At 43.8% G+C, this 72,089-nt stretch overlaps 1 long non-coding RNA gene across 1 annotated transcript; it reads left to right on the top strand.

The window, feature by feature from the left end:
* Positions 1-23,508: 23,508 nt before the first annotated feature.
* LOC125137509 (uncharacterized) lies at positions 23,509-61,799 on the top strand. The gene is made up of 3 exons (XR_007137423.1): positions 23,509-23,856; positions 52,928-53,036; positions 60,002-61,799. It is a non-coding gene; the product is annotated as an uncharacterized LOC125137509 (long non-coding RNA).
* The last annotated feature ends 10,290 nt before the right edge of the window (positions 61,800-72,089 follow it).

The raw sequence follows: 72,089 nt of genomic DNA, 5'->3' as shown, positions 1-72,089 counted from the left end.
GAGATCCACACCAGTGCTTATGTTGTCCCAGGAGAATCTTCCTCTGAAGAAGAATTCAGCTCCCAATCTTGGGAGTTCACGTTCTAAGAAGGCACTTTTCTGAGTCAGATTCTTCTTTTGCTGGATCCTGCTTGATTACAATTCAGATTGTTTTCTAAAATGGCAAAGATTGCCTATTTCCCCACCACACCTCGCTAGATATGCCCGGCATTCATCCTTCATATCTTTCTTTTTTGTTGTTTTGTTTTTGTTTTTGTTTTTTGTCTTTTTGTCTTTTTAGGGCCACACCAGCAGCTTATGGAGGTTCCCAGACTAGAGGGTCTAATTAAAGCTACAGCTACCGGCCTATGCCACAGCCACAGCAATGCCAGATCCAAGCCGCGTCTTCGACTACACCACAGCTCATGGCCACGCCGGATCCCCAACCCACTGAGCAAGGCCAGGGATCGAACCCGCAACCTCATAGTTCCTAGTTGAATTTGTTTCCGCTGTGCCACAACGGGAACTCCCATCCTTCACATCTTTCTTTAGCATTAATTTTTAAAACTGCTGCAGCCTTTCACTAACGTAATATACACTATGATAACTCATTAGCAGAGGGTTTGACAGTATCATCCTGAAGCATAATCAAGCAGGGAAGCAATAGAAGACAAGGTGAATGCTAAAGACAAAGGACATCCTTCCTGCGTGTTACTACAGTAAGGTTCTTTGGTGTGAGATGTGGACAAAGGGGGGAAATTCTAACAGGAAACCTGCCCACAAGCGCGTTAAAAAGAGAGATCACTGCACTTAGGGAACCCACCTTCTGACTGCATTTAAACCAGTTAATAAGGACAATCGGTGTAGGGACATTTTTCTTCAAACCCATGTTTTGAATTATTTAAGGGTGAATACACTAGAATGTCATTCAGTGATATGGTGGGGATCATGCCCCTGCCAAAATCTAGGACCTCAAAAGCTTGGGTTAGAAGCTATATACGTGAGGTCTATCAGACTCTGATATTCATCTGCTCACTTAACAATGATTGATTTAGCTCCTACAATGTGCAATATGGGTTTCCATGGCTTTTGACGTTCCAAAGAGTAACTGGTGTTAAAAAAATTATTCTGAGAGCAATCTGTGCCATCTATTCTGCCCCAATGGTTCTTTCAAAGATTGGCAAAAATGAGCTTACTTCTTTTTCTGTGAGGGCAGGAGTACCATCAGTTTCAAGGGTAGAGCAGCATTCCACCTTAATATTCTCGCTTCCATCTTTAAAGGTGAAGAAGTTTGTGTTAAAACATATCTGTGAGAAATTCTAGACCTGTCCTCTGTTCTTCCTATTATTCCCAGAGTAGATACATGTTGCCAGCTGCACCTATGTGAGGAGAATACACCCATGTGAGTACAGGTCAATGACTCAAGAAGGAAAGGAGCCCCAGTAGCCTCCTTTGCTTTTGGAAGACACTAACCCTTTTAGTACCTTGAGACCTCAATAGTGGAGATAAATATTTTTCCTAATAAGTGCCCAGAGGGAAAATGGTATGCACTTTACTTTTTTCAGGGTCCAAACTCAGTTGCAGGCAGAACTCTCTCTAAAAGTTTCAAAAGAAAGGCAAGCCAAAATGTGCAGGCATACCACCAAGCTTCTATAACTTTTCCAGATTGTGGGCACTGCAACAGAGCAAAGGGGGCCCAGAAAAAGAGGGACAGAGAGTTAGCAAGGCCAATGCCAAGCTGACTAGACTTTTCTTCCAAGTCTGCATGGTCTGGTTTACCTTGCCGCCCTGTATTTAAGTGAGTTAAAAGGATAATACACAAGTGGGAAAAAGTTGATAATATTCTGATTTCATTCACTTAGAGATAGGTGAGGATATTATCTATGCCAAAGTATAGATCATACAAGATTTATAAGATAGTGCACCAAACACTATTCATAGTTTATTTAAATAATCTTAGTCTATAACCACAAGAAATTTTAAATTTGATATGCCAGCCAATATAAATGATACTTGGATTTTAAAACTCCAGCGCTGTATCTGTATTATGAAAGCCGAATTAAGAAATGCCACTGCAGTGACTACCTTATATTTATTAAGTGAATTATTGTACAGAAATAGGTCATGTAGAAATGGACAAATCTCTCTGATTAAACTGAAAATGGTCCATCCAGTGGTTATGCATAAGCAACCCAGGTTTACAAATTCCTTTGCTAACATTCAGTGTTATTAGAACAATTGTCAAAAAGTAAACTTCATAGTGAGGGAACATCATTTTCAGTTGTAAAATGAAACCGATGATGACAAGATATGCGCACATTAATAGGGCAGTAAATAACCTCTTTGGTAATATCACAGTCACAGATGAAATCCATTTACGCTTTTTGGTGTCATTTCGGATTTGGGGTTATAAGAAAGGTGAGACCAGGCATCCCGGCCCCTCACTCTGTCACCCTCTGCCGCCCCTGCACCTGAGGTTAGTGTTTTGTGTAGCCCTCTGTGGAGTTGTGTTTTTGTGCTGGAGGGTGGGCTGGGCCTGGTATCCTGCCTTCAGAATCTTGCCCTGACTAAATTTTCCACTAAAAACAACCCCTGGGGAGTTAGGCAGGGGAAGGGAAGAAAGAAGATACTCTAGGTAAGAGAAAAGACACTAGCACGTGGCAACGTGTAAGTCTGTGACATCTCAGTTACGCAGCAAACAACCACATGCTAATCTGAAACAACGTGCCATGTGTCATAACTTTTCTTTTTTTTTTAAGGGCTGCACCTGTGGCATATGGAGGTTCCCAGGCTAGGGGTCAAATTAGAGCTACAGCTGCTGGCCTACACCACAGCCATAGCAACACGGGATCCTTAATCTGCTGATCAAGGCCAGGGATCAAACCTTCGTCCTCATGGATGCTAGTCAGGTTCCTTAACTGCTGAGCCACAACGGGAACTCCATAACCTCCTTTTCTTTCTGTGAAATTGTACCATGAAGGAGTGTATTCTGCTCTCTCTTTGTCAGAGAATGCGGGTGCCCTGGAATGGTAGGAAGAGGAGTCGTTTTTTCCTGCCGTCTCCTCCCCTCAAGTGGGTAATGCCGGGCTGAAAGGGAGAGGATGATTGCTTCGGGGCTGGCAGTGTCCTAGCCTGGACCCTCCCTGTGCAGACCCTGGGATGGCTGAGCCGAGGAGGGGGTGCCCACTGGGATGACATGATCTCAGTCTCAGCTCCACTGCTCTGTTTTCCTTTGCTCAAGTCCAGCCCAAGGGCTCTGCTGAGAGCCAGTGCCAGGCAAGCCCACCAACAGAGATATAGGATCCGGCCATGCTCACCTCCAGCATTCCCGGACTGGGCCAGAGCTGGAGCCATGGCTGTGGAAACATCCAGGCGCCCAGTCATTGCCTTGCCTCTGCCAGCCGTGCCCGGGCTCCCAACCCCCAAACTCTACCCCTTCCTCTCACTGATCTGTCACCCCTTTGTTCACTTCCTATATTTTCACTCAGATGTGGTTTAGTGTTTTCTTTCCAAGGCATTTTTTGCATGGAAGAATGCTTTCAGTGAGCTGAGGCCCTAATTGCCAAATCATGGTTGCCAAAACATGTTATTTTGGCTTTAAGCTGGTGCAGAGCAGGAGGCGGTTTCCCCTCTTGAAATAAAAAAGAAAAAAGAAAAAAAAAGTCTTCAGCAGCCCATGGGCCATCTGCAAACACAAGGGACTGAGGCCTCCATGGCTCTTGCTCTAGCCTATGAGGGTGACTTCACTAGGGCCATCCTTGGTGGCCCGGGGTGGCTAGCAGCTCCAGGGGGAGCAGTGCTGCCGGTTCTGGGCTGGTGCAGGAGCGCGGAGGGTAGCCTTGGAGATTCACCTTCTTTCCCCGCCCCAGGGGCCACCTGGCCGCCACCAGGCGGGATTCTGCCCTTCGCCTCTTGGGACACTGCAGCCCCATCACTGCAGACACACTCAGCCCAGCAAGCACAGGAATTCCAAGTGGAGACAAATCTGGGGCCCTGGGGGAATCTGGATGGAACCGATCAGTATGAGATATATTACTGCTAATTAAGCCTTGATCCCCTGGCTCCACTTGAAACAAATCAGGAAGGGGATCAAGTTTTAAAAGCAGGTGCTAACTGGTTGCAAAAGCCTCGTCCATCACTCCAGGAAAAGCTTTTGCAGGTAGCTCTGGGAGGACCCGCTCAAGGAGCCCAGGCTTTGCTGAGAAAATTCATTAGTGGACGGAGCCCCGGGCTCCTGTTTGCCTTAGGACACCACGAGGGCCTCAGAACCCTTTCTTGCTGTCACAAAGAACTAGTTTCCTGTCCTCGTTTTCTTCCTGATAGCTGATTGACTTTCTCCTCCTTTGGACAATGGCGTAATTTAGAGGCAAGTAAACACCCTCCTGGAGAGGCCTGTGGCAGTTTCTTCACAGCACAGACAATGTGGTGTTTGTTGGGGCTCAAATGCCAGTCCAGAATGGGCCCCACACAACCTGCCACCCCGGCTCACTCCTTTCCCAGACTGTTTAAGAAAAAACATTCTGAGCACAAATGTGTAAATAAACTTAATTGCAAATATTTACTTGTAGAAAGCCTGAGAGTTCTCTGAGTATGAGGTGCATGTGCCTGTGTGAAGACTGTGTTTGAGCATTAAGGATCTGGAAGAATGCATAACATTTTTTATTCTTCAGCAGCAGCATTGCCCATACTCTAGAAATTTTGGTTTTAAATAATGGCTAGCATGGACTGGGCACCTCGGTATGCCAGGGGCTCTGCCAAGTGTTTTCCACAACTCATGGTTTAATCGGTACCACCACCCTGTGAGGTAGGTATGGCTTAGAGAGATTAACGTATCTAGCCAATGACGGGCCAAAGATTTGAATTCTGCCAGAGCCAGTATTTTTTAACACAATGCTATTTACCTCTTCTTCCAACTTTGGATCCTGTACAGAAATAGCAAAATACCTTGCACATGATGAGTGCCCAACAAATACAGCCAATGAATGAATGAATGTATGAATCCCAGGTGAAATTAAGGATTAGCCTCAGGTTCATATTAAAACAGTAACCTGGGAAATTGTTCTATTCTATGTTAAGTCTAACAGTCTAGAGATCTCAGATTTGGGGGTCAACATTTGTACTGAATTTTAAAAATGTATTCTGAGGGTCTTCCTTTGATCTGCGTGAAGAATGTTCTTAATCCTGACAGCATTGGACCTACATTTGGCACATTTTGATGAGGCTGCAGGCAAGTTGGCTGAAGTTGCTGGCATTGACTCCAGGAATCATTATCAACATAATTTCCTTTTTCTTATGACATGTAATCCCCTTCCTAGCCTCACACCCCAGTCTTCCGACTACTCTTGATATGGGGAGCCTGCTGCTTTGAGTCATGCATCTAACCTCTGAGCGCCGGCTTTCTCTGGAATGTATTGTGTTTATTTCGCTCTTTATTAGTTTTATAGCAACAGAGCTGAGTGCTCCTTTGGTGTCTTTCTTTGGATTTGTGCACACCATTCAGCCCCATACAAAGGTTTGGATTCTTGTTAGCACCTGAACCAACTTGAAAGGTAATTTAGAGTTAAAGAATGGATGTTTACGAGAAATGCTTTTATGACTGTTTATGAAAAAATTTATTTCACTTGATGGTGCTTGGAGGTCCTATGAGATGAGAAGGGGTTGAGCTCGATGCTCAAAGCAGAGACTAGAAAATGCTGAGGGGAGTTTTAATGGCTGGATCTAGCTCTGATGGGGGCAGTCAGGCCCTGATCCTGTTTCACTTTCCAGCTCTTACAGTGTCCTTTTGGTTCATCTCGAGTAGCTCACAGTTCTCTGGCTCCATGTCACTTTTGCCATAATGAAGAAAGAATACTGTTGGCACTGGGCTTTTTTGTTTTTTATTTGTTGGGTTTTTTTTTTTTGCCAGAAGGTTTAGTTTTTTAAAATGTAACACAAGTCAAGGGTGAATGATTAAGAAAACCGCAGGTCTGCATCCTCCCACCCACCTCTATCCTGCATTTTCTGGAGCACGTGTTTGCCCGCACTGCTTGCTTAACTGTCCGTCGCGTTGCTTTCTTGCTTTCACCCATGTGGGTCCTGGTCCATGCAAACAGATTTCTCAAACTCTTTAGAGCCTTGACCTTTAAAGTCTGCCCAAGGAATGTAAGAGAACTGCACATTTTACGAAACTGATGTAAGATTTGTTTAGAACTTCAGAAAAAAAAACTGGAAGGGGGGGCATTACATTGCATTTTTATAAGAGGCCCATTCAACAACACAGGATATGGCGAAAATAAAACAGGATTGGGTGGGATGCGTGTTTGGGTTCTCAGGGGGCCGAAATCAAAGAGGTGTGCAAACTATTCTGCATAAATCCCTGCCATCCGCTTTGATAAACGAGATTACGGACTTGAAAGGTCGATTATACATTCTTAAGGAGAAATGCCAGGTTCTTGTTAATGTTTGTGCCTGTCAGGATCTTAAAATAGACTTGAGTGAGCTAAGCACATTGATGACCACGTACAGCAGTGGGGTAAGAGCTTAATACAATTTTATTACCTCCTATGGGCAAATATTTGCCTGGTGAGACACACCCACTCCCTCCAGAAGAGTCTATTGTAAACAACTGGCTCCTCTTTTACAAGAGCTGAAATCTTTATGATGTTTGGGAATGCTGCAACCAAAGGCTAAACAGCTTATTTGAATCTTGTCTTGCAGCCAGAAATGCTCACCAGTTGTTTTTTCCCTCTCTTTCTCACTAACCATGCCCACGGCATGTTCTAGAAAACTAACATTGGCAAAAGTTCTGCTCACCCTTCCCAGCTTTATTCACAGGAATGACAGATGGTGGGTCTTTCCAAATGTCCTGTTACTTCCAGCAGGCCAGTATCCTCCTCCATTCTCCTCTGCCTTCATGGAGCTGAGCATGACTTCAAAGCCTTAGATCTCTGATTGGAAGAGGCGAGTGTCCTTTCTGATAATTTTGCTGCCAGGATTTAAGCCTACAAGATTTAAGCCTGACTGCTTACGTGGTTTGTGGAGATGGAATGAGTATCTCCCCCAAAGAGTTTTATAATCAAATGGATGCGAATGAGATTTTTTTTTTAAATGAAGAGAATATATGTTTTTCCTCATTAACATCTGGCTCGATGTGACTGTGTGTGTATTTATGTTCATGCTCACTCATAGAATTGTATTTTGGAATTATTTAGGACTATTTGATATTATTTCCATTTGTCAAAACTGACTTAGTCTAAGCAGATTAAAATGATTCTGGCCCAAACGGGAATCATCTGTGTTCCAGCTAGCTTTCAAAATTAGGAAAGCCGAGTTGATTCATATGTAACTTCTAAAAATGTGTTTGGTTTGTTAATCATGCTTAAATTCTATCAAAGGAAACATTGCTTTTGCACCATCATAATCTTCCTTTCAAACTGTTCTCATACTTTTGGAGGCACAGAAGTTACCATTGTGGTGTATTGATGGTTAGACTTGGGAGTCACGTACCATGTGGTGGGTCTAAGTTGTGTGTGTGTGTCTGTGTGTGTGTGTTTTCATATATAATTTGATTGTGAGGTATTTGTAAGTTAAGATAAACTGCTGCACAAGTAGAACCAAAAATGTGTTACAGTTTCAACACAACAGGAATTAATTTCTTGCTCAAGTTGGAGCCCAAGGTGGATGTCCCTGGTCAGCCAGTGGCTTCCCTCCAAAGCGCCTCCAGTTGTGTATCCAGAGAGAAAAGGAAAGAGATTTGGGATAAATGTCTAGCAATCTTTCCCACCATGGGTAGTAGTTTGTGTCTGATACACGCACACTTGTTTAGATCCAGGTAGCACGTGGAAATCTACCCAGAGCAGCAGTTAGAATAAATAAAGCACAAACACATCTACGCAAACCCAAGAATAATACTAGCTCCTCTTTTATCAAAGCAGTAACATGTATTAGGTTTAGGGAAGATGAAAAATCAATAAAAATAGCCCAGCAGAGAATGCCTTTTCCTATTTTGTCTTAACTGGTGAAAGAAAGAGTTTGGAGAGTTCCCCTCGTGGCTCATTGGGTTTAGAATCTGACAAGTATCTGTGAGGATGCAGATTCGATCCCTGGCCTCACTCAGTGGGTTAAGGATCCGGGCATTGCCACAAGCTGCAGCATATGTCACAGTACAACTGGATCTGGCATTGCTGTGACTGTTGTGTAGGCTGGCAGCTACAGCTCTGATTCCACCCCCAGCCAGGGAACTTCCATATGCCACAGGTACAGCCCTAAAAAGACAAAAAAAAAAAAAAAAAAAAATTTAAAGGAAATAGTAGGCAGGAGGGAGAGGTTAGTAGGTGGGAGAACTAAACTGCAGCCTTGTCTTTCAGAGTTTTATCACCAGCCTCCTTCCTCCTCCACGTTTCCTCCTGACATCTCCTTCTGTGTGTCCACTGCTGCTTGAGACTCTCTGTCTCCCCCTCTTTCAAGCAGCCCTGACCACCCAGGGCTTCAGTGGCAAGAAGAGATCATGTCTTTTCCTCTCTATGTGATGAGTATGCCAGATGAGCAAGATTCCCAGGAATATCAATTATTTAAAAGCATTACTAGATGACTGGCTCTAAGACACAGGAAGTGGCTGGAGTTCTCCTATCTGCTGAAGTCACGGCCGTTTGATAAACCTGCTAGCTTTAGAATGCAGATAGCTTTGAAAGAGACGCCAGCTTCTTGCATTGCTCAACACCTCAGGCCATACTGAGAGTGGAAAAGAAGGTAAAAGCTACAACTTGCAGAAGGAAGGGGGAAACCCACAAAGAAGCCAACCTGACATTTATCAGCATGAGCGCTTTTGTTTTGGTGACATAACGCACCATGTCGGTTCCTGGCATGCTCGTTTTCTGGCTTGCCTGAAGTAACAACAATGCCAGTTACTAGAAATACAGAAGCTATAAATGGCAACTGATAATATTATGCATATTTTTAATGACTTGAAAAAATGTTTTCGGAAAACTGCCTTGGAGGCGCTAGTTTCAGTTCTGTAAATCAAGGGGTGATAAGATTAAGCTGTGTAAATCTATGCTTTCTTGGGCTGAGCACCTCCAGCATCTGCCCAAACTTCTGGCTGAGTGCTAGGCAGCCTCTGGCCTTGTCTTTGAAACACAAGTTTTGGGGAAGCCCCAGAGAAGGGGGAAGGGCTGGATGAGGCCTGCACTACAGCCAGGATTCAGCTGCTGGTAGCATTGGCCTCCACTGACTGACTCTGTTTGGAGGCCATTTGGCACTGTGGGCTGAGGTGAATTCAGCTTTGAGGTGTCATTGCTGACCCCAGATTTGTACATGAAAATGAGAATTAATCAAGGGTCCCTGCCTTCAAATATGACACCTAAGAACCTGATAAAAACTCACTAATGGTGGCATCGTCTTCATTTAGTAATGGCACTGGGTTTTCTCCAGAACCCAGAAGTATGTATTTCCTTAGTAAACTTTTTGATGTGGAGAGCCTTCTGAAAGCATCTGAAAGCTGAAAATCTCCGTTTTGAGAGTTAGTGGGAAGTATCAAAAAGTTCTGGCCTTGACCAAAGAAGCCTCTTACTTTCTTGAAAGTGAATTTGTGGCCTCAATCTCCACTTTGGTTAAGTTGATAGCACAGGCTGTTAAGGTTTAGCTTAGGTGTTTAACCAAGCTGCCTATTTGTTCTGCTACTGTGTGACCACTTCTGATTTCTTCTTTATAAAGGATCATTATAATACCACTGCTCTTTTTATCACCCTTCCTACCTGTTGCAAAGGAATAAGGAATAATATTTGAATTTGCCATGGTTTGAGGTTATCAACTTTTTCATCAGTAAAATAGAGAATCTACAAACTTTGGACATGGATAAAATGTGCATCAAAGTAAGATTGCTGTGTTTTTTTCACCTTTGTATGTGAGGTAATTTTGGATCTCTTGACTCTAAATTCCACTGAGATGATCTGCAGAAAATATGGAAAATTTCGGCTAAAACAAAGTAGAGCATTAAATTACTTCCAATTAGCTTTAAGAACACCAGATAAACTTCCTGTTCAGAAACAATATAGGAAAATCTTAATTTCCATAAAACTCACCCAGAAATGAAAAATATTTTAGCATTTTTTTAAAAAATAAAAATTTATAACTTTTAATGGTCTGTGAGGAGGAAAATCTGGTTGAGCACATTCATGTCTGCTTCTTTTTCTCCCGCTGCTTGCATTTCACTGTAAGTCAACCACAAGTTGATGGACTTCACAATCAAGTTCTAGCAACTCTGCAGAAAAAAATCGGCAGGGAAAACATTTGAAATGAATGATTTAAATAAAAATGTTAGATTGTATGGGTTTATTTTTATCGTTCCATCCCTGACTTCTTTAATCAGCAAGTGTAAGGACTGACATGGCCCTGTAGCCTGGCCTGCCTTGGAGGAGTCCTGAAGACCACCTCTCTGCCAAGACGCCACCCAGCATGGTACACACATCCGAACCCCTGGGGCTGTCCTTGCTGCCAAAACCACTGGTCTGGTCTCTGTCTCTGCTGCTCCCCGGTATTATTACTCCTGTTTGTATGTCTTATCTCCCCAACTAAATAGTCTCTTGAGGCCAGAACCTGTGTTCAGACTGCTTTCTCCTACAGTATTTGTCAGAGCTTCATTTTCATAATAGTTGTTCTAAAACTGTTTGCGGGAGGATCAGATGAAGTTGTAGATTCATAAACTCTCCCTAATTCCTTGGGGTTTTTTTTAACCCCATGTTTATACTTCACAATTTTCCCTTTAAAAATAAGCCTATTTTTGTTTTTCTGATAAGAAGAAATGGAAAGTTCAAAAAAATATAAAGAGAAACAATAAAAAAATCAGCTACAAACACATACCAAAATAATATGCACTGTTATTATTTGGTATATTTCCTAGCAGTGCTTTTTCTATGCTTTCGTGTGTATGTGTGTACACACAATTGTTGGGAGAAGGGTTCTGTTTTCTTACTTGCAAAGATACTGTGTTACAGTTTTCCATGCCACTTTTTTCGCTTAAAATTTACAATATAACATTTTACCCATGTCTTAAGACATTTGGGGTTATATTATGTTCCATCATATGAATAAACCATACTTGATTAGGTTAGGCTCCCTTTCAGGTTGCAGGCCCAACTCAACTAACTGAAGCAAAACAAGAAGGACAAATTTTTATTACAACATGCTATAAAACGTGACATCAATTCGTGTAATCCCAAGGATACAGTGCTAAGTGCCAAGGGCAGGGCGACTGTATGGAGTTGCTAAGAGAAATCATCTCTGGCTGGAACAACCCGATAAGTCTTCATAAGGGAGATGGTATTTGATCTGGGCACAAAGACCAGGTGAAAGTGACGATGACTTCAATATTGTTTTTGTGTCGCTTTATTTTCATTTTTGTGTGTATGTGTGTAACTTCAATGTTTTAGGTGTAGATCATGTGATGTGATACACCATACATTTATTCTTCAAAGCTTTTGCTCTTTTAACCTAACAATCACAGTATGATATTTTCCCTATGTCTTAAGACATGGTTGGTTATATTATATTCTGTCATTTGAATGCTATATATTCTATCATAGGAATACATCATAATTGATTTATTAAGCTCCTTTTAAGTTGCAGAACCAACTCAACCCAACTGAAGCAAAACAAACAAATTACGTTTATTATAAGCCTTTTTTTTTGTCTTTTGTCTTTTTAGGGCCGCGCCCATGGCTTATGGGGGTTCCTAGGCTACTAGGGGTCTAATAGGAGCTGTTGCTGCCGGCCTACACCAGAGCCACAGCAACACCAGATCCAAGCTGTGTGTGCGATCTTCGCCACAGCTCATGGCAACACTGGATCCCCAACCCACTGAGCAAGGCCAGGGATTGAACCTACAACCTCATGGTTCCTAGTCAGATTCGTTTCCACTGCGCCAAGACGGGAACTCCTATAAGCTTTTTTTAAATTTCCATTTCACAGATGAGAAAACCAAGGCTTAGGGAGGTTATATAAACGTGCCCATGTTCAGTTAGGATTTTGACCTGCAGAAAGGAAGAATGGGGACGGAACTGGAGCAGTGAGAGGCGATTTACAAAAATGAACATCCTCACCGAGGGCATCAGTAGCCACATATACCTACACGGTGTCACAGTGCGTCTGTTCCTTGGGGTGCGTTTCGTTAGGACCTGCCAGATGGGGAAGACAGGAAATAACTACCTTTCACGGTAGCTCTTTAATGTGGTTCCTTAAACAGCCATCTGTGCTACCCATTGCAAGAAACCAAGGATTTCAAGTCATCTCTTGAATCTTCTGTGTGACGGTTTCTCCCGTAACGGCTCCTTGGAGATCAAAGGCCACCAGACATTTTACCATACAGCCAACTTTCAGTAAGTGATTTCTGCAAAGATGGGTAATTCAGGGGACATCAGAGACATGCACACCCGTACAAAATAAAAAATTCAGCTCATTTCCATCCTTTAAAATATGATGCATAATCTGTTATAAAAATTAAGAGTTTTGGTCAAACTAACATGCTATGATGAGCTGTTCTCCTCACTGTCTACCTGCGACAGAAACATCTTTCTAGGACAATGCCTTTAGGACTGTGCAGAGAGCCCTGCACCCCTCTCCTGTCTCCCGCTTCCCTCCTTGTACCGACACTCTCAAGGCAAATGGGAAAGGTCTCATTTCTTCATTTCCCTTGGCTCACTTGTTGCATGCAGGGAGTCACCAACTGGAGGCGGCAGCCCCAGGCTGTTGGAATGGCTGCAGTGCGTCTGTCTTTGAAGTCCTACCCTGCAGTTATCTCCCATTGCACCAGGCGGGCTGTAAGCAAGCCCGTTGCATGCAGCTGTCACCATTTAAGCCAGCAGGCGTTTGAAGATGTGCTGCCCCCACCCCAGCCCTTGTGAGGGAAGCCAGAATAGAACAAAGTGTGATCTTCCCATGAAATCGTTTGAATGCTTGATAAGAGTGTAAGTCTGCACCTTTTACTCTTGATGGAGAGGTGGGGGGGGCGGGGAGGAGAGAGAGGGAGCGTCACCTCCCCTTTGCAAAGGCTGGACACAGGTAGCTGGAACTATATGTTTATTGTGGTTCTTGATGCCAAGACAGTCTGCATCTGGTGGCGATCAAAGGGGGTGATGGCATTGGGGGGAAGAAGGGAGGGGAAGGCAGGTCTCAGAGTTCCTGGAGGATTTGTCACATGAGCCTCTGCCATGCCGTGTTTCTTACCTCTTCCCCTCTGTGTTCAGAACACAGTTGAGCCCCCGAATCCTCTCGCTGCTGTTGAACATATGTTCTAAGTGAGTGGTGAGATAATGTCACAGCCGTTGAGGCAATAAGCATGGGCTGTGGTTTTTGATTTCCTCACCATTGTCTTTATAATTTGACAAGTGAGTTGGTGTGTTTCACCCCTGGAGTGTGAGCTAAGACAAATTTTTGCCACCTCTTTTTACCCCACGCCCAGGCCTCACCTGGCAAAAAGGAGACAGTCTTTCAAAAGAAAGTGGCTGCCCAGAAGGGCACTGCATTGGTCCAGACCTCCCAAACATCTCATCAAAACACTGCCTTCTGGGTTGATTATTCTGTTGCTGCGAATACCACACATGGAGAATTGGTGCTGGGCTTCTGGAGAGAGACTCTGTGTGACAAAACTACTCGCATGGTCGGTTTGGGGTGGTGGTGGGGGAGCTCTAGAGGACTGGCTTCTGCTTTCACTGACCAGCTGTCCCCGGGGTGAGCCGCCCTGGCAGCCCACCTCACAGAGGAGCCAGGCGACCCACAGCAACTTGCTCATTTTACAAACAAAAATGCAGGCGGTAGGAGAGCCTGTGTAAGCTGGGTTACAAATTGTTGTCAGGCCTGGGTGGGAAGTTGGCAGTCAGGGATGGAGCCTCAGGTTCTCTGCTGCTGGAAGGAAGAGAAGGGACCTGTTATTCAGGCTGGAAGGACAGTAGAGGAATTCCTGGTATGAGAGTTGTCGGCCTCTCTCTACATCTGCAGACACCATGTGGCTGGCCCCTTGGTGGCCTGGGAGATTACATAAAGGGCTGGAAAGCTCACAGTCTTTGTGAAGGATAAACATCTTCCTTCTGCCACCAAAGCAGTAGCAATTGTGGTTCCAGGATGGGAGGTTTCAAAGTAAAACTAGGCCACTGCTGTTGGCATTGCGCTGCCTCCACGAAGATACCATCAGCCCTCATCAGACACCAATTTTCTAGTTTGTGGACTAGCCAGACCTTCTTATTCCCATCCTATTTGGCAGAATCAAGAAAACAAAATTCGAATTGGACAATTTTTCTATTTGTAAGCACTTTATAGAAAGGGTTTGGTTGCAGAAGTGATTCAAGCTACTGACCAGAATTCAGTTTTCAGGCTGTACGTGCCTATAAAATGGATTTGTCCTCTTGGAGAGAAGTCTGGAAGGGACCCAAAGGCTTGGCCAAGACTTCTGGGTCTCCACTTCTTTCAGCTTAAGCCTCTGGGAGGCCAAGAAGAAGGTTAGACCCATTCCTATTTCAGTGTTTTTGGTCCTTGGAGGGATCCTGTGTCCTCTCTCAAGGCTCTGGGCAGCACGTGGGACACTATTGCACAAAACGTAGCACAGTCTTGGTGAAATAACCTTCCAAGTTAAGATGTACTTTGAGGATTAGGACCACCCAGGACGAAGAACTGCCTGAGCACGTTGACCCCATTGTTCATATGAGGGGTTGAGGAGGCAACAAGTCTACTTCTTGGGAGAAATGCTGTGAAGACCATGGAGCAAACTGAAGGCTCACGCTCTCTATTGACGTGGCAAAGTCAACTCAGAAAATGACTGTGTCCTGCTTTCGTGGGCTCCAGGCTCCAAGCTCTCATTCACACCCTTCAGTTCTATTAAGTCAGAACTGGACCAGGAGAATTGGGGGAAGAGCAGCTCTGAATTCTAGACTCGCCACTTGAGAGATGTATATCCTTTCTGAGATGTAGTTGCCTGATCTGGAAAATTGGGATGATCATTTCTGTCACAGAGAGTCAGTGAATAAGATAAATTACATCAAGCATGTGAGGGTCGGGCGCCGTGGTGGGTCTCTAGCGAGCACAATCGTCTCCTCCTCTTTTTCCCCTCTCTCCCCATGTCCAAGATCAATGAAGAAAAGGCGCTGAAATATGGGATTGAGTTATTTGGGACACAAACTTAAAGGGCAAGAGGAACCAGAAGGTCAGCCTTGGAGAACAAGAGTGGGCACTGTGCCTTAAGCCACCAGATAACCTCCCAGGCCTGAGGTCCAGCATGTGCATCAGGAGCAAAGACTGAGCACATGATTCAGCAGTGGCTGTGCCATCAGGGGGAGTTCATGAGGGATGGTCAGCTGCATCACTGGGGGACTCAGTGCTGGAGTGTGAGGCTCATGGCAAGCCATCTAGTCCTCTGGGGAGGGAGTAGAAATAGGAAATGGGGGGCAGGGAACTCACCCCTGAGGACATGGTGTGCGAAGTAGGATTCATTCCTAAGAGAAAAAGGGCAGGAACCTACTTCTTTGGAGATTTAGGATCCCCCAAGATGGGGACATTCTGATCCTATAAATGAACTACGGAATTCACACACATACACACACACACAATGGAATGAAGGCCATAGGGCGTAATTATAATACATAGAAAAAGAATTGGGGATTTTCTTTGACTCGGTACAAGTCAACGGTGTGATATGGCTACCAGCCCTGGGGAGTGTTAGTATTGCTAGAAGTATCCTATCTAGATCGGGAAGGAGAAAGTGGCCCTGTGAGTCCTGCTTCATTAGGGCACAGAGACAGCTGGGCACAGAAGGTGAGCAATGATGGTGAGAGGACAGGAAACTGAACCATCTGGAAGAATGTTGGAGGAAATACAGGGATTTTAAAAATTAAAAAAAAAAAAGCAGAAGTACATAATAAGGATCTTTGAATATTTGAAAGAGAATGTGTCAGTCAGGGCTCATGGCTGCTAACAAAAGAAATTGACCCTGGCTAACTCAGTCACAAAAAGGATTTGTTGGACAGTTATTGGGTGATTTGTACCATCATAAGAAGACTGGAGAGTCTGGTGGGGAAAACACTCAAGGGCAAGTTGAGGCTGGTCGCAGAGGACAGAACCATGCTTATGCCTCAAGAACCTTCCAGCAGGGGTGCTGCGCTGGCACCACCTCCTCTGCTAACCATGGCTGGACCCTGCTCTCTTCTGCAGGTGGGCTTGGACTGTGCCAGCCCCTCCCCTCCTCCCTCATATTAAAAACCCTACTCAGGGCTTCCAATATGCTCCTTGACCTTGTGCCGGCTGTCCGCAGATAAGTAGAGGGAATGCCATTGGAATTCATCCCCACCTCCCTCTAAGACTCACAAGAGGAAGAACAATTACAAAAGGAGAAGAGTTAGAGTCCGAGGCAGACACCAACACATGAAATAGCAAAAACAGCTTCAAAGCATCAGCCTGTGATTACCTGTGTAAAACCCTAAGAGGAAGGAAAAAGAACGGTAGGTCTCTTTAATCTGCAATTACAAAGCAGATAGTCATTTGTTCAAAATATGTTTCTAAATGAGCAAAACTGAGGAGTTCCCTGGTGGTGCATTAGGTTAAGGATCCGGCGTTTTCACTGCTGAGGCTTGGGTTCAATCCCTGGCCTGGGAACTTCTGCATGCCATAGCCCTGGCCAAAAAGGAATAAAAAAATATATATATGGAGTTCCTGTCGTGGCTCAGTGGTTAACGAATCTGACTAGGAACCATGAGGTTGCGGGTTTGAACCCTGGCCTCGCTCGGTGGGTTAAGGATCTGGCATTGCCGTGAGCTGTGGTGTAGATGCGGCTCGGATTCCGAGTTGCTGTGGCTCTGGCGCAGGCTGGCAACTACAGCTCCGATTAGACCCCTAACCTGAGAACCTCCATATGCCCTGGGTGCGGCCCTAGAAAAGACAAAAAAAAAAAAAAAAGATTAAACGAACAAAACTGGGGCGAACGTGATTGAGTTGTCTTCCATAGTAGTGAGTTCCCCATTCCTGGCAGAATGCAAAAAGGGTCTGGTGACCACTTGGTGGAAGTTTTCCTCTGTAATAATAAATTTCTAGTAATAAGGCATCTAGTTCTAAATCATTCTATCTACATTGTAACAAAGAAGAATATTCAAGGAACTCTCCTTGACATCTACACTCTTAAACCCTAGACCTTAAAGAAGTCATATGTGCTTGGGTACAAGTGTGGAAAAAGCCATGAATCCCTTGACATTTCCTAACAGATTTAGAGGATGGGGGTGGGGAGCAGAGGGTGAGCATCTGTCTCCTCTCTCGCCAGAAGTACCAGTCAGTCATCCTCACCAAGCACAGGCAAGTTAGAGGTGTGGGAGTCTCTACTGAATTGATCCCTAAAATTTCCAACACGCGGGGAGTTAGAAATGGGCCAGGGGTAGAGGAAAGGGAGAGAATACTTCTACTGCTCCTGATGCCAGGATTGACTTCCCACCTTCCCGCCACCTCCCACCCCAGAAGGGAGGCACTGGCGGCTAATTGCACCTGGCGCCCAGGGAGCGACATCTGGGGTCACTGGTGTTTAGCCATTCCTCCATCCAGTTCCTTTACTTTGTGTGCTTGGGTCAGTTTCTTCTCTAGTGCCCATAAATATTTACAGCTCCTACATGCCCTTGCAAATTGGATTAATCTTAGCATATTTCTGGGACAGAGACCCTCCTGTCCAACCTTAGGCCTGAGAAATAGGCAGGAGTGGGTTTTTTTTCCCCCCCTTTATTCTGAGTGAGCTGAAAGAGAGGCAAGAAGGGAAGGAGGAACAGAAGAAGAGCAGGAGGAAAAGGAAAAACAAATATTAAACAAATTTTAAATGTAAGCCAGATATCAGAAGACATATGAGCTCGGTGTTAGGGGAGCAAACTAGGAGAATGGATTTACTGAGGATGAAGAAGAGGATGAGGACAGGGCCTGATGAGATGGGGTGAGTCCAAAAATAGACTGTACCATAATCTCAGTTCCAGAGCATGGCATCAAGGAACTGAAACCCTCTTCCCCAGGTACAGGAAAGAAGGAATGCCTGGCAGTCTACAACATTCTGGAAGTGAAATGACAGATAAAGGAGTTTCTGAGCAAGGCTATTAGTGTGAATAATTACCATAATCATTCAAGTTTTATTTAAATTCATATGATATCTTTGGAAAAGGAATTTTAAAGCAGTTGAACTGCCAGGCACTCCATCCTTGCAAATTTTAAACTGCCCGAGGTTTCAATCTTTTCAGATATTCACCATTTTCTGTTAAGAAAATGCCTTCCCTTGAAATGTTGAGTGTTAAGGAAATTTATCTTTTCCTTCAGTCTTCACAGGAATGCGGGCGATTAGCCACGGAGTCCTTCGCTTCTAGCACCAGGCATCCGTCGCCCAGCTACACAGAGGCCGTTTAAATAGAACTGCAGAATAATCTTGGGGAGAAAAAGCCAGCTCACAGGAGTGGCGGCAGCCCATTGTACTGAGTTAAACACACGGGGAGTCTCTGGTGGGCGATGAGGTGTGGTGTTAATGACAGCAGTGGGGCAGTGGCTGCAGAGGTTAGTGTCAGTCTACCGGACCTTTGTAAGTAGGATTCCCTGCTACATCCTAATTAAAGACCCCAAATGTATTGTTTTGTTTTAAATAAGTCTTTTTGTTTTGTTGGCAGCAAGACCTTTGAATTCTTTAGAGCTAAACATTGTGGGAACTCCAGTGTCTAAAACAACATATAATATATCTAAAACTTTTACAACATATTCCATGTACTGAATTGTATATATTTATTTAATCCTCACAACACCCTATAAAGCAATATGATTGTCCTCTCTATTTATAGTTGGGGAAACTGAGGCACATAAAAGTAAGGAAACTTGTCCAAGTTTGCGCAGCTAGGAAATAGCAGGGCTGTGATTGGAACCCAGGCGGTCCGCTTCAGAACCCTCTTGTGCTTACGTGGGAGTGGAGGACTCCCTCTATCTTTTTCTTCCTTTTTTTTTTTTTTTTGCTTTTTAGGGCCAAACCCATCCTAAGATTGCACAGTCAGCAGAAAGAGTTCACTTACATCCTGTTCTTTAAGTTAAAGACTCACCAGTTTCTCTCCTGATAGGCCGACCCTGTGTTTCCTGTTGAGAAAAATGCCTGGAGGGTGCGTGAGGCTACCTTGAAGAGACTTTAGATGGAAGCAGGAACCCAGTAGGTGTCCAAATGATCAAAGAGCAGCTGGGGAGGAACCCAAATTAACTAAATGATGTCTTTCACTTCCTCCCCCTTCTTATAGGAAGCTCAGAATAAGATGAGGGCAAATGAGACCCAAGTCGTAAATGGTCATCCATGTACTCAACAAATCATGGTTGAGAGCCTGCTGATTGTCATGAACTGATCACATGCAGACATATTGCATGTGCCACGTACTAGGTGTGGGGACGCAGTGGAGAAAAAGTTAAGTTCCCGCCCTCTTAGTCAGTGGGAGGACGAATTAACTTGGCTTAGATATGGTCTTGAGAGGGCTTAGAGCCAGTCTGTACCCTGGCCAGCTGCCTTGTGGTTATGGCTGTGGCTGTTTGTCATTGGAAGAGCAAGTGAGAGGGTACATGGCCTAGAACAAGTCCATCACTGTTTTTTAGGATGTTCTTGTCTTCCTCGTGGTGAACGTTAGGGGATTTGTCTAAAAGATCTAACCGTCACAACTTCAAACTCTGTGCCTCACTTCACATTTGTGTAGTGAGTACATGAACATGCTTTATTTCTATGGGAGCATCCAGTGATCTTTCAGGAACTGATTACATCTTTTTCTGTCCATTACCTCTCCAGGTGATGTTCTGTTACCATCAATGGAAAATAACAATACTTTATGATTTTCAAATCATTTCTAGAGCTTGCTGATGATAGAAAGTTTAGTAACAGAAATGTGGTTATTAATAATGGTATAATTTTATGGAAACTAAATTGTAATATCTATAACTAGGCAATCATTCAACAAATATTTGTTGAACCATTTCATGTTAATTTGGAAGCTTTTGATTGCAAATAACTGAAGTTCAAGGTGGCTTAAGCAATAAACATATTTGTTGGCTTATATGACTGAAAAAGTTCAGGGTTATTTCAAGTTTCGGGGCTCTGTTTCTTTAAACTCTATCAGCTCTAGCTTTCCTCTGGGTACTGCCTTTATTCTCAGGCTAGTTTTCTCCCAAGTAGAAAAATGGCTATGTACTTTAAAATAGGCTCTGTACATAACTGCACAGCCCTCTAGAGTGAGAAAGAATTTCTCTCTTAATCAGCGGAGGTCCAGGCTTTGGTCCTATTGGACCAGCTTGGATGCTGTGCCTTCTCTAGACCAATCACTGTGGGTTAGAAACTGGGATTGCTCTGATTGGTCTAGGGTATTTAGGGTCCACCTGTGGAGTTGGAGGAGAAGTAGACAATCCCATACAAACCACACAGCCGCTCCCCAGTGGAGGAGAAGTGGTTGCTGGGAAGCAACTCAATTCTGTGTTAATCTACTGTGTGCCCTACACTGTGTTGGCTTTGAGGATATCACCATGAACAATCCAGTTTAGCCAAACACCCATGAGCAGATTTGAAAACATTCCTAACACAACTTTTGAGTTCTTAAAATATGAGGCGGGGCAAAACTCCAAATTGCTGCTCTCATGTTTCTAGAATGATTTCCCAGCCTACAGTGCACAGTGAAGGAACTGCAGCAGGAGTCAGCAGGCTTAGACACCAACAAGTAGACCCAGAATTAGAGGAAGCACAACCAAAAGGTTTTTACTGTGAGGATTTAACAAGCTTCCCATTTGATTCTGCTTTAGATTTTCAGTTGGAAGCAATAAACTCCCCTAATGGAAATAAAATATTTAAATATTTTGATAAATCAAACTAAACTATTGCTAGGTGAATACTTTGTATGTTAAACACAAGTCATAATTAACCAAGTTAGTGCATGGCAAAGGGGAAAAGGCACTGACTGCCATGTGGCCATCTTCCCAGTTGTCTGGTAATTATCTGTGTAACACGCTGTGTCTGCAGAGTCACCTAGTAGCCTGCGTGTGTAACACTGTGGTCACTAGTGGGTCCACTAGGACATTAAGGCTGGAAGTGATGAGTGCCAGCAGAGGCATCCTGAAAATTCTCTTCCTTTCAAGTACCTGGGGGTATGCAAGTTCTATCTATTCAATAGGAATAAAGTGTACGCTTCACTGAAGCATGCTGTATCCTGGAAAATCTTTAAATTGCTGTCTGAGTAACTCTTGAGCTTGAGCTGCATTTTATAGATGTCTAAATTATATAATGCTATAGCATAAACAGTGATCTTTGTCTTATTCACAGCAGAGACTGACAGAAAGCACATGAAGTTTGATGCTCTAGGGTGATGATATTAAACCTTACTCAGTGAAGCTCAAACCAGTTCCATCCTCTGCCTTTAGTCCGTCACTGTTACTATCACTGCTGTGACACACGTGGATCGTTCATCATCTTATTTTGAGATTCTCGGTCAACCTTGAGAGAACTGTGAAAATGTGAAAAAACAGGTATTGAAGTTGAAAGAAAAGAATAAAGGTTATGCAGTGTACATGCCATTAAAGTTAGCTTAGAACAAATTATGCATTTTTTCCAATGAATCACACTTGTAAAATAGGTACTTTGGTACAATGTTTATGTTATGTTTGCTATAACATTGGGAGTGGATAAGTAACAGTGGATCTCAGATGACTTAATGAGCTAGAAGGACAAATCTTTTTACAGAGGGGAACAAAGCGTATTTCACTGCTAAGGGTCAGATCTCATAATCCTCCTAGTTAAAACCATGGATGCCCTCAAAGGCACAAAGAGACAGCATTCTGCCTCTTAAATGTGCTTCTGCATTAATCTAGAAATTCTTTGTTGATAACCAAATGCATAGCAATCACATTTAAATTTCAGAATATTGCAATCAGATGTATTCCAAAAGAGACGGGGAAAAAAAAGGAACCAAAAGCTATTAAGTGGAGCTTTTAAAGTCATGGCCAGATGCTGTTTCAAAACAAACATGTCAGCTCCATCCCGGTTAAAGTAGATAGAATCCTCTAGTCTCTTCGGGAGTTGTACTTGGAATACGAAATGGGAATTTCGTTTAGTGTTTTTCAGGTGTGATGTTTTGAAAAAAAATTTTGCCAATAATATTTTCAATGCAATTGCTTTTGAACAGGGCAGCGGGGGAAGCCAAGTTAGGTTAACAGATCAACCATAGAAAATTCAAGAGGGTCCTTTGCAAGGTGAGAGGGAGTCTGTGGCTTTGCCATGTGGTTGCGTGGCTCCACCAAGTTGCTCTGCCTGTTTTGCAGGGGTTTGCGGTGTACTCACTGACACTTCGGTGGCTGCAGGCTGAGGATGGCTCTTCGGCAGCCTCAGCCAGCTTGGCACTGTCTCAGCTCCGGGAAGTCCACGCTGTTTTACAAAGAGCAGGTGGGCGAGAAAGCTCAACACTGCAGGGCACGTTGCGCAGCTGTGAGAGGTGGAATTCCCCTCAAAAGGATCTGCACTGCTTTGAAAATAAATTCATCATTAAAATAGAAGGATTTCTGAAGCAGTAGACGAACACACAGGGCTTGATTGATTTCAAATTAACTCTTTGTACTCATCTTTCACTCATCCTGTAAGGGAATGTCTCTGCGTTTTCCAGGGAGGTAACGCAAATACTCCTTGACATTTTTTCAAGGAGGAGAGTGAAACGTTGGAGCACTTAGGCCACTGCATCTGCTTTCCATTCCCCCTGGATCTTGCTGCTCCAATGCGGGGCAGGGAGGGAGCCTGGCTGCAATTCAGGCGCTCTGTGTTGCTTCATGTTCAATATTTAGGAAAAGAGGCATATGCTTCTCCCTGGAAGGAGGCTCTGTGCTTATTCTGAAGGCTAGGTGGGTGCTCCTTCTCGAGCCTCCTTTCCCTTTCTCCCCCTCTTTCTGGGTCTGGGCTCTTCCCTTGGCCTCTACCCCCCTACCCCCCACCCTGTGAGTTAAGAATGGCCTTGCTTCTGTTCTTCTTGCTGCTAATTTAAAACCTTTCCTCTCCCTTGCGGAAAATATCTGATAACACCGTTTTCTCTGAGGGAGGCTATTTGTATATCTTTCGTCCACGAATCCCATAAACAATTAAATGCAAAGCAGGCTAGTCTGTGGAAACCTTTCTGGCTACTTAAGTGAAGTTTCCTAATCCTTTTCTGCAGCGACCCAGGACCAGGCTCTGGGGCCCATTCATCTGCCGTTGCTCCTCAAGCACTTTGATCTCAGGCCTTCATTACAGCTCATTTCAGCATTAAGGATGATCTGAATTCATGAGCTCTTCCCTTCCTAATAAGTGCCATTCATATCCATCCTCAGGAGCCACCACAGCTCACGGAAAACTGGTTCAAACCACACGCAAAAGAATAATGGCCTGGCTTCAAACACAAGTGAAAAACGGGGGTTTTATTAGCTGAATGAACCTTTGAATGAGATGCTTCATTAAACAGAAGAGTCTCGTTTTCAGGGCGCTGTTAAATCCACCAATTGGCACTCTGAGATTAGTAAGTGTGATTATTTCATTTTTTTTTTCAGGTGAAAATCATAAGGTGGAGAAGAGACTGAATATGCCCACTGTGCCCAAGGCAGGGCTTGAGTTGATCTGGGGTTTACTTGGCTTCATGGATTTGAAACCATAGATGCTCTTACACATCTTTCCCGTTTGATTGGAGTGAAGCATGCCACTCCTAAAAAGAAACTACTCGTTCTTTCATTTCCTTCAAAAAAAAAAAAAAAGGAGAAGAAGAAGAAATTTAATTTGGATTCGGCTAATACCCTTATAACATCTAAAGCTGTCAAGCAAAAAGAGGAGTAGATAATTAGAAGATGATGGGAGCCAGCACAGAGCCGAGTGGAGGAAAAGACAGGCACAGGGTAAGGTGGCAAAAGCCACCACCTAATCCATTAACAGCCTTTTGCTATAATTATGTTTTGCTCTGGCTTTAAACTGGTGAAAGCACAAAGGAGACACTATTAAAGTCTTAATGCCCACAGTAGAACGTTCATCCTGTAGAACAGTGAGTTGTGGGCACCAAAGCGGGATCTGTATGAGCACCAGGCAGATTTGAGGTTAGCACTTAGTAGGAGCGGTCAATGACTTTGCAGAAACCTGGGGGAAAGAGTAGATGGGGTTCCTCTAAGTCCTTTAAAGCTCCTCAGAGCACTCCTTGCTCCTACTCAATTGGTTCATTTTCTGGACTCTTACCCATGGGAGAATGTGACCTTTAGGAGAGGTGACTGATGGAGGGCCCCGGGCAAGTCCCTGTCTTTGGGCGGGAGGGAAGGTGTGCCAGCACTTGCGCACAGCAGAGGATGACGGAAGGCTTCAGAAGAACAGGTCTGAAGGGGACAGAGCCATCAGGCCCCCTCCCCTGGTGACTCCACCCGGCGCCCCTGGTCCCGCAGTGGCCTTGCAGATTATAGAGGGGATGGTTTCACCCTCTCTCCAGGGGGCCACACTGTTCTAAATGGCTGGTCCCCAAGAGTCACCTTCACTCCTGTCAATACCCCACGAGAGGGCTAAAATTAAAATTAATAGCAGGAAGAGGAGCTTAGAGATCCCCCTCACTGAGCCTTTCAATTAAGGCTACTGATTAAGTCTTCGATTTCCTTACCACATAAAAAAAGACCAAGGGTACGCTCATGTGAGCGGCTGTTTCTTTTTGCTCCCCCCCAACTCTCTTTGGCCTGGCCCGATGTTTTCAATTTTGCTGCATGGTGTGAGCAAGCGCTGCCACTGGAGCAGGAAGCATCCTGGACGCCCCTTCCATGTGGGCCCAGAAGTCCGGGGATCATCGTCAGCCCCGCTCAGACAGAGCAGCACCCCCCTTACCCCCGCCCCAGAGCCCGCTCTGCCTCCTGCCCCCGGGACCCAACAGCCTCTGGATCAAGACTTACACATCTTGTGTCTTCCTCCTCCTATTAAAGGTGTGAACAGTTTCTCTTTTTATAACATGTTTAAAAGAAGGACTATCAAGACATTTGCGTATCTTTCATGACAGTCACCGGAACAAACTGTTATTTCCCTTTCTCTGTGTGTTAAGTCTTGTAAGGAGACTTTGCTTGCAGCGATGTTAGCTGGCTATGTGTGAGTGTCTGTAGCCCTTGGCAGCCAAATATGTTAGAAATGGGATTGTTGCTGGGCCCAAATGTTGGACCAGTACTATAGCGTAAAAATTAGTCAATTTGTGCTCCTGGAAAAAAAAAAGTTTACATTAATAGTCTAGCTTTGGAGTTCCCTTCTTGGCTCAGCAGTTAACGAACCACTAGAATCCATAAGGATGTGGGTTCAATCCCTGGCCTCGCTCAGTGGGTTAAGGATCTGGCGTTGCCGTGAGCTGTGGTGTAGGCCACAGATGAGGCTCAGATCTGGTGTTGCTGTGGCTGTGGTGTAGGCCAGAAGCTGCAGCTATGATCTGACCCCTAGCGGGGGAACCTCCATATGCCATGGATGTGGCCCTAAAAAGCAAAAAAAAAAAAAAAGTCTAGCTTTTTAACAATCACTCTAAAGCCTAGATGCTTTGGTTGGATTCCACACACTTTATGCTCATGAAAAATTACCAGAAAGCTTCTGTTGTTGCTCTGTAGACCCGTTACACTATACCCAGGTAGTTAATTGTTTAAATTGGCTGCAGTGAGCTAAGAGGGCTTAGGAGCAAAGGACAAGTAAACCCGGATCTCTGATGCTATAGGTAGGCTAGAAGAAATTAAAAGGACTATTTTCCCCAGCTGCTTCTCATTCCACCACATAGAAACAATCACAATTTGCCATTCATTTTCTCCTCCTCTTTTGATTTTGATGTGCCAAATATTCTAAGTTCAGGATGTAAGGCAGGCAAGTATTTTATCATTTTAGGGACCAGGCAACTGAAACAGAATAAGTCCCCTCAGCCAGGGTTGTGTAAATGAACTCCTAGCTGGACAATCGCCAGAGGTTAAGGATGGAAGCCCTGGAGTCAAGATATTCACTTAAAATGCCAGTTTTCATGTTCTTTAACGTACAGGTCAGTCATTGCAACTCTCTGAGTCTCAGTTTCCTCATCTATGAAAGGGGGCTGTCTAGAACTGCTTCCTAGGACTGCTGTTGGGAGGATTAAAAGAGCTAAGTATGTGACCCTTAAAAGTTCATACTTTTAAGAGTTGGTCTAATACACAGTGAACACCTAATAAATATACTTGTATTACTACTATTGATGAGGGACCTGAGGATCAGTTGAAGAATTTCCCAAAAGAAGCCACACAATTAGAGACAGAGTTAGTCCCACAGCAAAGTACACATTTTTTTTTTCCTGTAGCTTTCGCAACCATTCTCTAACAAGGGCTCTTATTTCTTTTCCAAGTGCAAGAGAGAATTTCTTCTGAGCATTGTTGTTATTCAGTTTGGTCAGATTCCTAAGAATATACATATTTTAAAGCAGGATTAGCTTGCAGAAGCAGCCAAATGGTGAGCTGGTCAGACGATTCATCCTAATACTGATTCAAACATAAATTTTAACTCGGCCGAATCCATCAAAGTACAAGGGCTCTGTTTAGTCGGGTACCAAGTGGTTCCAGCAAGTATTTTTCCTAAGGGGCACCCAGGCTGATGCAACTTCAGTTGCTCTAAAAGCCTATACCATTTGGAAATGAGTGAGCAGTCAGTTTTGCCAACAAACATGTCTGAAATTCTAAATCCATCATTCCATCAGTGCTCATAAAACAAGGTCCAGATTTACTTTCCACTGGTGTTTGTTCTGCTCATTAATTATATTCATATCTGTTTCTTTGAAGTTATTGAGACTATTGGGAAATGTAAAAGAAAGCTGTATTGATTTCAGTCTTAATATCATTCCATCTTTATTTCCTTCATCTAGGAGCTCTCAGGCATGTTGAGTGACACATGGTGACGGGTGTAGTATGTCGGGCACAGAGTAGGACATTATCAACAGAGCCCAGGCTCTCCAGATCTGCAGTCTCTTTGGTGAGAGGGTTTAGATTTAGAACGTCTGGATTGTATTCTACGAAAATCTCCACAGCCTTTCCTTTCAAAATCAATTTCAGTTGTCAAAAAAGGGGGGAGGGAGTAGTGGTGAGTCACTTTGAAATCATATAGCTTATTATTATCATCGTTTTTTAAAAGCTTATTACTATAATTTTTCTCCCAAAGGAGCTGAGTTGATTTATAACCTCACCTTCCTTATCTCAACATGTGGCTGAGTTCAGAAGGGAATTACAATTGGGGGATTTTTTTTTTTCCCCTGCAGGAAAAAACTGGTAGAACACACCCCAACCTCATTTTGAAATTGAGCATGAACTTTTTTAGCCCCTTGAATTTACTTCAGAAATACAAATACATATACTAAGACCATGCCCGGAGTACTTCATAAGTGAGACCCCCATGGGACCCGTCTCCACAACCAGGGACTATAGGCTCCACAACGCTGCAGTGTATGCTGGGTCGAATGTCGCTTCTTTGAGGGCAAGTGTTCTTTTCTGCTTTGTTCATTGCTGTCTCCAGAGCACCTAGAACAGTGCCTAGCTCACAGTAAGTGCTGGGTATTTGTGATCTAAGAGAATGATCGGGGAGGTAACAGAGAGTGAGGAGCTAGGAGCAGGGCTGTGGGGTCAGATAGACGGACCTGAGTTCAGACTGTAACCTTGCATCATGAGCTTGGTGGCTTTGATTCGCCTTTAGCTGCAGCCTTGCCATCTGTTAAATGGGTATAAGGATAATGCCCACTGCTTCAGATTGTTGTGAGGCCATCATGCATGAAGAAAACTCACTGATCTTCTGAATATGCAAACTCTCCATACATGGTTTGCATCCTGGAACAGCCTCCAATCTGGGGATGAGGGTCTCCCTCGAGTCCGGTATCTGGGCCCCACGAAGCGCAATCTGTCTTCCCCAAATGTGCTTCACATTAACACATGGAAAGTAACTCTCACCCTTTGTAAAGGAAGGGTCCTCTGTCTTCCTGGGCATTTCAGCAGTGGCGGGAGCTGTCTCTTCTGTGTCCCTGACCCGGCTCATATCGCTTCTGGGCTAAGGGTCCATGTCATGTCAGCCCAGGCACAGCAAAGAGAGAGGAAGAAACTGTTTTCAGCTTGGATGACTGATGGCCTGGGATTATTATTCTTCAGGTTCCAGGACACAGTGCTCCTATTATTTCCAGAGAGCTTTCATTTATTTTTTCAACGGTGAAAGCCCATGCCAGTATGGTGGTCTGAAACCTCATGGCAGCATATATATGAGACGATCATATTGCATCCTTGGTTGCCTTAAACAGGGTGCTACTGTTGCAGAAAGGAAGTTCCAGAGGTAACTATTCCCCTGTGACTCTAATGTGGTCAGCGGAACTGTCTTATGCAAAGTAGGCTTTGAAAAGGTGTTTGCTGGCTGAAATAGAGGGACGGCCATTCCCAGCTGGCTTGTTTGCGCATCCCAGCCAGTATCCTGCCTCTCACCAGTGCCAACACCTGATATGCCAGAAGAAGACAGATCTTTCCTTGAGCTCCCTTTCCATGAACCAAAGAAGCATCCTCCTCCCACCTCTTTTGCCCTTTCAGAGGAGACTGAGGGAGGGAGACGTGGTTAAGGCAAAAATCGGATGATGGAAAACCACTGTAGCCCGCCTGTGCTGGGCGGGGCCGGCAACAGTGAGGAGGATCTGAGGACTCTGTCTGATGGGACTGGGGTGCCTAACAAGGCAAGATGCCTAACAGGGGTGAGGTGAATTTCACAAATGAGTGAAGAGGGCAGGTGTGAGGCAGAAAGGTTTAGGGAGGGGTAGAGACTGGGGCAAAGCAAGTGTCTTCCCCAAAGGGCATGGCCACTAGGAAATTTCAACTCCTTGCGTGTGGGATGTCAAACCTGGTGGATCAGCTCTTTGGATTTTTAAAGCAAACAATCCACTTGGCCTGTGAAACCTCTGAAGTTGTGAACATTAACGGCATGTCTAGTATTGTTTTGAAGGGTGTGCAGACCAAAGAAAACGTGTCTCTGGGACTTCGGATTTCTCTGAGATGAACACTGACTCTGCAGTTAACTTGCCGGGTACCTATGATGTGCCCAGCATGGTATCAGGAGCAGCAGATATAAAAAGGCAAAAGATGTGGGTAATATTTACCAAGATTTTATTAAGTGAAGGAGACGCAGAAACAGATTAATACATAAAAAGGGCTGGAATAGAGCAAAATGATGAAGATAAAGGGATGGTAAAGGAAGGGACCATCTCGTTTTCCAAGGTAGGGGGTTGTCAGAAACCGTGAGGCGAGTTTTACCTGCTGGGGAGATGGGCAGGGTGGTGGTGATGAAGGGCCTTCGTGGCAGAGGGAACACAGGCGTGTGTGGGGCCTGCTCAGCATGTCTGGAAACCAGGGTAGGCTTGCTGAGCTGGTGTGCAGGGCAAATGGCAGGTGACAAGGGTGGCCCTGCCTGCTGGAGCTTGATATTTCATCCCCAAATGTCAGAACACACTTCCTTTCACCTCCAACCTGCCCTGGGGCACCACAGCAGCCTGCCGGATTGTTGGGGAACCGGCGTGGCTATGTTTGCCTTTATCCACGTCCAGTCCACACCTGCAGCTGTTCTGTCTCTAGTCTCCATCTGCCTTTCTCATCCCATTGTAACCGTATCCACTCAGCATCTGGGCACTTCCGTACCCCACCCCCCGCAACACACCCAGCATCTCTTACAGTCGTGTGGGAGTGCTGAATGCCAGGAATGCCAGCAGCACTACTTTCACCAACAGCTAAAACTCTAACATTAGGTAATCGGTTATCTTCTCCTAATTAAAAAAAAAAAAAAATGCGCCATCTGCCAAATTCATATGGGAGGTCTTAGTAATCTATGAGTGTGATTTGATTTTACTAGTTGTAATAAATGTTTGTTTTTTCAGTGTCTTGCTTTTATCCTCCTATCCTGAGTTGTACAGGACATCAAACCATTGTCCTGATTGAAACAGATGTATATTGCCTTTTCTCAGGCAGGCTGTGCCGACAGGGCAGCAGAGCGTGGTGCTTAAGCATTGACTCTGGTGCCAAGGTTGAAATTCCAGCTCCACTTCTGACCTGTTGTGGGAACATGGGGTGGCAACTCTGCTGTTATGGTTTGAATTATGATTCCTCCCCACTCCACCCCCTCAAAAAAAAAATCCATGTGTTGAAGCTGTAATCCCCAGTACCTGCATTTGTGAATGCAGGCATGTGGCTGCATTTGGAGATAAGGCCTGGACAGAGGTGATTCAGGTCAAATGAGGTTGGTATGGTGGGCCCTAATCCAGTCCAACTGGAGTCCTTCTGAGAGGAGGAAATCTGACACACAGAGGGACACCTGTGCACGTCCAGAGCCCAGACATGTGAGGACAGAGAGGGAAGGTGGCCATCTGCAGGGCGAGGAGAGAGGCTTTGGGAGAAAGCAGCCCTGCTTGTGCCCTGAACTTGTCCTCAATCTTGATCATCTAGCCTCCAAAACTGTGAGAAAATACATTTCTGTTGTTTAAGCCACCCGGTCTGTGGTAGTTTCTTATGGCAAACGAATATATTTCCCTCTCCATATCTGTTTACCATAAAAACCTCACAGGGCTTTTATGATGATTAAACGAGCTAATAGAAGGAAAAACACTTAGTACCTGACACACAGAGGCATATGATGTTAGCTATGGTTACCACGAGTCTTATTTGTAATGGCCTCAAGTCAAAGAAAAGAACAGGTACCTAAAAATGTATCTTCAGCTGGCTCGCATCCTTCTCTAGCTCTATATTTGAAACATGCGATTTTTGTGGAAGAGTAGAATAGATCAGGTGAAAGAAGTTAAGAAACATTTTAGCATGTAGGCATTCATGAGTGTGGAATATTGGTTTCCTACTTTGTATTAACTGCTACGTGTAATTCTGGGATTTACTCTCAAATTGGTTAGAAAATGTTTCCTCTCTAGATTGAAGTAATAATAATCTCATTTGCCCCAACTCCAAAGCCCTTTGAAGTTAAACATGGAGAGAGAGGATGGCAGGCCCACTCAGCAGAGATTAGATCTTGTTTTAAACACTAGCTGCTCTGAGAATAATTTCCTTAATTAATATTCACAAGATAGCATACACTTGAGACTATATTTTCATGTAACCTACTTGCATATAATTGTTCTTCGCTAAGGCTCTTCGCTGCATTTGTATCTTCCTTTTGTGTTGGTATATTCAACAAAATCATTTCCATCTAAAAGCAGTGCTGAAGGGGGTGGGAGGTTCTCGGGGTCTCCCCTTCTGTGTGAAAGCTAGCACACATGGGCTTTCATCTCATTTCTAAAGTTAATATTGTTTTGTGCTTATTCCCATTCTTAACTGGATGCACATGGCTTTCAGAACCCCCCTTCTACTCTGAACTCAGAGCCCGGACATTTTCAGGTGCTGCCCTCTTTGTCATCTCATGCCACATGGCAAAGTGTTTATCCAACCCCCCTACGGCTTCAGTTGGCCCAGGGGCCTTCAGGCCTTGAAGGAGCCACGTCTGTGATCAGTCACAGCTTCGAGGTTATCAGTGCCCATCTGGGTCGGGCAAGCAAACATCCTCAGCTGCAGGGACTTCAAGTTATTCCAGGGTTGGTTTGCCCAGAGACGGGCGAGAGGAGCTAGAATGACTTGGAAAGAAACCTTCCTGCTTGTCTAACTGCACAGCCTTACAAGTGTCGCATATATCTTTGAGTAAGCTGAAAAATTAAGTCTATCTTTTAAATACATTTTTAGTTCATTTGAAAGTCATAGTGAGCCTTTGACATTTGCAAGAAAATGCCTCTTATAGTAAAAGAGCACCCTGCAACACACACACACACACACACACACACGCACAGAGCACATATACTAACTTGCTTGTTTGTTTTGTTCTTATAGTTGTTGTATATAACTTTCTAAATAGTTGGTAACAATTTTACCATCAAACAATTAGTGGTTGAGCTAATGCTTAGAGCAAACCATGTTTACTGTTATAAAGGTGCAAAATACTTGAATACTGATATATAATATATATGTTATTATTTATTAAATATAACATATACTATATATGTATGGGCCAAATGAAGACTGTCGCTCACTATCCAGCTCTGCAAGGATTGAGTCACTAGCCACTGCAGTCACTGACCTCCAGCACACCCTGAGACGAGTTCCAGGCTGAGATCAGGATGAGGCACTCTGTGCTCTGGGAAACCTGGCAGAATCAGCCTTCAAATAGTTAGATATTTTCAGGAGAAAATTTTTATAAACCCAACCTCTTGCATCTTCCCATACAAAAAAGCACCAAAGCCATTAACTAAGATGTCTGTTCCTCATGACGAGTGGCAGCTTTCTACTGAGATGTGGGCTTGGTTGCATATACCCCCTTCGCCAAAATCCCATATGTGCTGATCTCCCCTCTTACCTCTTCAGAGCAGTTCCTCAGGCCTCTCTGAGAGGCTGTCTCCCAGGGTATAGTCTTCAGTAGGCCAACGTAGCTGTCTATCATCTACATGCCTCCATATATTTTCCTTCCTAGATTTAGTACCTGCAAGACCACATTTCTTTAGTGCTGATAGATGATAAAGTCTTACATGAGGGGAGTATGAAGTATTTTCAAGATTGTTTTGTTTGTCTTATAATTTCCTGATTGCCAGGTTCACCTGGAGCATAATATCTGCTGATAACTCTCTTTGAAATGATTACCCACCTAGGAATTTGCACCAGGGACACGAGCTACAACTGTTTCTGCACCAGAGTGAAGTTACCACTGTCCAAGTCTGCACTGCGTGCTGGCAAATAGTCCCACTTCTTGCTGCACGGGCCCCTGCAGCTCTGCCATGTTAAGCCCTGGCCCTTTCTCCGCGACAGCATCTCTTACTCTTCACCCGTGTGGTCATGGAAGACGTCCTCCCACCGTCTCCAGACCTGTCCAGGTAAGCATTCCAATATCATGTGCGAGACAGCTCACAAAATAAGAAAATACAAGTGACTGAAATGTGATTTGCTCAGCCTCACTCAACTGAGATTCAGTATGTCACCAACCAGAGAGTCAGAGAGTAAAAAGGTTGCCAGCAGGGCATGGGGGAAAGTCTGAAGAGGTGCTCACTCTCCTGAATCGTGGAGAGAGAAGAATAGGTACAACTCCAGTGGAAACAATTTGGCAAGATCATTAGCATTGCAACTGCACACGTGCTTTGACCAGCTATTCCTAGGAATTTGTCCTGTAGGTATAGTCTCCTATAAACTAAACGATGTGTTTAGAAAATTCATCACAGCCTCATTTGTGACAGAGGTCGGAATGTTCAGGAGTAAGGGACGAGTTGAATAAACTGTGGGGCATCTGGCTAAAGGACTCTAATGCAGCTGCAGATGAGGATGGAGAAGTTCTTTTCTGACCTGGAGGATTTTGAAAATATTCTTAGAAGGAGGAAAAAAACAAAGGGAAAGTGTGAGGGTGTGTGGGAAACAGAATATAAATAACGATTGCTTGTATGTATACAGAGTATCGCTGGTAGGAGTCTCAGGGAACTAATTATGCCCATTCCTGGGGAGTGGGCAATGGTGCTGGGGGGCTTTGAGACAAGAATGGAAAAGAAACTCACTGTATGTGCTTTTATAACTTCTGGTTTTGAAATATATAAAAATTTTACCTATAACAATAGAGGAAGTTCCTATTGTGGCTCAGCAGGTTATGAACCTAACTATTATCCATGAGGATACGGGTTTGATCCGTCCTCATTCAGTGGGTTAAGTATCTGGCGTTGCCCTGAGCTGTGGTGTAGGTCACCGACTCAGCTGGGCTCTGGCGTCACTGTGGCTATGGTGTAGGCTGGCAGCTGCAGCTCTGATTCAACCCCTAGCCTGAGAACTTCCATATGCTGCAGGTGCAGCCCTAAAAAGCAAGAAAGGAAGGAAGGAAAGAAGTAGGTCTTTTTTTAAAAAAGTAGAAAGTGGAAAAAAAAATAAAATCATAGGAGCTCCCATCATGGCTCAGCAGTAAAGAACCAACTAGGATTTATGAGGATGCAGGTTGGATCCCTGGCCTCACTCAGTGGGTTAAAGGATCCGGTGTGGCTGTGAGCTGCAGTGTAGGTCGCAGTCACAGCTCGGATTCAGCATTGCTGTGGCTGTGGTGTAGGCCAGCGGCTATAGCTCAGATCAGACCCCTCGCCTGATGCCGCAGGTGTGGCCCTAAACAAATGAAAAAAGTAAAAATAAAAATCATAAAAATCATGCACACACCTTGCATGTTCATTTCTCTGCTACACATATTATTTGAAATATGGTGGAACTAGAGAAATTAGAGGAGAAAAATCAAAATTATTAAAGGGCTTGGGGAAAATGTCTCTAAGAATCAGGATCACTTAGTTTCTGAAAGAAGAGGCTAGAGGAAGATTTAATAACAGTCCTGAAATACCAGTAAGTCGGAGGGACAAAAATTTGCTACTCTGCTGTGCTGGCTGTTAACATTAAAGTTTATTGGGGCTTGTTTGTTTTTGGTCTTGTCTACAGTATGTGGAAATTAAAGGAGAGATACGAATAAAAAGTTTTGGTTTTCTACCGTGGGTCATGTATCCAGTGAATTGGTGAGATTTATTTTCAAAAAAACCAACAGATCTTACTATGAATTGCATCAGAGACAGGGAGGCAGATTGGACACCATGGAGAATTTTCTCGCTCTAAAATTTACAAGATATGAACTTGCTTACTATGGGAGATTGTGGTACCTTTATTTTTTATTTTTATTTGTGTTTTTTTGCTTTCTAGGGCCACACCCGTGGTATATGGAAGTTCGCAGGCTAGGGGTCTAATCGGAACTGTAGCCACGGTCCTGCGCCAGAGCCACAGCAACGCCAGATCCGAGCGGTGTCTGCGACCTACACCACAGCTCATGGCAACACCCGATCCTTAACCCACTGAGCGAGACCAGGAATCAAATCTGTATCCTCATGGATACTAGTTGGATTCGTTTCCACTGTGCTACAACGGGAACCCCGTTTTTTTTTTTTTCAAGATCCAACTTTACCAGTATGATTTTCTTTTCTTTCTTTTTTCCTTTTTTACAACTTTCTTTTTCAAGTTTTTTAAAAAATTGCTTTAAGAAAATTTTAAAGTGAAAACTAGAACAAGTAATATGAAAATTTGGCCCACTTTGTGAAAATGGGATGTAAATGTGGTTTGCAAAATACTCTTCTAAGCAGAATATGTAGAAAAGTCAGAAAGCAAAATGCTGTAGAGTACTCTTCCAGTTACCACAGAGGGAGTCTGTAGAGTTATCCTTAGCTCAAGTGTTCTCAGGATTAGTTCAGAAGAATTTATAGATTTGTGACATTTTTCTAAATGAGAGTTCCAATCAGTTGGGTCTAATGGCTGAAATTCAAAATCTAATGGCTCAGAAATAAGGGCTGAAGCTGTAGTGTAAAAAACATAGCTTTAAAATGAAAAAAGAAAAGTGAAAGAAGAGAGGAAGGAAGAAGGAGAGAGAAAGAAAGAAAAAGAAAGAGGGGGTAGGGAGGGACGGGGGGAGGGAGGAAGGAGGGAGGGAGGAGGGAAGAAAGGAAGAGTTCCACCAGGGAAAATAGAGATTGTGAGCATTCTGAGCACTCCGGGTCCTTAATTTCATTTTGATGTTTCGGGTTACCTCAGAAGACAGTTCGATTTGCACTCTTGATTTAAAATATTAATTAAGCTCTACGGACTCCATAATTCTGGGCCTTTAACACACAGTCATTGTTTAGTTTTCCCTGTTATACATTAGAACGTACAGACACTATGATTTCATTTAGCTAATTTCAAGATTAAAGATTTCCTTAATTGTAGTCTTCCGTTAGTTCTTTGTAGTTGCTAAAACGGCATGCTTTATAGCTCAAGGGAAAACTTGTACTATTTGAGTCCCTGTTAAAAGTAAACCATGGGCTTCCGCTTCCAGGAAGGTAGAGTAGACACGCTCCTCCCTGTTCCTCCCACTGAGTGTAGCCAAGACCCCAGCACTGTGTGTACAGCAAGAAGAGTCTGAAAGGTGCAAACAGGAGGGCAACCCAGCTAAGGAGCTTGGGACCCAAGAAACAAGGCGGTGGTGAGTCCCCTGAGTTTTCTTTTGCCTCATCTTATCCTAGACTAGGGGCTACAGAGGTCAGCAGTTGGAAATATCAGTATGCACAGGCAAAAGAAAAAAAAAAAAGAAAAGCCACAGAAAAAGCTGACTCTCTCTAACCACTGGTCCAGGAATGAGGCAGTGTAGCAAAAAAGAAAATTTTAGTCAGTAACTTCTGATCCAGCCAAAAACCACAGGAAAAGAAAAATTATGATCCTCAACCCCTCCCACAATAGTCTTGGCTGAATGGAGAGCCTAGGGTCTACTCTCACCAGCCTGTGATGAGGGGATCCAACCTCTGTGCCCAAATGATGCCAGAGAAGGCCAAGTAGGGAGTCAGGACTTTCCCCACTCCCCAGAGGTAACAACCACCCTCAGTGGTGTCAGTGGAGCCCTCCTTCCTCTCCCAGGCAGGGCTCCATGGAGACTTAGTGGGGAGCAAGCCCCCACCTCTGCCCAGCAGTAAAGAGGAGCACCCCATCTTGAGTGTCAATAGAGGCCAAGAGGGAAACTTGGATATCTCCCCCCGCCCCCGGCAGTAATAAGGCAATTGCCCCCTTCCCCTGCAGAGAGGTCTCACAGGCAGCCAAAATAGGTTTAAGTAAGATCCAGTGTCTCATAATGTAATGCCCTAAATTCTAGGTTTTAACAGAAAATCACTATCTTTCTCCTCTATTTCTAATAGAAAATCACTTCCTGTATCAAGATCCAGGAAGATAGAGTTCCTCTTGTGGCTCAGCAGGTTAAGAACCCAATATAGCGTCTGTGAGGATGCAAGTTCAACCCCTGGCCTTGCTCAGTGAGTTAAGGATCCAGTATTACCACAAGCTGCAGTGTAGGTCACGGATGTGGCTCGGATCCTGTGTTGCCATGCTGTGGTATAGGCTGGCAGCTGCAGCTCTGATTCAACCCTAGCCTGGGAACTTCCATATGCTGCAGGTGCAGTTATAAAAAGAAAAAAATATATATATATATCCATGAAGATTTCAAAGACAATCAATAAATGCCAACACTGAGAGGGTAGAGGTGTTAGAGTTATGTAACATCATAAAAATGTTCCATCGTAAAAATGCTTCAATGAGCAGATATGAACATGCTTAAAACAAATAAAAAATAGAAACTCTTTGCAAGGAAATAGAAAATATAAAAATGAACCAAATGGAAATTTAGAAATGAAAAATGCAATAGGCAGTAATAACGACCAAATCCAATGGGTAGGCTCAACAACAGAATGGAGGGGATGAAAGAAAGAATCAGTGAACTTAAAGATCAAACAATAGAAAGCAGCCATTCTGAATAACAGAGGGAAAATAGGCCAAAAAAAGGAACAGAGCCTCAAGGACCTGTAGAACTATATATAAAGATCAAATATTCCTGTCACCAGTGTTCCAGAAGGAGAAAAGAAAGATGATGGAACTGAAAATGATTTTTTTTAAAAAAAGATGAAAACATCCCAGATTCAGTAAAATACATAAATCTATAGATTCAAGAAGCTGAGGGAGTTCCCATCGTGGCTCAGTGGTTAATGAATCCAACTAGGAACCATAAGGTTGCGGGTTTGATCCCTGGCCTCACTCAGTGGGTTAAGGATCTGGCATTGCTGTGAGCTGTGGTGTAGGTCGCAGACGTGGCTCAGATCTGGTTGCTGTGGCTGTGGCGTAGGCCAGAGGCTACAGCTCCGATTATACCCCTAGACTGGGAACCTCTATATATTGCAGGAGTGGCCTAGGCAAAAGGAAAAAAAAAAAAAAAGAAGCTGAGTGAAACTCAAATAGAATCCCTAGAGAATCTACACCAAGACACATCACTGTCAAATTTCCGAAAACAAAGTAAAGAAGAAAACTTGAAAACAGCCCAAGAGAAACAAAACCTTACCTTTAATGAATGGAAAAACAATTTCAATAACAGCAGATTTTTTTCATCAGAGAAAAATCAATCAAAACCCTTAGTTCACAAGAGCCACCCATTATGAAATAAAATTTTATTCTACAAAGTATTTCTCAATTTCCAAGCCTACTATATGACCCAGCAATTGTACTTCTGGGCATTTATCCCAGAGAAATGAAAACTTGTGTTCGCATAAAAACCTGTACATAAATGTTTATAGCAACTTCATTTGTAAAAGCCCCAAACTGGAAGTAATTCAGATATCCTTCAACGGGTAACTAGATTAACCAACTATGGTAAAGCATACCATGGAACACCACCCAGCAATAAAAAAAAAAAAAAAAGAATAAACTATTGATATATACAACACTTGGATGAATCTCCAGGGAGTTATGCTGAGTGAAGACAGCCAATCCCAAAATGTTTCATACTGTATGATTCCATTTATATGACATTTTGAAATGACAAAATTACACAAGTGGAGAACACAGTGGTTGCCAGGGGTTAATAAAGGGGTGGTCGTGGAAGGGAAGTGGATTTTGCTGTAAAAGGGCCGTCCATCTGAGGGGTCCTTGTGGGTATGGAAATGTTCTGTCTCTTGACAGAGCTGTGTGAATGTCAGCATCCTGATTATGATATTGTATAATAGTTTTGCAAGATGTTACTGTTAGGAGGAAATGGATAAAGGGCACATAGGATCTCTCAGTATTATTTCTTGTAACTGCACAAGAATCTAAAATTGTCTCAAATAAAAAACTTAGTTAAAATCCAAATGTATTTTATCACATATGCATGATATATACAAAACAGAAATGGAAGTTCCTGTGTGGCTCAGCATGTTAAGGACACAATGTTGTCTCTGTGAGGATGCGGGTTTGATCCCCGGCCTCGCCCAGTGGGTTAAGGATCCAGTGTTCCCACAAGCTGCAGCATAGTTCACAGAGGCAGCTCAGATCTGGTGTTGCTGTGGCTGTGGTGTAGACCCCAGCTATGGCTCTTATTTGACCCCTGGCCTGGGAACTTCCACATGCCATGGGTGCTGCCAATTAAAAACAAAAACAAAAACAGAAATAGATTCACAGACATAGAAAACAAATTTATGACTATCAGAGGGGAGAAGTGTTGGGGAGGGATAAAATAGGAGTTGGGATTAGCAGACACAATCCACTATATATAAAATAGATAAACAACAAGGTCCTACTGTGTAGCACAGGGAACTATATTCAATATTCTGTAATAAACCATAATGGAAAAGACTATGGAAAAGATTATATATATATATGTATCACTGCATCACTTTACTGTGCACCAGAAACTAGCACAACGTTGTAAATCAGCTATACTTCAATTAAAAAACAAATAGGTAAATAAACATTTTTCTCCCTATAAAATTAATCAGTGCTTATGGTAGAAAAATAGGGCAAAAGAAAAATCACATTTAATCTCATTATCCAAAGATATCATTGTTAGGATTTTGTGCAAATCCTTCCAGTCATTTATCCATGCCTGTATCTGCTGAAACAAAACAAAGCAAAGACAAAATAGGATCACGGTGTCTGTGTTGTTCTAAGACCTTTCCCTATTTTGGCATTACATTGTAAACATTTTTCCATGTACTTCAATATTCTTCCACATTATTTTCAAAAGAGCCATCATATTCTATGGCATGAATGTATCATAGCTCAACTAGTTAATATCCTATTGTAAAACAATAGGTTGTTTGGAGTTTAGGCATTTTTGTTTTTTGCAATCATTAGCAATGCTGTGGTGAACATCCCTGTAGCTAAATCTTTGCATACATTCATGATAATTTTCTTTGAAAAAATTCCTAGAACTGGATTTCTTTTTTTTTTGGTCCAAAGGCTTTCAAAATATTAAAGCTTTTTGGCATGGGATTTGCCTTAGCAAATTTTTATAGTATCTCTGAGCTTTCACTAATTTAATGTCTGTGGATTTTAATGCTAATTTCCAGAGCCAGATGACAAAAGATTCACAGGACTGTTCCTATGGTTTTACTCTCTAGTGTAAGAACTCTCTTCAAAAGTTCAGGCCTGCTGAAGACAGAAATCAGAACTAAAGTGTGAGAGCTCCAGGGTGAGATATGTACTGTCACAGACAGACCCCGGTGCTCCCCCAGTGATCCCTGCCCCTAGGTTAGCGCTTCCCGACGTGCCCTCCCCCAGAGGCTCCTGGGCTCCTAAAGCAGAGAATGTGGTGGAAGTGAGGGGATCCTGTACATGGGATTAGCTCTGTTGTATGAGGCTCCTCTTGGAAGACTGGAGCTAGAGACTCTCCTTATGGGCTTAATGAAGTAAGAGACCCCTTTGGAGGAGTCCATGTAGCTACCAACTGCAGCAGCTCTAGGGCCTGAGGATGGCCTCTCCCTGAAACTAGCAAAAAGCCGGGCCCTCAGTCCTACAGCCACAAGGAAGTGATTATGCCAACAGCCTGTGTGAGCTTTCTGGTGGAGGCTCCCCAAGTCTCTTGAGTCTCTGGATAAAAACGTGGCTCAGGTAACACCCTGACTGCAGCCACTTGAGACCCTGAACAAGAACCCAGCCAAGTCATGCACAGGCTCCTGGCCCATAGTAACTAAAGAAAATAAACATATATGGTCTTATGGCTTTTTTTTTTACATGTCAACTAATACACTTTCCTGCCTGAAACCAGTATGCTAACATGACTTTCACCCTTGCAGCTGATTCTCTGAATTCCCTCTAAAGCCACCCTCCTCTCACAGGGGCACTGTGGGCTGGTCCTTTCCCACCCTCCCCTGGCTTGGCTCTGTGTTGAAGGGGCTGCTCTTGCAGGAGGACGCTTGTAGCTGGAAGAGGCCACTGGGGGCACCCGCCAGAGACAGGGAGGCAGTAGGTCCTGCTGTCCATGTCTCCTTGGTGACACCCACTCCCAGGACAGCCTTCTCTGGTTCCACCCTCTGTCGGGTTGCCTGGCTCTCAGGCTCTGGGAACTGCCACCTCCTGTCTTTGCCTTCTAGGACGGACAGTGGCTCCCACCTGTTGCTGATTTCTGGCTTCTCTTTTCTTCTGTTTGGCCTCTTAGGTCTTTCAGCACCTGCGAAACCAATTCTCTGCATCCGTTCCCTTTGCTGTAAATGCTTGAAGTGGTTTCTCTTTTCTGTGGAGCCCCTGGTGCTGCGGCCCCCACACCTCTGAGCCTGTGCCTCATTCTGCTCTGTACTGGGCACATCAGTATGGTACCCGGACGATGTCAGTGCCACCAACACCACAGGTGTTGCATCAACAAGTGACAGCCCTATGGGAGCTCTGGCAGTGCTTTCTCATCAGAGACCCCTGCCAGGTGTCAGGAAGCACAGGTGAGTAGAACAGGGCACCTGTCCTGGGCATGTGTGCGCAATACAGGGGCAGGGAACAGATATGTAAATAAGTGGCTAGATCCACATGCCAACTTTTACAAGAGAGGTATATTCAAAGCGGGAGTGAGCAGAAAGTCGCGTGGTGGAGGTGGTGGTTGAGAGAGGAGGAAGGGTGTTCCTTTTAGAGGGAACAGTCTGTGCAAAGGCATGGAGGCCTACGAGAGTGTAGTGGGCTCTGTTGTTAGTAATAGTAGCCATGGAATCTAGCTCTCACGTTTGTTTTCACTCAGCAACAAATTATTTAATCCCAAAAATGTCGTGTAGGATTCTACCAATCTACAAATACAGGCCAGGGCACTTTCCGGCTCCTCCTGAAGGAAGTAATCCCATGTTGCCAGTCCATGGCACTTTCTTCTTTCTTCCTAGGCTTCTCCCTAAAATATCCTCAGGACTAGAGCATACCTGGGTGACAGTGTCTCTGACACTCAGCAGTCTCCTGGGGAGAGGTCTCTAAAGGCTGCAAGTGCAGGTAGCCTGATGTGTTGGGAGTAGAAGACAACTAGCGTAGCCACGAGTGTGCTGGCAAGACAGACGTGGGTGGACAGCCAGGCCCACCTCTTATTAGCTGTGTGATTGGCAGCAAATTGCTTTACCTGTCTGAGCCTCCTTTTGTATGTATATAATGCCTACTCAGGGGAATGAGGGAATTACCTTATAAAGCATATTTACAGCTTACTGTGTGCTAGGCACCATGCTAGAGTTTATTATTCATTACCTCACTTAACCCCCAAATAATGCTTTGAATGAAGTATTCCTATGAGCTCTAATTTAGAGATTTGAAAACACCGAGGCTCAGAGAAGTTAAGTAATTTGTCCAAAGTCACACAGCAGTCAATAGGCAGAGCCTTGAAAGTCCTTGCCCTTAACCATTACCTGCATCCCACTCCCTGGCAAAGCCCTGGCCCTGGGGGCTGGAGACGAGGAATCTGAGTTACTGTCCCCAGATCCACCTATTCCACAGGTGCTAGAAATAGAAAATGAGGACAAGATCCAGCCCTCAGGCCTATTACTTGCCAGTCAATTCTGAGCTTTGGAGATGGGAGTTTTTAGGGATAAGGTGAGTACTGAAATGGCCGCAGCCAAAGAATAATTCCAAGTGTGGAGCAAACTCACACCCGCATTGAAGGCAACGGTGGGAAATAGCAACCGTGCAGCAATTTTTGTGAAATTCTCATACCAGAGGGACACATTGTCACGCGTGTGTTACAGGTGTCATAACAGGCCTGGGTGGGTTAGAACTCCTCTGCAAGTGGCCTCACAATCCCCCTTCCCCAGCTCTCTGGACTCCCACAAACAAGGCGGGATTCAGCAATGCGCCCAAGGGCTGGGCAGGAGCTTGGTAGAATCCCAGCTGAACAGCCGCAATTCAAACCCTTCCCCAAGGGGCTCAAGGGTGTGGTGCTGTAGCAGCGCTTGCTTTTTTCCTACCCTGGGATTTAGCCCTCAGAGCCGAGCGGCAGACACGGAGCCAGCTGCACTGGATACCTCCTTGCTCACATCAAAGACGAGAGGCCGGGCCTGCCTGCACAAGTGCTCCCGACGAGCCCGCGCACACGTCCCCCCCCTCCCCAATCACGTACACACCAGGCCCACTCAGACTTATGGTACATAATACACACTCAGACATACCACACATAATACACACACACCACACACACTCAGAAATACCATACATAATACATACACACACTCATACCACATGTAACACACACAGACTTATAATATACACACACTACACACTCATATATACCTCAGATAGCATATATAGCACACCTAACACCTCTGCATTACATCTGCACACCTAACACCTCTGCATTACATCTGCACACCACGCATATAAATACGCCACACACAGCAGATATTACACATACCACATACACATAACTGCCACGCCCTACAGAACACACATAGCAAACCTCACATGCTTCATCATGGATGCATACATCGTAGACATAAATGCTCCAAACAAACCACGCATCACATACATAAATGCAACACACACACTGCAGTACATTCATATCACACCTCACACCCTTACACATGCTGCCACACTACACACACGTAAATAGCACACATACATCATGCATACACGCACCACATCCTACTCACCTTCTCACAAAGCACACACACACTGTACACATATATGCATCACACACATCATACACTCACCGCACATAAACATACCCACACCACACACACTATAGTGTACACACACACCGTATGTTCATTCTCACACCACACATACACACACCACACCACATTCACACTCACACCACAGACAGATATACACATCTCACCCGACCACATAGACACAACACTATAATCGCATCAAACACACACACACAGAGTTTTGAGTTCATTCACATCTAAGCTGTAGCCCCAACCCAGCAACACCCAGTCATTCTGAGGAAAAGCCACAGACAGGCCCCAGGGCTTCTTTTTCTCTTCCTGGCATCATTATAGCCTCGTTGCTGGATAAATTAATTACAGAGTTGGAGAAACAGAAATTCAGCTCCCACCCACCATCCCCCTGAAGTATCAACATTGTGGATCTATTTATGAACTTCAAAATCCAAGGTGTGACGCGCCTGTCACTGCGTAGCCAGCGCCCTGGCAGCGAGCCGGGCTCTTTCATGTGGTGAGTGGCTCAGCCTCCCTGCTCTGCCCTCCTCTGCAGCCTTCACCTGCAGGATGTCATGGCCGAAGGAGCAGCACGTGTCACGCCTGAGCCTGGATGCACCCCGCTGGGGTCACAGAATGAGAGAGAGGTGGTGTCCATTCAGGGCAGACAGAGAAGAAGCCCTCCTGTGCACTTAGTCCACTCTTTGGTCAGAGGGGGCAATTTTGCCTGTCCGGGAACCAAAGGACCAAGGCATTATCCTAACAGTGCTGTTTAGGCTTTGGGGTTATTTTTAGGATTGTTCAATTCTTGCAGTTAGGTGGAACAGGAAGGCCCCTCCTGATTGCTATGTTGTCTTGTCCAGTTCACCTCATCCCCATGTTCATGACGTCAGCCTCACTCACTGGGGACTTCTACCCCCCAAGGTCTGCTGCCTGGAGTACTTCACTCTGGTTGGAAGGCTGTGTACAAACTGTGTAAGCCGGTGCACGACTAAACCCACCTGTTTCAACAGTAGGTGAGATGCGAATGAGGTGGGTGGGACAAACATGCCACCATCACTGGTGAGGAGTGACGCCCGGCAAGGGGCCACAGGCCTCTGTCCTCAGGGTCCGCAGGGCTGGGCCTGACGCTGATGTGCACCCCTCCCCCAGTCTCCGATAGTAACTGTGTTCTCCCGGCCAGGACTTCTCCGAGAGACCTTCCCAACTTCCCCGAGGTCTGGTCCCCCCCGCCCCGCCCCCGCCACAGAATCGGGGAGGAGGAGGTAGCAGAAGCACAGTCGCCCTCTATCCACAGCTCTGCAGGGTGCATGCTGCCAGGTGGGAGGCAAATCCTGGAGCCCCAGTGGCAGAATGGAGCTGAGGGGTATGACTGTTTGTTATCTTTGGTTCAGCACTTCAAAGGCCATTCGCTTTCATTAGGGGCCAAGTCATGACACCACCACCGTCTAGATAATGCTGAAAGCAGCAGCTCCTAGATGTGCCACACACGTCAAGTGGGTGGTCATGGCAACCTTTAGGCTGTTGAAGGAAACCTGAAGTGGTGGGAGTTGAAATGCAGCTTAGGGAGTAGGCAGCAGCGTTTTTTGGAAAAGAACTGGAGAGCGCTGTTGGATACCGGGTCCTCGCAGGGTGGTCTGGGTAAAACTCGGGCCGGGGCTGGTGCGGAGGTTTGGTCAGCAACGTTGCCTCCTTGATAAGCCGTTTTCACTTCCTTTCAAGTCCTGTTTCCTGAGACCCACCTCCCTCCGCCAGTGTTAATGTAAGGTTTCAGTCTAATTGCCGGCTACTTGAGATGTGTCCCTCTTGAACACAGGGAGCTGGGGGCTCACGGAGAGAAGGCAGCCAGATAAGTGTTCCAGTGTGAAGCCGGCCAGATGGCTCTTAAATGTCTCGTGAAGGAAGGAGCTCGGCCAGAAGCCCGTAGGAGAAGGTTCCTACCGCGCGGCTTGGTCTGCGGTCACAGTTCTGAAAGCAGCCTCCCAAGAATTGTCGGGTGGGCTGAATAGTCTCACTTCCTGAGGGCGTGGATGTACCACGCATCCCCTAGTTTCAAGTAAAAACTCAGGAAATACGTGGTCCGAGGAGAAAGGAGCCTCAATAGGGTTTTTGTTGTTATTTTGCAAGAATCTTGAAGTGAATGCCCACAAACTGCCCACACGATGAATAGCGGCATTCATTTCCCCGGGCAGTGAGGCCAGAGCCGGGCCTGCTGGGAGAGGCTGGCCTCCTCGGCCCCCGCTGCGTTCGGCTCCACGGCCACTTTTCCCTGACACGGGCCCGGGGTGTGAGCTGGAGGGGACAGGCAGACACCAGGAGCTGCTGCCCTCTGATCCCTGCTCCGACTCTGTCTTCTCTGGGCCTGGGGCCATTGGCTTGGCTACTTTCCCTCAGTTTCTCCATCCATAAAATGGGGATAATTATGTTTACGTGCTTCCCTCGTGCGTGTTAGGAGATGTAATTACTGTTTGTAAAGTGCTTTGAAGATGAAAAGTGTGAGGTGGCATCATCGTTATTATTAATGAAACATCTTTCACTACTACCAGCCAGGTTCTGCCTGATTCAATGACCTTTGCAACCTGGGTTCCAGATGAGACCCTCACACGTGCACACACAGTCCCGGCAGGCTAGCTGGAGATGGAGAACCAGCTTTCACCTGGCACACGGTCTTTCCAGAGCATTTATGGGATGGTGGTAGTCAGGGGATCTGGCCATGAGACGGGGCAGTGCCTAGTGGCCCCAGGACGCAAAGTGATCTGTTTTGTACAGGATTCAGCAGGAGCAGAGCCCTTTCTACTTCAGCCATGTGCTCTTTTTAAAGAAAAAAATTTTTTAATTTTTTTTGGCTGTGCCCATGGCCTGTGGAAGTTCCTAAGCCAGGGATCGAACCCACACTATAGCAGCCACCTGAGTCGTTGCAGTGACATTGCCCAATCCTTAACCTGCTGCACCACAAGGGAACTCCTTAGCCATGTGCTCTTGTGGTACAACATACCGATACCTTTTTATGGAGAATTTTTTCTTTACTCTTATGGTATGAGAAACATAACAGGTGGTGTATGTAGAATCTGTATGCTACCTTGATCTTCGCTGCAATGAAGTGTCTTAGTGAGGGGCCATGGAAAACAAAGATAAGTCTCAATTTCAAAGTCTCCTGAAATATATTAGATGATTCCTCTTCTCCGATGAGTGTGAGCTCACTTTTTGGAATATTGAGAGACAGAAAACAACATTTTGTCAAACTGCCTTTTATTTGGGTTCTGGTAGTGTCCCTTAATTGATTATCAGAATATTTTCTCATTATCTTTATCTGTATACGGTTAAACAATGGTATGGATGGCAGATTGTGCTTCTTCACGGGGCTGTTGTATTAAGGAGCACTGTTACTAAAGAAAGAAATGTTTAAAATGGGAACAAATCTGTTGCATTAGAGTCTCCTTCTGACCCAGTGGGGGATTTCTTCAGAAGTTCTGTTTCTAACAGAGCATACACAAAATATATGTAAATCTAATTTTGCTATGAAAGAAAAATAGGCAACATCCCACATTCCAGAAGATACCATTTATGATTATGCTGTTTATTTAAATAATAATCAAGGTACTTCTTTCCTAGTAGAGCAGTTGTATCTAGGAGGCCAGGAGGTAACTATGCAAATTACCCTGAAGGGCTGGAACACCAGGTGAGGAACAAGCCAACTGGAATTACTCACTCAGATAGAGGGTACACAGTTTTCCCATGTCATGGCAGATCGTATCCCTAAAATGGGGGTTCCAAATCCAAATTCTGGGAGTTCCCTTCATGGCTCAGTGGTTAACGAACCCAACTAGGATCCATGAAGATTCGGGTTCAATCCCTGGCCTTTCCCAGTGGGTGGGGGACCCGGCATTGCCATGAGCTGTGATGTAGGTTGTAGATGCGGCTCAGATCCCTCGTTGCTGTGGCTGTGGTGTAGGCCGGCAGCTGTAGCTCTGTTTCGACCCCTAGCCCAGGAACCTCCAGCTGCTGCAGGTGTGGCCCTAAAAAGACAAAAAAAATCCAAATGCTGTAAGTCAGAATGATTTTAAATAGAAACAACGGTGTAGGGAAAAGTGATGCCTCTGCTTACAGGTGTAATGGCCAATTTGCTTTCTTTATTGCAAAAGTAATTCATGTTCATTACTCTTAAAATTGAAAAAAGAAAAGATACTGTGGACTTCAAGTATCCATAATCCTTCTGCCTAGAGGTAACCTCTGTTAATATCTCAGTACTGCTATTCTTCCAGAACTTAGATGTGTATTTTTATTAAAGAACAATACTAAACATAAGGTTTAGTAATCTTTTATACACTTATTAAAACATTTTTCTACATCAATAAAGTGCATTTATTTTAGTGCACATTGGTATAACTACAAATAAGGATAGAACATATTGTCATATTCTTCCCAGCCACATATGTATTTTTTTCTAATTTGAATTTCCTGTTCATGTTCCAAGCCCTTATTTTTCAAATGAGGAATTCACTTTATTATTGTTATTATCATTAATTTGTTAGAGATTTTTTAAATGAAGACATTAACATATTTAAAAATTTTTTCAATTTGTCCTTTTCATTTATAATTTTGTTTGTGGCATTTTATTTTATTTTGACTTAAGAAAGAAATGTTTGAGTTTTGTGCGATTGGGAGCTCCTGGTGTGGCTGAGTGGGTTAAGGACTCGACGTTGTCTCTGTGAGGATGCTGATTCAATCCCTGGCCTCACTCGGTAGGTAGGTTAAGGATCTGGCGCTACCATAAGCTGTGGCATAGGTCGAAGATGCGGCTTGGATCTGGTGTTGCCGCGTAAGTCGGCAGCTGCAGCTGCAACTCAACTCCTAGCCCAGGAACATCCATATGCCGTGGGCGTGGCCATAAAAAGAAAAAAAAAAGTGTAAAAGTATCTATAAATCTTCTCCTAGTGATTTTTATCTTGGTATCATGCTTAGAAAACTTCCCATAGTGCAGAATTATGTAAATATTCGCCAGTAGCTTAGCCTATTAGCCTAGAAGTATGTATATGCTTAGTTCTCCTGAAATTATGTGTGTGTGGGGAGTTTAGAAATACGTGGTTATTTTTGGTAGAAAGAGTTCCAGGAATGTCTTTCTGTTTTGCTGTTTTTTCATCATTTCCATTTTTCTTTCCTGTTGTCCTCTTTTCCCCCCGATTTATTTGTCTGTGACCTTCCTAAGGCTTTCTTGGACTCTGTTTCATTAGCTTTTTGTACCAGTGATGTTATAGGATTATGCCTGTCTTGAAGCTGCACCTCCCATTCCCTCTTTGTAGAGAATTGCCACCTCCTGATCCCTCCGGGTGTTGTCTCACTGAATCCATACACCTGCAGTCTCTTTCCGTACCCAGACTTGACACTTGATTTGAATCCTGAATCCCTGAAATAGAAAAACATCCCTACTGTTGGCCACGCTTAGTGCTCTGTGGTGCTTCACAGAGCACTGCTCTGTCCCCAGTGTGCATTCAGTCTCAGCACCCCCTGAGCCAATTCATTTACTCTCTCTGAACCTCAGTTTCCTCATCTGTAAAATGGGATTAATAATAACCTTCTTTGGCTACTTCACAACATTACTGTAAGGATTAAAAGAGATCATGGCTGTGAAAGTGCTTAGTAAGCTGGAAAGCATTATATAAACACAAGGTGTTATTATTTCCCTTTTATTTGACATTATGAGGGGTTGAATATGATGTGTGACTATAAAGTAATAGGGGTCATTTTTTAAAAGTAAGATGCCAGACTATAATGCCCAAATAAATGCAATCTTTACAGTAGGCCTCATAAGAAGCCTCGAATTAACTACTACGTTGTCATTTGTGCTCAGAACGTGTTTTTAGCTTCCTTTATCTTTGGGACACTGTAGATGTTCTCCCTGGGTGTGAGATGTTCTGTCTTCTTCACCTGTTTCACCTTTTCCTCCCACCCTCCTCTCTTCCTCAAACCTGCTGCCTAGAGGCACTGATAGAGTTGAGGCCATCGTAGAAGATCTCAGGGAAGGGGAGGTGTGGAAGGTGGGGCCTGATTGAAATAGGCCGCCAGGGAGGCTGCTGGGGTTCAGCTGGGGAAGGAGACTGGCTGGATCCCCTTTGTATAGCGGTTGCTGCAGCACTGCCTCTAGGGTACAGGCAAATATGCTCTGAACAGGAATTGTCAGAAAGCAAATCTCACTCTCTGCTGAGATCTGGCTGTTCAGTCTCATCCAGTAACATCTGTAGAACTGTAGAGGCCGCACTGGACTGAAAGTAAGCAAACCTGAGTTCTGGTTCTGGTTCTGGTTCTGCAATAAATCGTTGAATGACTGAGTGACGATGGACACTGGGTTTTAGTTTCTTCATTCTCAAAATAAGGACAGGGGGGTCTTTAACGTCCCTCTCACCCTGGAAGCATTAGGGTTCCAGGACCCTTCCTCATAATGGTTTTGTGGAGGTTCAGACCATTTCCTAGCTCTGCAGCCTTGGACAAGTCATTTAACCTGTATGACCTCCATTTCTTCATCTTTAAAATGGGGAACATGTCTACCTTATAGGACTTTTTTGGTGAGAATTAATTGGTGAAGTGGAGTTAATAGCGTTTGGCACAGAGTAAATGTTCAGTAAACATTAAATGTAATTTTATTCTCTTCATTTGACTATTCTCATGGAGTGGAATCTACACTAAATCTCGTCTCAAGCTTAGTCCTTAAATGCTATTATTACTGTATTGCCGTTGCTATTATTGTACCCTTGTTATGGACTGAATGTGTTCCCCCCTAAACTCCTGTGTTAAAGCCCCATCTCCTATGTGATGGTATTTGGAGGTGGAGCCTCGGAGTAGTGATGAGGGTTAGATGAGGTCATAGGAAAAGGAGACCAGAGCTCCCCCTCTCTCCCTACCGTACAGACAGAGCCAGGAAGAGGGTTCTCAACAGTAACTGAATTAGCCGACACCGTGATCTTGGACTTGCCAGCCTCCAGAAATGTGACAATGTTGTTTAAGCCATCCTGCCTGTAGCATTTTTTTATAGAAGCTAGAGCTAATACACTCCTAGAGGGAGATTCATTTTCCATCCACCTTATATCTGCTACTCTGGGGACTGGTTGCTGCAGATCTATCTTTAGCAATAACCTGAGTGACCCATCCTTCGCTAGGGACTATAGAATAGGCACAAGCACCTTCAGGCTAATCTGTGACTGCAGGTTGAGGGCCAGTAAACCTGGCAAGATGAGCGGTGCGTTCTCCCTGAAACTCCTTCTTGGTTCTGTCTTTTCAGCAGCAATATGATTCTCCCTTCCTTCCTTCTTTCCTTTTCAACTTAACACAAATTTATCCTCTTATAGTTCTGAGGTCAGAAGTCTGAAATTGGTCTTCCTGAGCTGAGGTCAGGGTTTCAGTAGGCTGGTTCCTTCTAGAGGCTCTGAGGGGAGATGCCTTTTCCTTGCCAAAAGCTTCTGGTAGCTGCCTGTGGCCCCTTCCTCTGTCCTCAAAGTGTGTCACTCTGTCCTCTGCTTCCATCATCACATGGCCTCCTCCACTCCGAGTCCTCCTCTGTCCCTCTTAGAAGGACCTTTGTGATTACACTGAGCCCACCTGGATAATCCAGAATGATTTCTCCATTGCAAGAGTCTTCATTTGATCACACCTGCAAAGTCCTTTTTTCCATACAAAGTAAAATTCATAGGTTCCAGGGCCTAGAATGTTTGGAAGCTACTATTCAGTCTACCACATACATTATTTTATTTTGTTCTCACATCAGAATGAAATGGACTGGCTCCATTTTAGAATATCTAGCCATGGCCTAAAGAGGTTACATGTCTCATTAGCCATGTTGCCCGTGCTGCACTGTGGCTAGTTACACCACAGCTAGTAAGACTTCATTTCACTTTTTGGAGTAAATTCAGAAAGACTCAAGTGAAACATTTAGCTGGTTAATAATGATATTACTTTTGACAGTACTTTACAATTTATGAAATAACTGGCCCAAAATTGTCTCATTTAAGTTCTTTTTAAAAATCTTATGATTTAGGTTTTATTTATACAAGTTAAGGCATTTATTCCATCTTTGTATTGAGTTTGCACAATAGGTCAGGCCCCATGCTACATGATGGTATCTTGCAGAGACTGAGACATCCATGACCCTTACTCCTGTGCAGTTTATATTCTATTTTCAGAGACAGACAAAAATGCAAATAATTACAAATTGTGATTAAATGCTGTAGGAGAGCAGGTGAGGAAATGGAACGTCAGAGTGTGAAATGACTCACTCAATGTTGTACCACAGTAAATGGAAGAACCAAGTCTTGAGATTACCCTTTCCTGAAGACTTTAGTTAGTTAGTTAGTTTAGTTTAGTTATTTTTTTTTTAGGGCTGCACCCGCAGCATATGGAAGTTCCAGGGCTAAGGGTTGAATGAGACCTACAGCTGCCAGCCTATACTGCAGCCACAGTAATGCAGGATCCAAGCCATGTCTGTGACCTACAACACAGGTCATGGCAAGGCCAGATCCTTAATCTACTGAGCAATACCAGGGATTGAACCCGTGTCCTTATGGATGGTAGTCAGGTTCGTTATCACTACACCACCACGGGAATGCCTGCAGTTTCTTATAAAGGTAAACATAGACTCACCATATGACTCAACAATCACTCTCCTAGGCATTTACCTAACTGATTTGAAAACTTATGTCCACACAAAATTTCCATGCAAATGTTTATAGTGGCCTCATTCCTAATTGTCAAAAACTGGAATTAACCAAGATGTCCTTCAGTAGGTGAATGGATGAACAAACTGTGGTACATCCATATCATGGAATACTATTCAGGAGTAAAAAAGAATGATTCTTATTTCACCATGATTGAATTACAAATGCATTTTAAAGTGAAAGAAGCTAGATCATAAAGACTACATACCATATAATTCAATTTGTATGATATTCTGGAAAAGGCCAAAATTATAAGGATGGGAGATAGATCAGTTGTTGCCAAAAATATAGAGGCATTTATTTGGGGTCCATGGTAAAATGACAGAAAGGAAGAACTGTGGATAGGCCTAGAAGACCTGTGATTGGATGGGGGGAAAGGCAACTTCTTTTTTAATTCAAGGAGGGAAGAAAAGGAAAGTCCTTGTCCGTATGAGTTAATTTCTGGCTAGAGCCAGCATAAATCCAGCAGGCTCTAGACATGTCACCCTCTCTGCGAATGGAGCCTGGGAACTGTGCAGCACATAGACTGTGCGGCCATATGCATCAGCTTTAACGCTCCATCCACATTGTGTTGTGAAAATAGTGTATTTAATAATGGTGTTTAACGTCCTGTCTTCATGTATGGTTTTAAGTCACATTTTCAATTCAAAACCCCTCTCAATTAACATCCTCACCATGGCCTCATAATATTTATTGAATATTTTCCTACATCCAGACTCCATATTGTCTCCTTTGTTTCTTCTCCTGGCCCTAACCAAAAGCTCAAATATTATCCCCATTTTACAGATGAGAAAATGGAGACTTGGAGGAGTAATTTGCCCAAGATCATGCTGTGGGGCAGGGATCTGAATCCAGACAGTCTGACTCCAAAACCCAACTTCGTAACCACCAAAATGTATGTATAAACCTCACAAAACTGCTTTCTCACTTTGGCCGTGGGTAATGCAACAATGGGTTCCAGCTCAATAGTAAGGACCCCCTTCTGAGGTGCAGTACATTTAGGAAGATATTGCAGTTAACTCTTTTGCCTCATTTGGAGATAATTACTATTTTAATGTATATAACTCACTAATTTTTCTGTATCTATAAATTATTACATACGATTTTGAATCTTATCACTAATAATTTTTTCATTCATTTATTTAGGTGAAAGTAGCTATATTAAGACTTTTCATTTTTTCTCTGTGCTAAATTTTGCTTTTCACATAACATTATTTTATTTATTGTTTTCAGTATTTCTTGTGCAGGCTTTTCTGGGTAATAGTCTATAGACAGAGGGCAGTGTTTAATTGTTCATGTCATCATAGTTGTCTCTTTTGTCATAAGAATTAAGGCAAATATTTTTAACTGTTTGGACTCTGACAAAATTTTGGCTATTTGGATGCTATTTCTTATTAAAATCTATTAGCTGATCTTCCTATTTAATCTCCTCCCACGAGGTACCGCATAATCAAATGGATTTGCAAAGAAAACATATTGAAACACAGATGGTTTTTTGGTCTCTCTCAGGGGAGTCAAGTGCTTAGGGAAAACTAGAGAATTATAGTATATGAAGGGAGAAAAAAAGGAGTTCTGTCCAAGAAAACAGTGTCAAAGCTGTTGAATTTGGTACTGAAAGCAGCAAGCCTGCAAAGGTGTTTCCTTGGGTCAGAGTCAAGGCCAAGAATTCCTCTGATGACTGCATGTGTATCATCTTTTTTCGTGGCCACACCCATGACATATGGAAGTTTGCAGGCCAGGGATCGAATCCAAGCCACAGCTGCAACCTACACCACAGCCGCAGCAACACTAGATCCTTTAACCCACTGTTCCAGGGGATCGAACACACACCTCCAAAGCCACCCTAGCCACTGCAGTCAGATTCTTAACCCAATGCACCACGGTGGGAACTCCTATATCATCTTTTGAATGTGCAGGACAACTGCTGGTACCAAAAATATAGCTTTACTTCTCAAGTTATCAAAAATGAAGACCTTTCCTCTCCACAGTGAACACATCCTCCAGGAATGAGGGAAATGTATTCCACAACTTGCCATAGCTCTCAGGTCTGCATCTCCAGATGCGGTCTCTCTCCTGAAACCCGGCCCTGTGTCCAGCTGTTCACTGTATACCTTCACTTGGATGCCTTACTCAAACCTCAGATTCTCCCAACCGTAAGCTTGTCATCACCATCTCACCCCCACCCACACGACAATAACAACCACAGCAGTCACAACCACAACTCAATTCTATGTCATATATTTTCCACTTAAGACCTGGAAAAACCAACCACCCAAATGAGCCCCTTTCTTCAGTCTACAAATTCAGCTGATTACTAACTCACAAAGATTCTATTCCCTCGATATCACTTGCATCCATCTCTGTCTCTCACTCCCAGAGCTGTCTTACTTCTGTCCTTCCTGTGCTGACTGTGGGTGCCTGGACAACAGTGTCTAACTTAGAGCTAAAACATATATTAGGTCCCTAATGCCCATCACCCAGACAGTGCCCAACAAAAGGTTTATCAGTAGAAAGGAGACGTTAACAGATTTCCATCAAATTAATACTTTGGGACATGTGCTCATTTTTGGTCATTTGAATCCAAAGTGGAGTGATTTTGTTTCCTTTTATTGTGAACCTCCCATCTAAAGCTTTAAAAGATTTTTGGAGCTTCTCTTGGATTCATCTGAAAAGAATTTCCCTGAACTGTGACGATATTAAAGTTAAATTTCAAGTATGTTCATTTATTTTTAAAGCACTTTAATCATCTTTGCTTCTTTTTTTAAAATTATTTTATGGCCGCATCCATGGCATATGGAAGTTCCCAGGCCAGGGATTGAATCCAAGCCACAGCTTTGACCTATGCCACAACTGCAGCAATGCCGGATCCTTTAACCCATGTGCCAGGCTGGTGATTGAACCCACACCTCCACAGTGACCCAACCTACTGCAGTTGGATTCTTAACCCTCTGTGCCATGGCTGGACCTCCTGTGCTTCTTGAAAAGGCCATTTTTATCTAAATCTTCTGACTCCAGGCCTTTCGGTGTGATGTTTCCCTATCAAGCTCTGTCAGCCGGTTCCCAAATGGAATTAAGCCCTAATTGCTGTAAAGTATCTGTTGCATACACTAAACTAACTTCTCTGTACCTTCCAGAATTACACTAGCGCTCTGCCATCCGTGGGAGAACTGTGAATATATCACTCACATCATTTTCTGTTTTATGGTCCATGGGAGGAACCCCAGTGGAGAAAAGCTTCAGGGTCTCAAAAGAGGTCTTAGGAAAAAAACTTTTCATAGTCTGGAGTTCCCATTGTGGCTCGATGGGTTAAGAACCAGACTAGTATCCATGAGGATGCAGGTTCAATCCCTGGCCTCACGCAGTGGATTAAGGATCAGGCATTGCTGTGAGCCATGGTGTAGCTTGCAGATGTGGCTCAGAACTGCATGGCTGTGGCTGTGGCTGTGGTGTAGGCGGGCAGCTGTAGCTCTGACTCGACTCCTAGCCTGAGAACTTCTCTATGCCGTGGGTGTGGCCCTAAAAAGAACACAAAAAAAGTTTTTTTTCATGGTCTGCTCAGAGATTGTGACTCTTTGAGTAGTGGGTCAGTGCCCCCCCCCCAGCTCATCCATTCTCTGTCTCCTGTCCCATAAAGCACGAAAACCCCACTAGGAAAGGATAGGATGCCTGCCAAATATTCTTCCTGCTCTTTCTCCTCTAAGTCCTCTTTAAACACTTGACCCATATTTAGCCTCAGAGTTGGAAATTAAGGGGAGGAAAAAAACCCTGCAACCTTCACTTCATTTTGAAACTCTTTTTGCTAGAACTAGGCTGGCGCGAAGACAATAGGCATCACGGAAAGCTGTGTTTTCTTTTGTTTCTCTTTGGGGAGGCATGGTTAAGAACTGTGATGGCAGACATGAAAGTAAGCCCAAGCTTACAGTGGGCCTCCTCTGAGAGACCTTCCCTTGACCTCCATCCCCTAGGAAGAGGAAGGTTGCTAACAGGAATATTACAAGGTTCCATTGATGAAATGTCTCTCCGACCAAACCATGTATGATGACAACCAGTGGGTGGAAAAATTTCCCCCACATCGGAATGGCCCTCCAAATTACTTCACTGCATGCCAAAAGGTTATCTGTGAGGAACTAGGAAAGGAAGTGTTTTTGAAAACATCACTGGGACTTGTATACAACATCTTAAGGTGTTTGATCCTTTTATGAACTGTTGACAGCCTTTGGCCATTGAAGTCTATGTGAGAGTTGCCAGCCAAGCAAAAGGAGGAAGCAGGGCCAGCGTGCTTTGACCAAAGAACCCCTGAGAGCTGTTTAGATCACAAGACATGAGACAGCCAGAGAGAGGGAATGGCCCAGAATTCCAAGAAAAGCTCAGACAGCTGTTTTAGCAGTTTCAACAAGACCTATTCTGGCCATTTGAATGTTTCCGTTTGACTCTGATGTCCTTTTCACTTCCCGAGTCATCTTCGTTCACTCAAGGATCCATGCAAACAGTAATTCCCAGAGCACTCAGAGGAGTATGTAGTGGCCTCAGTCAATGCACTGAATCAGGCATCACCTAACAAACTCACAGACACCGCAGAGCAACCTCGTTGGTTCCTTAATGGCCATGACAGTTGCTTAATTGAGATAATAACTCTGCTTCATTGGTGCATGTTTACTGCTGCTCTAGGTAGGGTGTCTCCCCAGCTCCTGACGGCTCTGTCTGTCTACACCTCTGGAGGTTCCTGTATTTCCATGAAATGTGTCCAGTGCTGGCTGCTCTCCCGCTTCTTCCCACACAGGGAAGCGGTCAGGATTGCAGCTCCTGCTGGAGACTCCATCACAAGTGTTAGAGTAACAAGCCGTGGTGTGAGACCCTTCGCCTAAAAAGAAGTATGTTGTAGTCGTGCTCAGTGTGGACCCCAGTAAATGTGGTGGCTGCTTTTCAATCAGTAATAATGCAGAGTTATTAGTATGGAGAAACGAATCTTTTCCCAAACCTTGCATCAGCCGCTCCTACTCTGAATCTTGTCTCTACCCTCTCCTCACCACTCCCTTTTTATAGGCATCTCATCTTTCCAGCACAGACTCTGCAGGTCTCCTGCAGCTCTCGGCTCACAGCTCACACTCTATATGATACACAGCTCTGGCCCACGCCTCTCTCCTTAGCTCTTTCCGAAAACTGACCTTGTGTCACCATGACTGTCTGGGTTATGTGCCCATTGGTGACCCATTTTATATGAGTTCCGTGGACACTGATGTAAGCACACACCTCCTTTTCATTGGTCTCCTCTGGTCACTTGTCACCACACAGTGCCCTTCCACCAGAGGACCATGTGGCAAGATAATTCCATTTGTGCTTTAAAGTCTGTAATTGAAAGAGACTCAATAGCCTAAAAAATCATATTGTATTAGCTAGGCTGCTGTGATAGGTAGCCAAACACGCACAGTTACGAAACAGTGTTTCCAGAAGCTTAGAGTCTATCCGACATTCACAATCCGGAGAGGGGGGTCATGAATTCTACATTTTCACGTCCGTGTTGCAACCACCTGACCGCATTCAACAGGCGTAGGGTTTCTTAGAAAAGCCTGATTTCCTTCCAAAACAATCTGCTTTTAAAAAAAAAAAAGAAAAAAAAGAAAAAAAAAACCTTAATTATTTCTTTTGCTTCATTCAATAGGCCTCCAATTATGTTTGTTTTTTAAAATATGTTTGACTCATTTTCATATTAAGTTGCTGGATCATTTCTTTTAAGTTAGTAAGGAGTTTCTGTGCTTTGAAGTACAGTTTTTGGTGTTTTGGTTCTCCTTCAGGGTATGACAGACTATTACATTGTCTTGAATATTGGATCAGAGAGGCAGAACAAGTGAGGCTCAGGGACATGATTTCTAAGTAACGATTCCCATGTGACTGCTCCTACAGCGTTTCCCTTTTACTCATGTTTTTATGTTGGTGTTTTTGTTGTGGTCTAGACTGGGGCAAAAATGCAATAGTAGATCCAGATGTGAAATATATCTTTTGAAACTGTGAAGGCATATATATGCTCTTTAATATATACATTTAATGGCCTTCTGTACTTAAAGGCCCCCAGATAAGAAAAAGAGAAGAAACCCTAGCTTTAGGGAATCTAAGAATTAAATTGCTTCTTTATAAAAATACATCTCCCCCATTGCATGAATGAGTTTGGCAGATTTTTAGTTTTAAGTTATTGAATTGGACCCCAGTGTCTATGGTTTGAGAGATAGTGTGTTGTGGGGAGAAAAGAACTTTGAAATCAATAGATCTGAGCTCAGGCCTGACGTTAGCCCTTGACCTTGAACAAATAACTTCCCTCCATAAATTTCAATTTCTCCATAAAGTAAAAACAAAAAAATCTACTTGACAGGGTCATTGTACATATTAAATGAGATTATGTGCAAAGCACAGAGTGCGCAGCCCCCTTGGAGTGCTCCGTAGCTCATAAGTGACCCGGAAGCCTCCTCAGGCCAGTCCTAGAGAGCTTCCACAGGACTGTGCCTGCTCTTCCTGGTCGGGCGTGCCATGGTGTGCTCTGCTTGCAAGGCCGTTGTCCCAAAGGCAGAAGGTTTTGCCGCTTTCAGCTTTAGCAGGGCTAAATATTTAATAACAAGTAGAGCTTGTTACTAAATGTCTCAGCATCAGAGCAGTCTGTATCCTTATCTCATACTCAGTCATCTTTGAATATTTAATTTCTAGATGTGTTAACTGAGTGACTAGACCCAGTAGGTGAGGTGGGCAACCAATACGTAGTCTTCTACTGGGTTATAAACTCCATGGGGTAGGTACTATATGTGTTTTACTTCCTACTCTGTCTCCAGAACTTAGCCTGGTTCCCAGCCATGGTAGATAGTCAAAAATAAATATTTTGTTGGGGGAGTTCCCTGGTTGTCTAGTGGTTAGGACTCAGCACTTTCACCACTGCGGCCTGGGTTCAGTCCCTGGCCTGGGAACTGAGATCCCACATCAAGCCGCTGCACACTGTGGTCAAAAAAAAAAAAAAAATGTTGAAAGACTGAGTCAGTGAGTCCAGCCATAACCTAAGATGGCATTACTTGATCTTTTAAAGGTTTTCCCTATGAAAGAATGAAGAATTCTCTTGAAAATTTACTCCCCTACATTTTAGAAAGATCGGAAATGGCAACTGTTAATGGCTTTTCTACCCCAAATATGGCTGTTGCTTTTTTTTCCACTCAGTGTCATTGAGTAGACCAGGGTTTCTATTTTTACTCTGAGGGGAAATATGGACTATAATCTCTTAGGTTTTTTACCTTCTTACCAAACCCAGTCATCACTATCTTACTTCCTGACTCTCATTCATTAGGAGCAAGAGCAGTAAAAGCAGACTTCAGATGAAATGAATTCTAGAGTGGTCGCCATCAGAGAATATTTATTGAAATGTTTGAAACGAGGGGAACACGGGTAGGTCTCGGGCTCCTGAATGCCTGGAGTATTTTCAGTCCTGAGCAAGAGAACCATGTCAGAGGGCATGGGCAAGAACCAATGTGTCTTAAATGTTCCACACTGTAGCACCAGCCAGGATGGGTGTAACTGAGTCAGAGGCCAGAAGAGCCAGAGGAAAAGGAAGGAAGCAGGGCGTGTTAGCCACATGACTAGAGTGATAGGGCATATGGTTCTTAAGCAGGAAAAGACGTGTAGGCTGGACAAAAATGTAAACACTGGTGGCGTTTGGAATATCCAGGAGGGCTGAGAATAAAAAGCCCTGTGAGTCTGGTGAAAAGAAAGGGCAACTTTGATGTGGAGCAGATTTTTCAACTGTAGCAGAGTTACCATCTCTCGTGATTGCCAAAAGGATATTTAAAGGAAAAGTAAGAGTGTGCTTTTTGCTTATGGGCATCCTATAAGAGGAAGAATCCCAAGCATTTTCAAGTTGAAGAAGAAGACATCATTCAGAATCTAATGGAACCCACAAGTCTGCTCAGCAGCCACCAAATGCTGCCCAGCCGTTTCGGCCATGGCTTGACCTCTGGTTTGATGATTGACAACATGTTGGACAGCAGAGATAATGCAGGATTCTTGGAGATGCCCCTCACCAGTTGAAATGAGGGCTTTTGGGTGGAGTATTCTCACTCACCCGGACTCATGGTGGGTCTTCAAAGCCAGGAAGCACAGGTTGTCTCCTAGAGCTGACCATTCCTTGTAAGGAATGAAAACAGAAGCACAGCTTTGCAGCTGGAAAGCTAGAATTTCAGTAGGGAGTCCATTTTGGGGCTCCCATCATACACTTGAGCAGGACTGTATCTCGGCTCGTGAACAAGGGAAAAGGGCCCAGCGCTGGGGTTCAGGGGGCCTGGGTTTTATTGCATCTCACTCACTAACTAGCTTTGTGACTCCAGGAAGATCTTTAGACCTTCTTGCAACTCACTTTCCACACAGAGGGTAGAACTAGATAATTTATATGGACGCTGACATTTCAAACCTCCACGATGCCAGTGCCTCACAGCGAGGTCATGGGCTAAGTTCCACGCCCACATCTCTGTGTAACTTTGGGTGAGTTTTTATAACACTAGCGCCTGAGTTTCCCCACCTGTAAAATTGAGTTAATCGTACTAGTTTTACAGTATTTTTGAGAACTTATGGATGCAAGGTATTATTGCAAATGCTAGCTACTCTCAAAGCCTTAAAGGCAGTTATAGTTATTTAACTTCTCAACGTCTTGTTTGAGATTGAAAATGTGTCCCCAGTCATTTTCACTTGAGTCAACATTCCTTGTTTTTATCTTATCACAATTTTGATCTGCTCCCTCAAATCCACCCTGGGCAGGGTGTCGGTGAGCTCGTCCCCTTCGCTTCCTCCCGAGAACTCTCCTGCCATGAGGCCCATCTTCCATGGAGGAGCCCATGGAGCCGTGGTTTGAGTCGGGACCTGGTGTTCCAGAGACCTGGCTTCTCGCTCTGGCTCTGCCATTAACAACCTGTGTGATCTTGAGCAAGGCGTGTCATCTATTTGAGCCCTGGTGTCCCAGTCTTCAAACAATGAGGAGGTCAGGCCAGATCACTTCCATGGTATCTCCCAATGCCAGAGTGTAACTTTAGAAAATACTTAAGGACATGGAGAAGGGCACTCAATGCTATAAACCCACTGAAATTGATTTTACAATAACCCAAATTGTGATGCTTAGAGTAACTTACAATGCAATACCTTGTGGCACTGTTATTCAACATAGTATTGAAAGTCCTAGACACAGCAATCAGACAAACAAAAGAAATAAAAGGCATCCAAATAGGAAGGGAAGAGGTAAAACTGTCACTGTATGCAGGTGACATGATACTATATATAGAAAACCCGAAGGACTTAACCCAAAAACTACTTGAACTGAGCAACAAATTCAGCAGAGTAACAAGATATAAGATTAACATTCAGAAATCAGTCACATTTCTGGAGTTCCCATCATGGCGCAGTGGTTAACGAATCCGACTAGGAACCATGAGGTTGCGGGTTTGGTCCCTGCCCGTGCTCAGTGGGTTAACGATCCGGTGTTGCCGTGAGCTGTGGTGTAGGTTGCAGACTTGGCTCGGATCCCATGTTGCTGTGGCTCTGGCATAGGCTGGCAGCTACAGCTCCGATTAGACCCCTAGCCTGGGAACCTCCATATGCCGTGGGAACGGCCCAAGAAATGGCAAAAAGACAAAAAAAAAAAAAAGAAAAAAGAAATCAGTCACATTTCTGTATACTAACAATGAAATATTAGAAAAGGAATTCAAAAATACAGTACCTTTTAAAATTGCACCCCCAAAAAATCAAATACCTGGGAATATACCTGACCAAGGAGGTAAAGGACTTATATGCCGAGAACTATAAAACATTAATCAAGGAAGTTAAAGAAGATGTAAAGAAATGGAAACATATTCCATGCTCCTGGGTTGGAAAAATTAATATTGTAAAAATGGCTATTCTACCCAAAGGAATCTACAGATTCAATGCAATCCCTATCAAATTACCCAGGACATTTTCCACAGAACTAGAACAAACAATCCAAAAACATATGTGGAACCACAAAAGACCCAGAATTGCCAAAGCAATTCTGAGGAACAAAAACCAAGCAGGAGGCATCACTCTCCCAGACTTCAGGCAATATTACAAAGCCACAGTCATCAAGACAGTGTGGTGCTGGTACCAAAACAGACAGACAGACAGACCAATGGAACAGAATAGAGAACCCGGAAATAAACCCTGACACCTATGGTCAATTAATCTTTGACAAAGAAGGCAAGAACATCAAATGGGGAAAAGACAGTCTTTTCAGCAAGCATTGCTGGGAAACCTGGACAGCTGCATGTGAATCAGTGAAACTAGAACACACCCTCACACCATGCACGAAAATAAACTCAAAATGGCTTAAAGACTCAAATGTAAGACAAGACACCATCAGACTCCTGGGAGAGAACATAGGCAAAATATTCTCTGACATCAACCTTATGAATCTTTTCTCAGGCCAGTCTCCCAAAGCAACAGAAATAAAAGCAAAAATAAACCCGTGGGACCTCATCAAACTGACAAGGTTTTGCACAGCAAAGGAAACCGAAAAGAAAACAAAAAGACAACTTAGAGAATGGGAGAAAAGAGCTTCAAATGATGCAACGGACAAGGGCTTAATCTCTAGAATATACAAGCAACTTATACAACTCAACAGCCAAAAAACCAACAACCCAATTGAAAAATGGGCAAAAGACCTGAATAGACATTTCCCTAAGGAAGAGGTACAGGTGGCCAACAAGCACATGAAACAATGCACGACATCCCTGATTGTTAGCGAAATGCAAATCAAAACTACCACAAGATACCACCTCACACCAGTCAGAATGGCCATCATTAATAAGTCCACAAATAACAAGAATGGCCATCATTAATAAGTCCACAAATAACAAATACTGGAGGGTGTATGGAGTAAAGGGAATGCTCCTGCACTGTTGGTGGGAATGTAAGCTGGTACAATCACTATGGAGATCAGTATGGAGATACCTTAGAAATCTATACATAGAACTACCATATGATCCAGCAATCCTACTCTTGGACATCTATCCAGATGAAACTTTCCTTGAAAAAGACACATGCACCACATGTCCATTGCAGCTCTATTCACAATAGCCAAGACATGGAAACAACCCAATTGTCCATTGACAGACGACTTGATTAGGAAGATGTGGTATATATACACAATGGAATACTACTCAGCCATAAAAAAGAACAAAATAATGCCATTTGCAGCAACATGGATGGAACTAGAGACGCTCATCCTGAGTGAAGTAAGTCAGAAAGACAAAGACAAATACCATATGATATCACTTGTATCTGGAGTCTAATATACAGCACAAATGAGCCTTTCCACAGAAAAGGAAATCATGGACTTGCAGAATAGACTTGTGGTTTCCAAGGGGGAGGGGGAGGGAGTGGGGTGGTTGGGGAGCTTGGGGTTAATAGATACAAAATATTGCCTTTGGAATGGATTAGCAATGAGATCCTGCTGTGTAGCACTGGGAACTCTGTCTTGTCACTTACGATGGAGTGTGATAATGCGCGAAAATAGAATGTGTGCATGTATGTATAACTGGGTCACCATGGCCGTACAATAGAAAAAAAAATCGTATTGGGGAAATATTAAAAATAATAATAATAACAATCCCTTGTGGCAGTGTTAAAGCCTTACTTCTCGAAATATTGTTAGTGTGTTGTAGTGTTGTAGTGCTTCAGATCCCAATTCTGAGACTGCACGTTGCTCTGGCTGTAGAAATGGAATGAAAAGAAAAGGGGGAATTGAAGTCTTAGGATTTATACATGACATCTTGCAGTTTGGGTTCAGGCTTCCTTGTATTTAAAGCAAATAAGTTGTACTTAAAATGGAAAGCAACCTTGTTGATCTTTGAATATCTGTGGTGGAGAGTAGCTCTAGTTGGTTTTCGCTCTTGAGAGCCATCTCCCACCCACCTCCACCCCCATCAGTAGGGTTGGGCTGTGCTCTCAGCCACTCACTGGCTTTTGTGTCTTGCACAAGCTCTGCCATGCACCAAACAGGCTTGGCGGTTTCCTCTGGGTTTTCCAGAGTTGTTCTTACTAGTGAAGCAGAAAGACCTCCCTTCCCAGTGACATGTTTGGCTGTAGATTGGAGTTTGTGTATGTGGTTTTCTTTCCTTTCCGTTAGACTAAGTGCCCCTCCACATTCTTTATACTTGCTGGAGGTGCTGAACTGCTCCCCCAAAACGTGCAGCCCTCGTTTCCCTGCAACAGGGAACCAGAGCTGCTCTGGCCGGATCGGCACCTTCAGATAGAATGCACTGCTCAGCAATCTCCCCAGGGGCTGCTGAGACAATCCCCTTGACGCCATATCAGCATCTCCCTCTGTCCCCTCTCTTCCTGCTCCCTGCATATTCCACTAGGCAAAGGTGACCTAGTGTCAACTCCAAATGACACAGGACATCCCCCACCCCTGAATTCAATTCCCAAAGTTTTACTCAGTGACTCAGTCATTTGGTTGATGTTATCTTCTTGCTTGATTTCCTCTTTTGGAAAATCCCAGTACTAAAGAAGGTCTCAGATGTTCTTGCAGAGGAAGAGATTTCTTTGGTTCATGATTAAAGGTATCCATCTCTTCAGACTCAGTGCTTAAAAGTTGAAGTCGCAGAGTTTTACAGTGTTCAGGTAAGTCCGTCACCTAATTGCACCTGCTCAAGAGTTAAAGCTCCTAGGACATAGTTAGTCGTTAAGCTGTTGGAATCATAAGAACTATTTTCACTCAATTTAACTGACCTCAAATATAGGCTCTTAGCACTTGGAGGAAGGTGGAGAATTGTATTGCCGAGGACCCTTTTGGTGGTGACAGAGACTCCAAACTTACATGACTTAAGCACAGAAGTGGTTGTAATAGACTTCCCGTAACAGGAAGGTGACCATGGAGCTGGCCTCAGTGTCAACTCAACCCAGGGAGCAGCATCAGGCATCTGTCTTCTTCTGCCCTTCTCTCATCTTGGCTTCTGCCTCAAGCCTGATCTCCTGCTCAGCAGCTCTTTCACATGCTAGGGGACATGGGGACAGGCAGCTCTGGAGCCACATCCTTCTGGCTAGAGTTCCCAAGGGAAAAGGTAAATATCCCTACCAACTGCTATAAGGAAAATCTCAGCAAGGGGCTTGGGTTGGCCCTACTTGGGTCACATGCTCACTGGCTAACCCTGTGGCCGGGTGTGTGTGTGTGTGTGTGTGTGAAGTGCTCTGAATGGCTGCCACACCAGAGTTACAGGACAAGTGGTTGTTGGGGGCGCTTGGGGGAGAGAGGGGAGTTTTTACACAAGCAAGAGTGGGGGCAGGTGCTGTTGCCAATAGAAGGCCTGAAGAGCCGTTCCGCAAAGAAGCAAATATGGAACTTAGCCTATGACCTTGCTGTGAACCATAGCATCGTGGAGGCTTGCAACGTATGGGTCTGTGATAATTATCTGGTTCCGTCCTCCAAGTGTGGAGACTGAGGTGCAGAAAGATCTGCCTGGGGCTGTAAACAGCAGAGAGCACCCCCACACAGGGTCAAGGATGTTGGCAGTGTTCCGCAGCAGCTTGGGCTTCACTTGTAGCTAAATGTTTCATCTCAAATGCATACATAGTAGATTTTGAGTTTCTGCCAAAAACTCAAGAAGTCACAGGAGCGTAAAGCAGACATTGTGGTAGAGAGCATTTATTGGTCATCTGTTTTCTCACTTTTAGAGAAGTGGCTATTATGTGGCAGCAGAAATGTTTTAGCTAATAAAAGCTCAGAGTCTTGAATTGAAAAACAAAGTAGAAATAGAGGTGAATCATTCAGAAAAAGTCAGCTGGAGTATTGAAATGATGCCATAATAAAAGCCCTTTATTAACGTCAACATTACCTGAGTAATTTAGATTTATTTCATAGTTAATCTTTATGTGATATCATTGAAAAATCAAGAGTCTCTAGTAAATAATTAAGCTTACAAGTTGTATTTTCTGTACAGTTTCTTTTTAACAAGATTATTTCTAACCCATGGACTCTGCATAACTGGCTTTCATATGATTTATTTGGTTTTATCCAATAAGCTAAAATGTTGAATACTTAGGGTTTTGAGAGTCTAAGCGTCTTGCATTTAACATCATAAATTCAGGCTCATTATTGGAATATTTTGAGCTAGACGGAACTTTAAATTCTGAATTTAAATTCTGGTTCTGCCAGTTATTAGCTCTTAACCTTGGGCAATATTACCAAGTTTTTGTCTATAATACGGCCATAATGAGCACCCTCTCTTAGGATCAATGGAGGACTCAATGAGATCAGATACGAAAAGGCACCTGTTCTGTACTAGGCTTCAATAAATGTCCTAGTCAGAAAAAAAGGCTTTAGTTAAGCTTAAAGTTGAGTTAGGAACAGCAAGTCTCTTAAAAAGACATTAGCTAAAATTTGAGCTAATATATGAAGATGGCATCTAATATCTTTTCATGAAGTGAATAAATTACAATCTTAAGATGTATATTGATACTCTTTAAAAGTGTACTGAATTTGTTCAAAATAAATCAGTTGTATATAAAGTTATGAAACAATAATAATGAGATAATATACAACATCTACAAACACTAAAAAAGTAGCAAGTGTAGGCAAATAGGTACTGTTGTTATTATTGAAGATGATAATACTGTTAGAAGGAAGAAGTCAAGAAGAAACAAGGTGAAACAGGGTTCAAGTTGTAAACTGTCCTGATTCCATAGGCAGAGAAACAGAAGGTGGAGGCACACATGATGGGAAAACTTAGAACAGGTAACCATCCTATTTATAGGCCAGGTTGGTCAGGGCAACTTCCTGAGTCTGTCTTTGCCAAGGTGATTTTGGTGCTGATAAACTCTTCCCTGGGCTGCCTGAGGGGCATTCAGGGCAAATTCCCAGGTTGACAGATGGGAACAAGTTTATAGAGTTCAGAAAAGCCTGGTCTAGGGCGTCATCCGCTCTAGTGGCTGCTGGAAGCCAGCCTTGAAGCCAGTCACTGCACATCCCACAGGATGACACAGCAGTCGTAAAGCTGGAGATGATGGCTACTGATTACTGTCCAGAAGCTTTCTCCACCTGAAGAGTGGACTCAACACACCCTCTACGGTCCTAAAACACAGGAACAAATAGGGGACAATGAAGACCCCTATAGTATGAAGCCAAATACTATAGTATGAAGAGGAAGGCTTTACATCCCAGGTCAGAAGGGTGAGAAGGATGAGATTTTCTTAAGCACTAACAGGATATTGAATATGGAAAGACTGTTTTAAGAGTCATGGGAATTCTGCTGGGGAAAGGGGGCAGGAGAACAGTATGGAGAGTAAGGTGCCTTTTCCAGAAAGAAGCAACACCTGCCCTTTCACTTCCTTCGTTTACTTACGCGTCACTTGTATTTGCTCATTTGTGGCCAGTGCGCAGAGATTTCGTAAGAATGGGGTTGCGCTCGCTTTTTAGTGCCATGCTACTTGAAGCAGTTAATATGTTTATGGATAACGTCTCATTACTGCCTTTTAAGTCACATTCCAGACCCGATACATCACTTTGATAATAACACACCTGTCGGCGTGACTCAGAACCCGCACCCTCTCAGGCTCTCACAGGCTGCTCTTCAAACAGCCCCACGGCCCTCTGCCTCTGTGCTGATAATCGTTGTGCCATAAACCACGGTGGTGTCTCCAGCTATGCGCCCCTCCCCACACCCCACTGGCCCCACTTTCTTCTGGCCTGGCATGCGGTCAAGCCTCAGAGGCCTCTGCAGCTCCTGGGACTGCCTGGCGGGTGTTCTGCCCTCAAGATGTTGACCCAACCCGTGGCCCAGGAGCCGGAGAGGGCGAGGGCCCGGTTTGAGTCAATGCCACCCCCTTGGCTTCCATGCCTGGTTTAGAAGTTTTATTACGTGGGAATGGTGTAGCTCAGGGGGTGGACAAAGGGATGGTAAAGGATGCCTCAGGGTCTTGGTGCTGGGAGTCTCCCCACCTTGGCTGGAATCCAGCCCTGCAGGGTAATGGCTGGGTGTTAGCAGTTGCGGGAGGCCATGTGATGGAGACCTGAAATGAAACCAGAGGCTCCATCCTGGTGAGCAAGCATGGTCCTGTGTCTAAGAAGGCTCTCACACATGGCAGGTACAGCAGAGAAGCCAGAAATAAGATTGCTTTGGAGGAGTTCCTGTTGTGGCTCAGCGGAAACAAATCTGACTAGTATCCATGAGGACACGGGTTTGATCCTTGGCCTCACTCAGTGGGTTAAAGACCTGGCATTGCCATGAGCTATGGTGTAGGTCACAGATGTAGCTCAGATCTGGTGTTGCTGTGGCTTGGTGTAGGCCAGAGGCTACAGCTCTGATTGGACCCCTAGCCTGGGAACCTCCATATGCTGCAGATGCGGCCCTGAAAAAAAAAAAAAAAAGATTGCTTTGGAAACCATAGATCCTTTTTCCCAGAGTAGAGGCCACATTATGGGAGGGACATGTTAGGAGTAAGAAATAAATAAATCAATTTAGTGAAAGTTTAAATGTATTCATTAATAAAGCTAAATCTCATAAGTCAATTTGATAAGTGAATTTGAATCAGTGTTGTTGGAATCTAAATCTCCTGGTGATATGACTAGTTTCAAAGTACTACTTTTGTATTATCCCCAAAACTTGACAAATCTCTAATTTGTTGTGTAAAATCACAGGAAGTTCTGAGAACCACACGTTTACCTGATGCTCCTTGGTCTTTACCTACACACACACCTGGCCAGGACACCCGGGTATGTGTGTCTGTTCTGCGAGGCTTTCTGTAACCATGCCCATTTTACCAATCACGTCTACTTCTGATTTACTTTTATGAAAGACAGACTATCTGATCCATTATGTGTTATTTTTAGGCATCTTCTAATAATAACAGCCTAAAAATATATATCTGTGTATTTCTTAAATTTTAAGTTGGTCGTAATATTGATATTATTATTGTTTTACTATTTATCATCATACATTAGCCATTTCACTGCTAGTTTTCACAGCCTTGTTTGGTTTGTGAGAACTAGTCTTTTTTTTTTTTTTGAAGGTGCCTGCAGCATGCAAAAGTTCCCACACCAAAGATCGAACCCATGCCACAGCAGTTTACAACACTGGATTCTTTTTTTTTCTTTTTTTTTTCCTGAAAGGGATGTCTTTATTTATATATTTTTTTGGGGGGGGAACTCCCACTATTCTGCTTTTTTTTTTTAAATAATTTTTTTAATTTTCCCACTGTACAGCAAGGGGGTCAGGTTATCCTTACATGTATACATTATAATTACATTTTTCCCCCAGCCTTTCTTCTGTTGCAACATGAGTATCTAGACAAAGTTCTCAATGTTATTCAGCAGGATCTCCTTGTAAATCTATTCTAAGTTGTGTCTGATAAGCCCAAGCTCCCGATCCCTCCCACTCCCTCCCCCTCCCATCAGGCAGCCACAAGTCTCTTCTCCAAGTCCATGATTTTCTTTTCTAAGGAGATGTTCCTTTGTGCTGGATATTAGATTCCAGTTATAAGTGATATCATATGGTATTTGTCTTTGTCTTTCTGGCTCATTTCACTCAGTAGGAGATTCTCTAGCTCCATCCATATTGCTGCAAATGGCATTATGTCATTCTTTTTTATGGCTGAGTAGTATTCCATTGTGTATATATACCACTTCTTCCGAATCCAATCCTCTGTCGATGGACATTTGGGTTGTTTCCATGTCTTGGCTATTGTGAATAGTGCTGCAATGAACATGCGGGTGCACGTGTCTCTTTTAAGTAGTTTTGTCCAGATAGATGCCCAAGAGTGGGATTGCAGGGTCATATGGAAGTTCTATGTATAGATTTCTAAGGTATCTCCAAACTGTTCTCCATAGTGGCTGTACCAGTTTACATTCCCACCAACAGTGCGGGAGGGTTCCCTTTTCTCCACACCCCCTCCAACACTTGTTATTTGTGGATTTATTAATGATGGCCATTCTGACTGGTGTGAGGTGATATCTCATGGTAGTTTTGATTTGCATTTCTCTTATAACCAGCGATGTTGAGCATTTTTTCATGTGTTTGTTGGCCATCTGTATATCTTTTTTGGAGAAATGTCTATTCAGGTCTTTTGCCCATTTTTCCATTGATTGATTGGCTTTTTTTCTGTTGGGTACAACACTGGATTCTTAACTCACTGTGCCACAAGGGAACCTCCTGCAAGAACAACTCTTATTCAAGAGTAACTAGAGTATAGAAAAACGTTGAACAATATGTTCTAAATATCAACAGTAGTTATCTCTAAGCTGGAGATTATAAGTGACTTTTATTTTCTTCTGTCCTCTTTTTCGTATGTTCCAAATAGTTCCATAATAAAATATTTATATTTGTTCAGTGCTTTCTCTACATCAGGTTCTATGCAAAGTCTTTTATGATTATCATTACCTAATATCTTCACAACAACTCTGTAAGTGAGGTCCTGTTATAATCCTCACTTTACACATGAAGAAGCTAAAGAGTTTAAATAAATTTGTTCAAGATCTCATAAATGGTAGGGCCAGAATTCAAACCCATGTATATCTGATTCTAGAACTTAGGTTATTAACCACTGTATTAAACTTCATTTCTTTTGTAATGAGGAACACACAACACAATTTTTTGTTGTTGTTTTTTGTTGGTTGTTGTTGTTGTCTTTTTAGGGCTGCATCCACAGGATATGGAGGTTCCAAGGCTGGGGGTCTAATCAGAGCTGTAGTCACTGACCTACACCATAGCTCACAGCAACACTGGATCCTTAACCCACTGAGCGAGGCCAGGTTTGCTGTGTCCTCATGGGTACTAGCCAGATTCATTTCCACTCAGCCATGACAGGAACTCCCACAACACAATATTTAATTGTAAAAATAAATAATAAACACCAGTACTGCATTTAGCATATAACTTTCATGAAAAAAATATTAAATGTACACCCAAATTTCCAGGCACATCTACTAAGGTTACAATCTGAGAGCTGAATGAGAAAAAACTTAGGATTTACTTGAATTGAGGCTCACCATTTTTAATCCACTTAAAAGTGTTATTTCCTCATGACATCGGCTTCTGTGAAGTTTAGAAATACATGAGAAAAAGAGAGTTGGGAAATAGACATAGAAATTATTCAAATAATGAAAAATAAATCTTTAAACAATGACAATGGAATTTGGGTTGTTTCTGATTTTTGTGGTTTGTCTTGTTTTCTGCCTGAAGAAGACAAGGTTGCAGGAAAATGAAACCACGATTTTGAAATAAAGGAAGAACTCTGGTGGAGTTAGTGGGAGCAGCTGTTCTCCACTCTCAAACTGTATCTGGACTATTAGGTTCAGTTCTAGGTACCTCATGTTAAGAGAGACCTTGATCAAGTGGAGTGTGTCAGATAGGGATGAGCGTGTTCAGATGTACCTAGATACGACCACATGTGAGTTACAGTTGCCAGAACTCTGGTGGTTCCAGGGGAAAGACTTAGGGAAACAAAGATCTGGGTTCAAAGCTATGAAATTAGTTCTGCCATGTCAAAGAGGGATTAGGCTTGTTCTGTATCACACCAGAGGGCAAGACTAAGACCTTGAGGTCAGGCGTCAGTTCAATATAAAAAGAAATTCAGAACCAGAGTTCCCGTCGTGGCTCAGTGGTTAATGAATCCAACTAGGAACCATGAGGTTGCAGGTTCTATCCCTGACCTTGCTTGGTGGGTTAAGGATCCAGCATTGCCGTGAACTGTGGTGTAGGTTGCCAACATGGCCTGGATCTGGCATCTGTGGCTGTGGTGTAGGCTGGCGGCTACAGCTCCAATTAGACCCCTAGCCTAGGAACCTCCATGTGCCACAGGTGCGGCCCTATAAAAAGACAAAAAAAAAAGAAAAAAAGAAATTCAGAACCTAATAAAATGAAGGGTAAGTGAAGTAATGAGAGTCCCTGGAACCTGTTAAGCTGAAAGAAGAACATCTGAATGGTCT

This window comes from Phacochoerus africanus, chromosome 10 (assembly GCF_016906955.1).
Source record: "Phacochoerus africanus isolate WHEZ1 chromosome 10, ROS_Pafr_v1, whole genome shotgun sequence".
Classification (NCBI taxonomy): Eukaryota; Metazoa; Chordata; class Mammalia; order Artiodactyla; family Suidae; genus Phacochoerus; species Phacochoerus africanus.
This window is presented reverse-complemented; position numbering and strand designations above follow the sequence as displayed.